The sequence below is a fragment of the Thermobia domestica genome, chromosome 18 (genome assembly GCF_964235325.1).
Source record: "Thermobia domestica chromosome 18, izTheDome1.hap1.1, whole genome shotgun sequence".
NCBI lineage: Eukaryota > Metazoa > Arthropoda > Insecta > Zygentoma > Lepismatidae > Thermobia > Thermobia domestica.
Window position 1 is genome coordinate 123169804 of NC_137471.1, and position 63431 is coordinate 123233234.

General features: G+C 35.9%; 1 protein-coding gene across 3 annotated transcripts; it reads left to right on the forward strand.

Annotated features, from left to right (window-relative positions):
- The first annotated feature begins 264 nt into the window (after positions 1–264).
- LOC145676020 (uncharacterized) lies at positions 265–47149 on the forward strand. 3 transcript variants are annotated; one of them, XM_081746862.1, is made up of 3 exons: positions 265–390; positions 21533–22013; positions 45207–47149. In XM_081746862.1, the coding sequence occupies exons 2-3, from the start codon at positions 21637–21639 to the stop codon at positions 45271–45273; spliced, it is 444 nt and encodes a 147-aa protein (XP_081602988.1). In that variant the 5' UTR covers positions 265–390; positions 21533–21636; the 3' UTR covers positions 45274–47149. The 3 variants fall into 3 exon arrangements, with proteins under 3 accessions (XP_081602988.1, XP_081602987.1, XP_081602989.1); XM_081746861.1 differs by lacking the exon at positions 45207–47149 and adding an exon at positions 42102–45072; XM_081746863.1 differs by lacking the exon at positions 45207–47149 and adding an exon at positions 38765–42095.
- Positions 47150–63431: the final 16282 nt, after the last annotated feature.

The window sequence follows — 63431 nt, forward strand, 5'->3', positions numbered from 1 at the left end:
ATGGGATGTCAAGACAGCATTGTTCTTTTCAATAATAATGGAACACTATAAGCGGACACGGAAAGTTACTTTTTTCCCTGAAATGACCCAAGTATAGTCTATTACTCAAACAGAGCTACGCACTTTTGGTGTGGAGGGTCCAACTTCAGTGCCCCCCTCCACCAAGCATAGCTTCTATGTGATATCATTTCATACTAAATGTAGGGATATTTTTCCAAAATGAGGGATATTTGACATTAGATAGATGAGTTTTTTACGAGTGAGGACCTGGCAACACTATCCGTAAAGAAGAATTGGACAATCCATGATTTTGATCCTAATTTAAATCAGTGTTTTAGCTGATAGTTTAAATCTCTGAAATACTCAGAATATATTCGTTCTGTAGTTGAGGTGAGTGAAGAATTCTTAAACATGTGAAGATTAGGTAATAATCATGGCATTCATAAATGTATAGTGAATTGCCATGCCTTCATTGTACTACGTTCTTGAGGACTTCCTTAATCAGTTGAGTGATATTCCTAATATCCACGGGAAGTACCAGTAGGATGCAACAAGTAATATAGTTCGTATGGGTTTACTTTTGGCGCACCACTAGAGATAATTGTTGAAAAATGATAAATTTTTCATTGATTTCCTCCGTATAGTTCCCTAAAACGTTTCCATGAAAATATCTCGCTTGGCATAGATGAAATTCAAGGGGGCCAAGGGAAGTACTTGTTGAAAAATTACAGTTATTTTACGATTTGGGTATAAGTACGAATTCCGGATGTGTAACTTAAAAACATTTCAAGAAACAAACCAACCGATGCTAGGTGGCTACTAAAATGAACGAATGCTATCTAGCCGAGGTGAGGGTAGGGGTTAAGTGCTGTATCACCGGACCAATTTTAGAAAATTTACCGGGTCAATTGGAAAATTTATTTAAGTTTGTGAGGACGAATGAGTGTATGTCAGGTAAGGGGAGTAATAAAAGTTATGAAACTGGTTGCTTTTTATGTAAGTGGCACTACGTGGAGGCGGATAGACTATTTTGCGGAGTGGTATGCTTGTTTTACTATACGGATCCATAGATTGTAAAATGTGCAGAAAAGTTTAGTAAGTTTTTAATTTGCCTATTTCATGTCGAGAACAGAACAGAACCAACCCGTGCGGGGCTTCTAACTTGTTCATACTACTACTACCACAATTACTACTCCTGCTCCTACTACTATTACTTATACTATGGATCAGGCCCGTGATCTTATACTAACCAGGGCGGTGGACAAGTCTACCAAAAGGGCGCCTATGCAAACGTAAATACATATATATATATATATATATATATAGTAACCTTAATGTAGTAACGTCGGGAGGTGATTTCTGTCCCCAAGATAAAACGAAAAGTATAGACCAACCTGGGTATAGAAGTGCCTTTTAGCTATTTTCGAAAAAATGCAAAAACAGCAATACTCGAGAACAAAATGCGGGATCGAAATCCTGCAAAAGGGAATGTTCATTATTTTTAGTCGTAGATTCCATTAGTGTACAATCGGATGTAGTGCAGTGGGGGTGCAAGAGTGACTCCCAAAGAAACTGGAGTATTCCTTCGGATATTTTATCAAACGTTGAATGAGGAAAATGAACAACAATCTAGTACAAGATTTCAACAATGAAAAGAAATACTACATCGTTCAAATGTAGAACACTTAGAATTCGAAAGAAAGAGAGATACACATGTGTGATTGATCTATTTTGTCTAAGCACAGAGTAAACTCTCTGAAGAATTTAAATGAAAGGAAGTTTTTAACGTATCAGTTATATCTTCTAGACCAATGGTGACAGATAACAACAGTGATTCCCACAAATTATGAGAATACAATTTGGGTGAAAGTAAGCTGCGTTAAAAGATTTTCTCCTCGTAATACGTAATTCCGTGGAAGATAATTCCGAGCAAACAAGCGATGAAAGTCGACGAAACACAAGGTGTTGTGCGTGTTGGACAATGATACAAAGAAATACAATTTCAAACTACCAATTTATTCTGTTTCGTACAAAGTAAAACGACTGTGAAATACTCAGAGGTACTTTGTAAAGTATTTGTGCAATGCAGTATATGAGACAGCTGTGAAGAATAACAGTACAGTCTCATATTGTCGACCGTTGAACGCATTGCAAATCTTTCTGCGTGCGGTCAAACACACCTAAAATTTTTGAGATGACTGCTGCAGTTATATTAACACGAACAACAAGTTCTTCGGTTATCGTAGCTAAGGTTGTATAGGAAAGGCGTTTCAAAACTGAAAAAAATCAAGAGGCGTGAGGTAGGGTGAAAAAGGTGGTAAATAATACAAGTGCTTATCTCTCAATTCAACGATATAGGAAAGTTTCATTTAGGTAGGTCTGCATATTCCTGTCAAAATGTGCAGGTGCACTGTCGTGCTCGGATCACATCTGTTGTCTTATGTTCAAGGGTATATGTTCAAACAATTTTGGGAGAACATTACGTAAAAATAAGAGATACGTACTCCCACACAGGCGGGCAGGAAATAAGTAAGACCCTACCACAAAATTATCTACTATACCGTACCGCACGCACACACTAAATCTCTGCTGCTGATCGTTCACTAGAGTTACTTTCGGATTTTTATGCCCTACACATAGCTACTGCTAGTTTCAGAACGTTCTCTGGTATTTTCCAGTACGCTGTCTTTAATTTTAACTGTCCACATGGTGCGATCTCACATAGGGGAAATTGAAGAGACCCTATCTCTCGAAGGCGAATATGGAGGAGTGGAAAAAGCACAGGGAAAGACTCTCATTTGAGGGCGACAAAACGATATAAACGTCACGTCTCTGGGCTATTTCCCTTTGCCTCTCCATAAATGAAGTGCATATCTGCCAGCTCGTGGACAGGGTAATCTGCCATTGTGTAGGCACGTATAGATTAGCACAAATTTACTTATAGCCCGGCACAAATGTCAACATTTTTACACGACCATTAATACCTGGACGCAACCCTCCCTCTACCGTTGAACACAACACTTCCTATCCTGTTTTACAGCAATTCCACCCATAACACCAGAGCATCGGACTATGTATATCACTCACAAGTTGCGTAGATGCCTACTACAACACAGCTACACTAACTGACGCCACTCCACAACAAAACTGCAAGACAGCCTTCTGCGAGCCACCTGCAATTGGTACAAAAGGGACGATAGTTCCATAGTGCACGACCAAAACATCATGCCCTTAGTGAAAGTACTTTGAGTTATGTACATGCTGCTACGTGTAAGCAAAACTAACATATTCTCTTTAATCCGTGTATATATTCAATCCAGTTCCAAAATACATTAGAACGTCGAAAAAGATTTTTCCCTCATTTTTGGATGTAATTCCTACAAGTTTTCTTCTAGAAAATTTCTCCAGCAGTGACAAAAACTTAATATAAGTGGGCTACACTAGGACGCTATTTTGGTATAATCACAATAGCAATGTAGTTTTTCGTAGCTTAGGGGAAAGGGGCGGCTTGCTAACTCCAAGAAAGGGGAAACACCCCTCGAAAGTATCCCTGAAAGAAAATTAATCTAACGGATAAATCATGTATATTGTCTCAGCGCATTTCTTTGTATCGTTATACAACGTGTACAACATCTCGTGTTTCGTCCATTTTTTTTGCTTCTGTGCACAGAAGTATCATATTCCAGGGAATTACATATTACGAGGAGGAAACCCTTTAATGCAGCTTACTTTTGCCCTTTATGTGTTCACGCAATATTTGTGAATACCTGTATCATCTGGAGAATCCCTTGTACACTCGTTTGTTCATCGCATATGATCGTTGCAATTTTGAATATTATATGTTATGTTTCTTTACATGCTTTTTGACTGTCCTATGCACAGTTGTTTTATACCTAATCTGGATCGAAGTTATTTTTTTCGTTTTCATACACTCGTAATTTGAACAGGAAGCCGTTCATTTATCATCCGTCACCATTAGCCTAGAAGATATAACTGTGATACGTTAAATACTTCTTTTATTTAAATTCTTCTTCAGAGAGTTTATTCTGTGCTTAGACAAAATAGATCAATCACACTGCGATCTCTCTTTATTTCGAATTTTAAGTGTTCTAACTTGATCGATGTAATATTACTTTTGATTGTTGAAATCTTGTACTTGATTGTTGTTCATTTCCCTCATTCAACGTTTGATAATATATTCAAAGAAATACTCCCGTTCCTTTAAGAAATACCCTTACACCGCCACTGCATTATATCCAAATGTACACTTAATGGAATCGACTAAAAATATTGGACATTCTGTTTTACCCGACTTCGATTCCACATCGTGTTCTTGAGTTATGGCTGTTTTTATAATTTTTCCAACAAATTTTCGGGTGATCAATGTGCCGAAAGGATGCATTTTAAAACGCAGGTTGGTGCATAATTTTCGTTTTATCTCGGTGTCAGGAATCATCTCCCGACGTTTGTTATATTAATGTATGTTGCACTTTATGTATTAAACCACAAAAACTGTTTAGTAACAGAAATAGCTAAACTGTGAAAACGTCTTTACTAGAGAAACACTTTTTAGTTCTTGTAATAAATTTTTGTCAAGCAAAATGAAGCTAAATATATAATAATAAATCATTATAGCTGTATTTTAGAAATACAATAGGCACTGATTATTCGAACGCTGCTCTAACACATACAGGAACAATCAAATTTGTAAATAAAGAGCTTTAAAATCTTTATTTAAGCTTCTGAAAGATTTTTGGCAATAAATGTATAGCAGCATGAAGAACTCATATTATTTTACCAAAGAGACCTACATGTTATTGTTTTATTGGCTTTATACATATTTTTTGAAAAGTGATTGTGCTTTTTACCTGTTCTCTACCAATAGCAACTGTATGTACAAAACTGGTATACAGAAGAATGTGAAAAAATGTATATTGTGATATTTCGCATACCAACAGCCACTACATAAATTTACTGTACAAAACTGGTATACAGAAGAACTAAAACCACTTATCTATAATGTGATGTTTCGCAGGGCGCTCTATGCACAGGGCGTACTGTGCCCTTCACGGATTCTTCATCAACAGTTACAGTATGAACAGGTATTGTACACAACTGTGCTGTACAGAAGAATAAATAAAACCGTTTAATATGATGTGGTTTCGCATTAAGGGCGCCTTATGTAAAGGGCCCACTGTATCCTTCACGCGTTCTTTACCAACAGTGTATTCATTCTACAGAACTGTGCCACACAGAAGAATAAATAAAACTATTTATCTTTGATGTAGATTCGCAAGGGAGCATTACGTAAAGGGCGCACTGTACCCTTCATGGCTTCTTTTCCAACAGTAACAGTATGTATTCATTATACAGAACTGTGCCACACAGAGCAATAAATAAAAAACTTTTATCTTTGATATGGTTTCGCAACGGCGCCTTATGTAAAGAGCGCACTGTACCTTTCACAGATTCTTTACCAATAACAACTGTAAGAATTTATTATTTTAAAAAACCTCATATCTTTAATTATAATGTGATGTTTCGGAGGGCGCACCGGGACATGTCCCGGAGGGCCAGCACGGCCTGTTATGGGTCCGTGTAGTAATACTATACAGCTAATATTACGTAATCTAACGTAACTTAATGTAATCAAACCAAATATATCCGAATGCAGCACATTATCGCACTCTCTTTTGATTTTCTAATTGGTCCGGGGATACAGGACTAATGCTGAGGATAGGGCGATGATGGTAAGCCCACGCGTGGGGGGGTGTCGGAAGGAGGCAGGCGCGTCAGCGTGGAGGGTATGTGCGCAAGTGAGGTTAGCGGAAAGAAATGAGTTCATCAGTTTTAATAGAACTTGACATGATTTCATATTGGTAACGCTTTACTTGTGAACATAAAATATATGTGCTGTACACTTTGCAGAAATATGCCGCCGGTGGAAAAATAGCATCTAATAATGCCATCTTTCATATGCACTCACTTTGTCCGTCGTAAAGCATTTGTAATGATTTTATACTAGTAGTCCTACACTTGTAAACTTAAAAATACAGCTGTATTACGTTGTATTTAATTCTGTCACTAGCAGAAATTTGTTCCTTATGAACATGTCTTTTCATACAAAGTATTGAATTTTACATGTAAATCTTCCAAGATGTGATGCACCTTGTTCATTATTCATCGTTTGGCCTCCAGGAATTAAGATAAATTTACGCATACCAACAGCCACTACATAAATTTACTGTACAAAACTGGTATACAGAAGAACTAAAACCACTTATCTATAATGTGATGTTTCGCAGGGCGCTCTATGCACAGGGCGTACTGTGCCCTTCAGACTACAATCTTGAAATTCGTCGTTATGTTAGCTTTTTCACTTAAGATAAATTCAGTTATTTGGAACTGTCATTAGAGGATTTCGTGCAAATTGTACGTATCCACACATAAATGCGTGAAATATTGAGGATATTTTTTCGCGATAGGGAAATAAATTTTTCACCTTTTTTTTGCGATTTTTATTCTCAGATTTGGTCGTTTTATGGTTCCATACGTTAAATTAGATTAGGTTACCTATACTTTATGAGCACGGTATTGCCGAGCGATTATTAGGGAGTGAAGGCAGGTTAGAGCCTGGCAGTATACGTTGTTTTCTGTCTTCGTTAGAAATAGTTTATCTTCTTTTCACACATAAGCCACTTCCACTTACCTTTACGGTCTGTACAGATCCCATATTGTCTTTAAAAATTGTGTAAGATATTTTCTTAAGTAATTGAACAAAGAAACAGGAATATAAGCTAACTTCTTCTGTAAATCATCCTATTTTCGACGAATTTTGCCCCCCTCCCCATTTCGAAACTTATTGTCCTCTTTTTCTCTACAGTCACTTTTTGTATGTTCAACAATCATTTTTGAGGTGTTCACTTGCATTGCATTTCACGGCGCAGATTCACTTATGCAAAAACATAAACCAACCTGTGCTAGGTTTCCTCTAAGAAGCTCGAATGCTTGCTAAGCCAGTCAGGGAGGAATGCAGCAGGGGGCCCGAGCGTGTGCGAGGGGGTACGTCCGTAACGAGCAGGACTACTACTTTCACGATAGAAAGATACGTGTCTGGTCCCTTCACTGACGCTTTCACCTAGAAATCTGAAAAGGAACAAATTATCTTCTACTATTCTGTAGATCTCCACATCTTAGCATCCTTTGTGCTGACGATTTGTAACAACCTTAGAAATTTGTAAAAACTTCACGAACACTTTAATTGTTCCGCTTCTTAACTCTTCACCTTCGTAAAGCCTGAATCACTTTCCTTCACTTTATACATTGTTCTCACTGGCTCCATGAAAGAGAATGTGTGTAACATGTTACATTTCGGTTTCTGTTTTTCTACGTACAAATCCGTAAAGTACATATCTCTCTCACAGGTAACAACACACCATAGTTTGATTATTTACATATTACTCTATTAAAATGTACCAATTTCTTCTATAAATTTTACAAATCTGTGGATGTCCGAACAATTATTCTGCACCGAGGATTTGCCACTTTGAAGTGTTTTGGCATATTAGTGAATCTAAAATCGTGCAGCGCGACAAATAACCCCCACGAAGCATCAGTTTCGATACACTTTCAAAGTAATGAAATTGAATTATAGTAAGTTGTGCAGACTTTTAACGGACTGACTAATAAATTTTGTTGAAAAAATAATAATCCAATAATTTCTAATAATTTGTAATCATGGATGCTTTTACTTTAGTGTTATTATTAATTATTCTGCCTTTCGGCAGGTCCTGACATTAGTTAATTTTTTTTTGGGGGGGGATAAGAATGGAAAACTTGTTGTTCGATCTTTAGCTCCGTCTTTGAACTCCCAATATTTTCATCTATTTTTCAAGTCTTCGATCAGTTTTATTCTTCTTTCTATTCCTTGCATTCCGTTCTTCTTTCCTTCTATGACGTTATGAAGAAGACCATTTCTTCGCAAGATGTGTAAAATGCAATTAGTCTTCCTACGAAGGATGTTGGTTGGAAGTGTCCCCTTCTCTCGTATCCGTTTTAAAACATCTTCGTTTGTTGCTTCCTCTGTCCATTTTATTTTCCTCCAACACCACATTTCGAATCTCTCTAAATATTTCTTCTTTTAGTTTCGTATTGTTCAAGTCCCTGAGCCAAACAGTCCAATGTCCCATATAATATAGCACTTGTCCAACTTCCTAACTGCAATATTGGGCCTGCTAAGTAGGGGTGATCTTTTCTTGTTAAATGCTTCTTTGACTATGGCAGTTCTTTAACTGATCTCTTTGGTGCAGTAAGCGTCTCTTTTCAAAATACTTCCTACATACTTGAAATTGTCAACCTCTTCAAGTTCTCTTTGTTCTACACTGACCCGTAAGGGCGCGTTTTCAATTAATATTCTCATCACTTGTCGATGTTGATTTCCATTCCATATACTTTCCCAGTGTCAATTATTTTGTTAATCATCTCCTGTAGTTCTTCGGTTCTGGCTATAATAACTGTATCATCTGCATACCTGATCTTGTTAATGATCGGCCTTCCAATCTTGAATCCATCATCTCTCATTCATGTTCTTTCATTAAACATTCGCTGTAAATGTTGAATAATTGTGGCCACTTCCACACTACTGGCTTCTCCTTCATTCAAATGCAACTTCGCTCATTGTCGTATGTACAAGTTTCGAATGAGTCGTCCGTCTCTCTAGTTGACTCTGATTACTTTTAAGTATTTTCAAAACTTTCGTTCAATTGACCTAGTCGGAAACTTTTTGCTATTCGGCGAAACACAAACATAACTCCGCCTTTAGATTAAGAGTCCTTCAGATATAATTCTCATCAACCCAGTAGCATCTCTGGTGCCTTTTTCTTTCTGGAATTCAAACTGATTTTCTTCTAGCATCTTTACTACCTTACTTTCCAGCCACCTGTTCAGTATGCGTGCAATAATCGTTCCGATGTGTGAAATAAGACTAATGGTTCTGTGTTCGCTACACTTTTTTGCTTCCATTTTCTTGGGCAATGGGGAATCATTATAACATCAAGAAAATCTTTTGGCCATTCTCCACTCAGGTAGATCTTGTTAATAAGTGAAGTAAGTACTTTCATTATGTTGTCTCCTAATTCAATTGTCAGCAAATCTGCTGGTATTTTGTCGTCACCAGTGGCCTTTCTCCTTCGCATCTCTTTGATTGCTTCACTACTTCACTTTTCAATATATCGGATCCTTTTTCTTCACCATCCACCAATTCCTCATCTTCGATCGCAACATCTTTGGGGCGATTCTTCTGATCATATGCATCTTTTATGTATTCCCCCCAAGTTTTAAAAATTCCTTGATGGTCATTGACCACATGACCTTGTTTATCTTCGATTCCAAACGTTGTATACTTTTGTTAGCTTTCCCTCCTAATTGTTGTACTTTCTGATACATCAGATCATATCTGCTGCGCCGTTGAAGTTCCATTATTTCTTCACATATATGTTCCATGTACTTTTCTTTGGCATTGTCCATCTCTCTTCTCAATTCATTATTCAGCCTTCTATATTCATTGATGTTCGTATTTTTTGCTGTTCTGTGTTCCTCCATCTTAAGCATCGCTTCAATTATCCATGGTTTACTTGGTGTTCTTCATCCTGCCATTGTTATTGTAGAGTGTATCAAGTAGAATCTATTTAATATTTTCCACTACTATTTTCTCCATTGTCGACCACATCGCCCATTGCACAGAACTTTTTTTCAATCTATTCTTTCTCATCGCTACAATACAGGAATTTTCTATACGCTGCAGTAAACGTATAAATTTGGCAACAACACATTATGGCGTTCTGCGCAAGTTTCGTCTCAAAATCTATTTCCTTAAATATAAATTAATATTTAAATGAAATCTGAACAAAACACGAAAAACGGTCAAACAATATATATATTTCGTGAGAAGACCGTTACTTTAAAATACTTCACACAAGATCTAGCAGCAAGTGCCATCTTGTGTGCTCATTGTAAAACTAATCAAATATTTTTTTGTTATCTTTTTCGATATCAGAAGACACAACCAAATGAATCAGTATCTCGTGTTGTAGCTGAAACATAACTATCTTTCAGTACAATATTTATAATATGTAACGTTTCATTTCGCAGTAGTTAAGGCAATGAGCTAAAATATATATACTAACCTCCGGGTAGTGATCCACCTTAAGTTTCTCTGTCTGATGATTCCATAGAGTAAACTTATCTTCTAACTCTCTCTTACTCTCACTTGCCGTTGCTCATGTTTACACCTTAAATATGTGATCCAACACCATGAATTATAATATATATCCCATTCCTTTTATTTATTTCTCTGTGGTCGTTTCAATCTTGTGTAGGATTTCCTAGTTATGTGTAAGTGTTCTAATAAAGTCAATCTATGCCTATATACCTTGTTTCGAGGCATTAGTCTTTGAGCTCTTGAATATTAAGCATTACATGTATTATGAATAAATATTATTAATTGGAGTCTATTGTGATTCCACTTTCATTAAAATATTCCCTATGTAATTTATGTATTTCAAATTACGAATATATTATAAGTGTGTTAAGCTCACATTTCTGTTTTATTGTACTTATATTATTACTGTAACAATTCAAGGAATTTGCTTAAAAGTCATATTTCAATTAATAACCGGAAGAATCATCTAAGTTTACTTCAGTAAAAGGTATCTTTAGTGTATAATTTAAATGGGTTTTTTTCTTCCTTTTTTATTTTTTAAATAGGAAAATAAGCTGTATATTAATATAACGTTGGCATTCTTGCATTTTCTTGCATGTATTGTCCTCAGTTTGGAGATTGTTTTTCCTTAAGTAGTTTGCCGAGTGTACGCATATAAGCAGCTGTTGTACTACTTTATGGTTATTAATTTGTAACACAGTGACGAATGTGATCGCGTCCCTACCTCTTGTTTGAGAAGTTTCATTTTGATTGTGTTGTCATATATTAATATGTGAATCATTATCGGATACATTGTATATAAATCTTTTCTGCTTACACACAATAATAGTGGTCTTCGCATTGTTAATCTACCCTTAGTTAAATGTAATTTTGTAAAGTGCAGTCATATATGCGTCGGCATGATTGAAGTTAACACATCTTATAATATTTTTCATTTGTAACGGTGAAACGTTAGTTACAGCATGAAACAGAGTAATATTAATTTAGTTCATAAATTGAAACAAAAATCATTTTACTAGTATTGAAAACTATTTCAACATATAATTCATAGATTACTTGTAATCTGAAGATACCGAAAACTGAAACTATCAATGCCGTTGACTCTACCTTTGGATTTTCTATCTTTGGTGTTAATTGAAAGTACAATCTGATGAAGCAATAGCTTTTAATAAGCGATTCAACATACAGTTTGCATCCAATTTATATACGTGGTTTGATGGTGTTGGGAATTGAAAAAATGACTAATTTCGATATTATATGAAAATCCAATAAAAAGGCACTCACATTGAAGTCCTTCTTTCATTTATCGAAGACTTATTTAATTATAACATTCGTAAACAAAAGTTAGGTTGTATGTGGAGGAAAGTAAAAAAGTAAATATTGGTGCACATATCAATGGTTTATTGTCTCTAGTTAGTAAGGAAAAGTTCATTGTTTTTCATTTCTCAGCTACCTTTAGTTCATCGGACTACCCCCTCCTTCTAAACTCTTATGTGACTATTATAACATCTCGATTTTTTTATTGGTGATGTTTGGGTTCTTCCATGTGAAATCAAAAAATTAAACAGGGATTTCTGATCCGACCATCTTAGATTTTTACCAAATTTTAGTATTTCGTAGGGATGGTCGAGATATGGAATTGTGCAAAGTTGTAGCTTCCTGTGTGGCGAAGTTTTTGAATTATGGGTGCTCAAAAATACGAAAAAATCTCCCACTTTGGTACATACACGGAACTTTCGCACAATACTACTCTTGATCTAATAGAGCTGACTCTTGTTTTGTTTGAAAGAGCATTAACTAAGCTTTCCAACGATATATCGCATGCCTTGCTTGGGAAGAATATCTATTTAAGGTCACCCAGTATGGCCTTTTGACCTTGAACTTTTGAAGATGCATATCTTCGATTTTTCTAAAACTTACATATAATTTACACACAAGCTTACTCTATAACATGACGGAAATACAAGTTGCGACAGTAATGGAAATTTTCAATAAAATTGTTTTTTTTAGTAACAATTTGTTTTGTACCAGACAGAGTTTTAATGTGTAAAGCAGTTTGCAACACTTCAGCATTGCACAACAGCATGATAAATTGCGCAGTCATCTGCTACAGAAAGGTTTGGAAGATTGAGAGGTGTGGATACGTTAGTTACAGGAATGTGTTGATAGGGGACTGAGTCCACACGTTCAAATGTACTGTAATTTGACTGAAGCGATTTGGTAAAGGGCAAATAATATTTTATTAATTTTGACTTTAATATTTTGTAAACTTTCATATTTTAAATGCAAATAAAACTCAATTTCCAATCTGGTACTGTAAGGTCGTTCACATGTGTAAAGAAATTAAGGAAGTCTCGTAACAATTCAAAACTGTCTAGATACAACATTCTTTTAATAGGAAATATAACTTATGTAGCAATGTGTCAAGGCAATAACAAACACTTCCTACTTCAAGTTATGAGGTAATTCTGAAAATGTGATTGTCAGGGAAGAAATGACGCTACTAAAAACGAAGAAGAAAAGGTAGGTGGACAAAAAGAATAATGTACTAGAGAAAATTTTGAAGTGATCGTCAGACAAGAAGGATCAACCTCTCAAATCTTCACTGATAAAAATCTGGGTGAGTACATGCTTGTTACAAATTGATAACACACTTCTATTATTCAGCTTCGTTACCAAATTCATTCAACTCGTAATCTAACTTCTAAATTCAATATGACAATTGTTATTGATTTCACGTAAGGCCACAGCACCAGTTTGGGTAATTATCTGATCTGATATCTCTAGTTTCAATTATGCAATCAAAACTATCCATCTTAACAAATTAATCGCTCTACCTAAAATTAAATGGTTAAGTTTGTTATGAGATTGCATTCTAAATTGCCCCATGCTAACATGGTTAATATTACATGAGCTATGTGTGGATATAAATTGTGTATGTCGACGCCCGGATTTCGGTCCAATAAGTTGGCATATGTTAGTACGATTGAGGTGTTTGTGTGCTGGTGCTGACTTTGAACTTGAAAACAGAAGCTTGATTGTGGTGTCTGTTAAGTCAGTGTTCCAATGGTCAGTCTTATTTAACGAATTATTATATCAGAATAATGTCATCGTCAAGATTCAAGAAGACAGTTTGCTACAATGCATTTAATATAGAAGGTCATGGGAATGTCAAAAGAAATTTGAGAAATATGTAGCCTTATATGATTTCAAAGTGTTCATCGTTAAAAGATGGATTTAAAATTTGTGATTCCTGTCGAAAGAATCTAGCAACACCTTGTGATGCGAGTGCGACTCCTGTAATAACAGAGAGTGTGATGATTAGCAGCACCGAAGCTGGAAATAGTGATATTGAGCAGTGCGTTAAAGAAAGTGCGTTAGGATCTCTGAACCGCAGCCCAAAAGATCACAAAACTATTAAACATTTCTACAGAGTATGGGGAGCAAAATGCAGCAGCAAGTGAAATTATAATGCAGTTGCAAGAAAAAATTCGAACAGCGGTAGAAGTGTGAAAGTAAAATTGCTAACTACTTCCAAAACGTTGACCTGTCAGAAAACATCACCAAGAATTTCACTGCACTAACTACATGGCTCCTAAAGCAAAAGAACTTCCTCATCAACAATCTTCATATTTTAAGGATCTGAAAGAAAAACTTCTTGATAAATAGTGCATTGTTCTTTCCGATTTTGCAGAAAATTATTCGTTCGTTTCCCTAGAAGCGTCACAAGGTTTCCACTGGAATAACGGTCAAGCAACTATTTTGCATATACTCCAGAAATCCCCAGACGTCTACAGTTATAACTGACAATGTGATCGTCGGATATGACTGTCTCAAACATGATACAATTTTAGTGCACCTGTTGCAGAAAATACTTATTACCTTTCTAAGACATAAATTCGGTTCAGAAGATTTAACAAAATTATTCCATTTCTCCGATGGAACAGCAGCTCATTACAAAAATCAAAAGAACTTCATCAATATTAGATATATTAAAGCAATTTCTCTGTACCTGTTAAATGTTTTTTTGCCGCCGCACATGGAAAAAGTACGTGTGATGGACTCGGCGAACTTGAAAGAGACTTGCAAGAGCAAGTTTGAAAAGACCTTATAGTGACCAGATAATAACACCAAAGCCATTATATGATTGGGCAAGGCAAAATATAAAACATATGGCCTTAAAATATGTCACTAATAGGGAATAGGAAGCGTCACTCCTGTAGCTTGCAAACTGCTTTATACATGAAAACGCTGTCTGGTACAAACAAATTGTTACTAAAAAAACAATTTTATTGAAAGTCCCAACTAGTATTTCCGTTATGTTATAGAGTAAGCTTGTGTGTAGATTATATGCGAGTTTTAGAAAAATCGAAAATATGCATCCTCAAAATGTGATACTGGGTGACCTTAAATAGATATTCTTCCCAAGGCATGCGATACATCCTTCGAAAGCTTATTTTATGCTCTTTCACACAAAACAAGAATCAGCTCTCTACGCCAATTAGATCAAGAGCAGTGTTGTCCGAAAGTTTCGTGCATGTACTAAAGTGGACGATTTTTCGTATTTTTGAGCCCCTATTATTCAGAAACTTCGTCACACAGGAAGCTACAACTTTGCACAATTCCATATCTCGACAATCCCTATGAAATACTGAACTTTGGTAAAAATGTAAGATGGTCGGGTTGTGGGCTTTGTTGATTTCAAATGGACTGACCCGTTTATAATTCCAATTAGGTATTCCGTGGGAAGGACTACTACTTGGTTATTTTATAGCAACAATTTTCAAACTAACATCTTTTCTTCTTCCACGCTCTTCTTTATTGCTCTATTTACATTGAGAATCGGTATACGGCGGTAACAATACGGTAGGATTATTGGGATTTCGTGTCGCAAATCTTAGTTGTGATTGCATTTTTTTATTCACATTTTTCTGTCCATGTTGTTCCACAAAAGTAAATGTATTATTCATTGATGTGGCAGTTTTCTTGTTGTCCAATGTGGTATATGTAAACATTGATCAATTTGTTACTTATTGTTATTTGTTATTGTTGCTTATTGTTATTGTTATTTGTTATTTGTTACATTCGCCGACTTCTCTTGATTGACGTAGCTCTTTGCTTCTGGTTTGGGACCGCTCTTCGATTTTTTTCACTGCTTGGACTTCCATTCCCTTTTCTGTCTGTCATTTCTTTTAGTCTTATTGTTATTTCAACGGATTGTATGCTAGACCAAAGATAGTAAGATGGTTTATGGTCATTCTTGGGAATACTAAACCGTAACTGGAAACAGTACAGTGCTTTCATGAGATAGCTGGACGTTGATATGAGTAATAACCTATTTTTCATAGATATTTCATTGTATTGTTTCATACGAAGGAAATACATTTCCATGCAATCGACACTTACGTGCTAATGATATAAAAAGAGTCAATCTGATGTATTTAGTTGTATTACTTTCGAAGGCATTTACAAACCTATTAAAGGTTTTCAAAAGTTTGAACCTTGCACCTTTATCGTCGGTGGCAGATTTCGGTAAATTGGGAAGTCATTACCTGTACGAGCCTTAGTGAGAGATTCTCAAACTACCGTACTTTATATACTTTTAGGTGCTTATTTGCTTCTTCATTTTATTATAGCGTATATCTAAATTCTTAGTTTCGTTTAATACAACTTTTTAATTGCCTTAAATTATTTCGTGTCGTATAAGAATTGAACAAATTCTTCTGTGGTTTCTCTAATAACTAAGAGATGTAGAGTCGAGTTCATACATCTAGGCTTTCAATTTCTGCACACTAATCTTTATTTTACAAGATTCGTATACTTACTTCCATATGTTTTTTTATAATTTTCGCACTGTTTCTTAATACTAAATATCATGTGAACTATACAACAACCCCCTCGTCGAACATTGGAAGATTTGAACTTAAACATTATACACGAGATCAATGATGTTGATAGCACAATTCTGCGAAAAGCAACCAGTAACTTTAACATCCCCTTTGGATATTACGACTCTCCTCCGATATACAGAAGTTTGTTGCTCGCAATATTAAGTTCGAATACATACATACACGTATATTGCATATGAATCAGACGGTGTTATTAAAACACAATATTTGTTACAGACATCTCATTACTAATTTCATTTTTATTAATAATAACTTACGATTATATACAGTGTGTAGCAAAAAGGTCGGGACAGTAGAATATCTCGAGAAATACACTTGAGATTCAAAAAACCGCCAAACAGGTATCCAATATTTCAAAAAGATCTATTCAACTAACATAAATTGAAGTTGCCCCCTCCCTATCTGGGGGAGGTGGGGCAATTTTAAAATTTTAAATTGAAACTCCCTATTTTTATTGCAGATTCGGATTCTGCCACCAAAAACCTTAACTTTTATTTCGAGTACATCGCAAAAAAAGTGTTAATATGATCTCCGTCACCTGAGGTTGATAATAATCCGAATATGTGGAAAAATACAGTTAAGATTCAAAAACCACGAAACACGTATCCAATATTTCAAAAAGATCTGTTCAACTAACACAAACTGAAGTTGCCTTCCCCCTCCCTAACGGAAGAGGATGGGGTAACTTTAAAATTTTAAACGGAAACCCCCTATTTTTGTTGCAGATTCGGAATCCTGCCAGCAAAAATACGTAACTTTTATTTCAATTACTTTTTCGTTCATCTTCCTAGATGGCGCTACAGTCGCAAAAAGGTGTTAACATGATATATGTCACGTGAGGTTGATAATAATAGAATTATGTAGAAGAAAACAATTAAGATTCAAAAACCATGAAACACGCACCCAATATTTCAAAAAGATCTATTCAACTAACATAAACTGAATTTGCCCTCCTCCTTTCTAACGAGGGGATGAGGGGCAACTTTGAAATTTCAAATGGAATCCCCCTATTTTTTGCAGCTTCGGATTCTACTACAAAAATACTTACCTTTTACTGGAAGTACTTTTTCGTTATCTTTGTAGATGGTGCTATAATCGCAAAAGAAAAGTTAATATTAACTACGTCATCTAAAGTTAATCGAAATATCTCGAGAAATACTTGAGATTCAAAAACCACGAAACACGTATCCAATATTTCAAAAAGATCTATTCAACTTACATAAAATGAAGTTGCCCTTCCTCTCCCTAACGGGGGAAAAGGGGGACAACTTTATAATTTTAAGTAGAAACCATCTATTCTTATTGCTGATTCAAATTTTGCGACCAAATATACGTCACCTACTTGAAGTACTTTTTCGTTATTTCTCTAGATCGCGCTATAATCGCAAGAAAAGTGAATATGATCTACGTCACCTGAAGTTGATAATAATTGGAATATCTTGAGAAATACATTTGAGATTGAGAAATCACGAAACATGTGTCTATTTTTTTTTTAATAAGATTTATTCAACTAACAAAATGAAGTTGCGTTCCCCCTCCCTAACGGGGGTAGTAGAGGCAACTTTTAAACTTCGAATAGAAATCCTCTATTTTTATTGCAGATTCGGATTCTGAGACCAAAAGTATGTAACTTTCACTTGAAGTACAATTTTGTTATATTTCTAGATGACGCTGTATTCGCAAGAAAGTGAATATCATCGTACGTCACCTGAGGTTGATATTAAACTTGCTATCTCGTGAAAAACACTGGAGATTTAAAAATTACTAAACACGTGTCTAATATTTTAATAAGATTTGTTCAACTAACATAAAGTGAAATTGCCCTCTCCTCCGTGAAGGGAAGGATGAACAACTTTAAAATTTCAAGTGGAAACCCCCTATTTTTTATTGCAGATTCGGATTTTGCGACCAAAAATACGTAACTTTTACTATATGGTACACTAATCACAAAAAATTAATATCATACACCACCCGTCGTTGATATTAAGCCAATTATATCCAGAAATGCACTTAAGATTTAAAAAATCACGAAACACAAATCCAATATTTTTGAAAGGTGTACCACAAAACTAAATTGCTTTCATTTATATTTTCATACAATCGAGACAAACCATTGCCATGTGAAAAACAAAGTTATAATGTTTTAGAAGCATTAAGGTAAAGTATAAAAATATGCTCCTTAAATATCACGTGACTCGTAAACATTTGTTAGTACAATCATTATTTCACACGAAGACAAAAGAAATATGTCACAGAAGAAGAATTTTAGAAGTTGGTATTGTTTGGTAGATACAAGTTTTCAGATATCACCAGAAGAAATAGTTCAGTGACGATAAATCAGGAGAACGAACGGGCCACTCAATCTCGCCTCTTCTGCCAATCCATCGTTGTGGAAATTCCGTGTTAAGAAATTACCGTACATTTAAACCGTAGTGCGGTCCTGCACCATCTTGCTGGAACCATGTATGGTCGAAATTATCTTCTACAGTCTCTCTGATTGCTGGAACTACTTGATTTCTAAGCATATTCTCATACAATTCAGAGGTCAAATTGCCATTAATAAGTAAGGGACCAATGATTCTACTATTCAACACTGCCGCCCAGATATTCACCTTTTCAGGATGTTGAGTATGTGTTTCAGAGGACCAATGAGGGTTGCTGTCAGACCAAATCTGGAATTATGCCCGTTAACCTGACCGCTTAAGTGGAACATGGCTTCATCAGAGAACACAATGCTGGTAAGAAAAGTAGGATCATCAAGAATTCGTTTCATCATATCTTCAAAGACTTCTACACGGCGTTCAAAGTCATCTCAGTCAGTTGGTGTATCAGACGAATTTTGTAGGGGTGGCATTTCATTTTCTTTATCATTCTTGTCACAGACACTGATTAATGTCACGTTGTTCGGAAGCTTTACGTGTGCTAAGGTGAGGGTTCTCAACAAATGAATGTGCAATATCAAACTGTTTGTCTTCAGCTGTCGCCGATTTTGGTCGACCAAGAATATCATGATCCTTTTAGTTCCCGCTTCCTCGAACGCCTTATGGTGCGCTGGACAGTAGATCTCGAAATGGGATTGTGTGAATCACGAAACATTTCGCTAAATATTGCCCTTACTTCAACATATGATCTTTGGCGATCGCCGGGGGTCTAGGGGGCTGGGCCCCCTAAATTTTCACAGTAGCTCTGCAAATGAATTGTAATATGGTGATGAAGTATAATATGGTTGGATCGGCTCCTACTAACTTCTACCGGGCCCTATATTTTTGGGCTGGTTACCGGCCTGTCGCCTTATCCTTGTATCATCAGGATAGATATCCTTTCTCGTTTGGATAGATATGCTTTCTTTACCAATCTAACGTAAAGAGAGAGTTAGAACTTTGAGAGCTCTAATACAAGTCAGTTGAAACACAAGAGATAGATTTGCTATAGTATGATAATGACTATCAACTATAATCGCTTCTACGCTACTCGACATTAATTTACTTTCAACCGTAAATATTTAAAGAACATATCATAAGGGTGACAGGTATGCGTATCTTCGTCTGATTAACCGTTTATTGCATTAATTTTACAAGAGCGCATTTGCTTTCTTTTCTAAACACTAATACATTCACTAATTAACCTTACAGTTTCAATTTCACCTCTTAGGTAAAATCTCAAAACCCAAATCAAGTCAGATTTTTATTCATTTATTCACTTACCATTAATATCAATAGGTGCACCAGATAAGATATTCCAGTGAGCTACAAGTGTATAATTTAAATAGTTTGATGCAGAAAATAGTTATTGAAAATTGAAAGGTATAACGACGGGTAATTATGTAAAAATAGTCCAGATATGAAAATGGTTATGAAGTACAATTGTTTTATGTATAATTGACAATCACATTATTGGACAGAAAATAAGAACCGCTGCCTTTTGCATTTAATAAAATTGGCGCGAACAAAATGTATTGCGTGAAGTATTAAAATTTCTGATTACAAATAACAAATAGGGAATGAAAGAGCAATGGTTATGGTAACGTCATGAATAGGAAAAAAGTCACAATCAAGAATTGAATCAAATGTCAAATTCAATGAGGAAAGGAGTTCGAGGTGTGAAAGAGAGCACGTTATCCAGATGGGCCGGCAAGAAAGTTAGGAAAAGTGAAGTATGTTTAAATAAAGAGAAGGTATAAAGAAGAAAGGGATGTATGTATGTGTAGTTGTTCTAAGAAAATAAAAGGTATATGTAGTATAAATAGCAAGGAATCTCACTTTGACTCCCTTTCTCTACATAGCACCACACTAAAAATATTTGACCAATGCGGCTGTCACACAAAACAAATCATCATCATACAAATATACATAACAGTAACAACAAAATGAGTATTTTTTTTTTTTTTTTTTTTTGTTTGACACTACTGATTATTTAACTGAAACGTTCATGTTCCAACGGAGACCTGGTGTTGATCAACTTTCATTGTATCAATAATATCAGAAAAATTTCAGATTTTGAAGAATATTATTACAAACGTGTTTGTATCGTTGTTTGGAAATCTTAGCATCTCCATCATACTGCTTGACCTGTTCTTAAAGTAACAATTTTTATCAACTTGAGGTGACACTGTACGATGATATTCCCTTTTTGCGATTATAGTGGAGGATAACGAAAGATTACTTCAAGTAAAGCCTCTGTATTTCAGGTGTCAGAATCCAAATCAGAACTAAAAATAGTGAGATTTTATTTGAAATTTTAAAGTAGACCCTTTCTCCCCTCTTAAGTATGTGGGGACAATTTCGATTTAAATTAGTTGTATAGATCTTTTAAAACTATTTGACATGTAAACTTGCATTAAGGTAAAAGTAACTTATTTTCGGTCGCAGAATACGATTTTTGCAATAAAGATAAGAGTTTCCATTTGAAATTTTAAAGTTGGCTCTTACTCCTCCGTAGAAATCAGCAAATTTCTTTATGGTAGTTGAATAGATCTGTTTTAAAATACTGGACACGTGTTTCGTAATTTAGGAATCTCAAGTACATTTTGCAAGACATTTAGTTTATTAGAGTTCTTCAGGTGACGTATGACAGCATTTTGTGATTACAGTGCCATCTAGGATGATAACGAAAAAAGTACTACATATGGAAGATTGGATCAACCATGTTCTACGCTTATTGAATAGATCTTTAAAAAAAATTAGAAACGTGTGGTTTTTGAATCTCAAGTGTATTTCTTAAGTAATTCCGCTGTCCCGACCTTTTTCTTACACACTGTATATTTCAATCTGATATATATATATATATATATATATATATATATATATATATATATATATATATATATATATATATATATATATATATATACACTTTTCTCAATATTCCGAAGTAATATTTACCTACACATGTTCTTTTTTTTTAGGTTTTTGTGAGGAGTAATATTTTATTATCTGTAACACCACTTGGCTCACGTTCTCGAATTAATCACGCAGGTAAAAACCTTCACAAGTAATTGTTACGGTTATAATGATGGAGGATGAATGTAAAATTGCATGTGAATTAATTTCGATGTTATCTACAATTGTCAATGAAGCTGAGAAAAGCAATCGTTTTAAGGAAAATCCAGTTGAAGAAAAGTATATTGGATCAACTGATAAGAAAGAAACTAAGTTACGGGAGATCCTAGTAAGCAATCCGGTACTTCCTCAAAGCGTTATATCTTCTTCGACTTCAAAAGTACGTGACGTAATCGACCTTGATCCTGAAATCATCATTGATGAGATAGATTTAACTGGTTGTGATGAGGAATTTGAAATGGAAGGCAATGCTACTTCTGTAAAATCATCTGACTCGCTGTCAACTAAAAGGATAGAACATGGGAAAGACGGACCTGAACTTAAAAGGTAATATTTCCTTTCTATTCCTTATGGCGTCTGTAGGTTGTAAAAATTTAAAATGTAAAATTAATCTTCTGCTTTCTCTTTTTGTTCTTATTTGTACACTAAATTGTCAATCTGAAGTTAGAACACTAACGCTTATTTGTACCAACCGAGGATTAAGTTCGGATAAAATCAATTTTTATTTTTATCTTTAGTTAAGAACTTATATCGTTGCACCAACAGTTAGTGAGAAAGGATGAACTTATCCACGAATAAAGTTGACTAAAACTGTGACGTTTATGGCACGACATAGTGCAATATTATGTTTGAATAGCTAAGAAATGCGTGTGACAACTGAAAACTGATTCGCGTAGCATGAAGTGACGTTTGTTACTAGACATGGAAAAAGTGAGCAGAAAACTCCTCGGGAAGGTGAGTATGTCCTCGTGCTGGTAGACAAATACAAACATATCCTTGAAAAAATGCCGTATCGAGTAGTGAAAGGGAATCTGCCTTTATATTTCAAAATACATATATATGGATGCGTAATTTTGTTTTATGGATTAGATCCGGGTTGATTTCCATTGAAAGGTCGTGTGGTTTGGACCATACATTAAGGTGTACAGGGATGACACGAATTCCCGTCACCCTAAGTATAAAGTAATCCAATTATGTAAACTGTAAATATGTATGATGGAATTACTAGGTATAAACAAGGGCTGATACAAGTGTTTATGCTATTGAAGAACATATCGTCACAAACATTTGGGTTTACAAGAGACACAGAACAAGAAAAACATTGGAACATGTGCGTATGCATTTCCATCTACGATTCCGGTGAGAGCCCCTCTAAGAACATTTGCGTTGGTAACAATTTCTTTTCCATGGCTAAATGGTTATCGTACGCGCCTTTGGCGTGGGAGATCCGGGCTTGATTCCCGGCGGAAGCTTATGTTGTTCGGATACCACATTAAGGTATAGATTCACGTCTCATATAGCCTCGCTCCTGAAAGGGACGCTAAAATGAATATCAAATCATGAGCAGTAGGCTATGCAATGTGTGATTACCTTCCAGTTTGCAATTTTTGTTAGCATCCTATGTCACAAGTGATTTATTATGCGATTGTCAAGATATTCACTTCATGACTGTTTTCTTTAGTTAGACATATACTGTCCAGTTGATTTACATGATGAACACTCATTTTCCAATAGCTTCTCTAAATGAGAACTCACCTCATAGTAAGCAAGCAAAATTGGTGGTAATCTTAGAGTTCAGGCAACATGTGGTAGTGTCGTTGTTTCAGCTTCCAAAATATCCGTAATTGATCGTATGCTCACGAGTTACAAAATGTGGATTCAATATGACACTCCGAAGCTACCAGGAGTACGCGATCCTGTGCCTCACAGTTTAATACTACCTCAGCACTACGCAAAATCTTGCCCTGTATCTGGTACACTAGTCACCAAGTAGTACATTATGTATACTATAATATTATTTGCGCAATGTACATCGGGCGATATGGTTTATGAAATTGAAACGATTAGCTTTCTACGTTGAATTTAACCCAAGCAGACGGAGTGAATCCAAGCAGTTTCGGGGAGAGTTTCTCCAAGGTGATTAATAACAGTATGTACGTGAAAACAATAAAATACGTATTGAAAAATGCTGATTTGCAACTCCATCCGATGAGGGAAGTGTAGGACACTGGTAGCATACGAACATCTTTTAATACACGAGTGATATATAACGAACAACTTACAATGTTTCATACGTTGATACCGTGGGTGAAAGTATTCAAACTCATATACAAAGAGGTTCAGAAGTTCTCCAATTGTCCAAAATTACCATGTACAAGTTTTACTATGATACCATACTCAATTGCGGCAGCAACATTAAATTTCCATACATGGATACTGATCCATTCATCTACCACATTCAAACAATATTTCTACAACAATAACCTGGGTATGCTTTATAAATTTGACGCGAATATTATCCCCAGCCTAATCCCAATGGCATTTCTATATGAGAAAATAGTACCAATGGAGAGGTGAAGGACAAAGAATGTAGGATCTCATTGCTTAGTTCGCTGGTCTAAGAGCCAAATTGAATACGCATCGCTCCAAGTGTGGAGTATAGAAGAAGCGAGTAAAAAGATTCGCCGCAACGTAATCAAGACTTACCATGGCGGACTTTAGAATCTACATTAAAAAGAAACTGCAAACAGTTTGAATCACACCATAATCAAATAAACACTGCGAATCAATAAGGTACCCTGGGTCCTCATGAAGACAAACGGTATATTGTAGACTAAAATACATACACTGCCAGAAAATCATAAACATCTATCAAATCGTCAGTTGACCAGATGTTGACTCTGTTAACAAGTAAGTTCTTGCTCCTTTCGACATCACACTTCATAAACACTCCCAGCTACAAAAGTAAATTATTTTCGCGCCGGAAAAGTGATACGGACTCGATATGACTATTGACTTGAGATAATACAAACACATTCCGCACCCAACAATCGCAGCTCCTCAAGGGACGGAGAGGAATGAGTGTATGGAACCGGACCTTCAGCGGTTATTTGATTCGTGATTTTAAGCTGGACCTGTCTGCAGCCACATCATGTCGTTAGATATATCACGTGTTTCAGCACAGTGCCGTGAAAGATCAAACCGCAGCGCATTAGTTCCAGAACTTCAGATCGGGAAATCTTAATCTGTATTGAACCTTGCAATGGCAGACTGCAGATATTGAGTGAGGAGGATCTGAAGACAGCCAGAGGTCGATAGTCAAAAACATGAACTTGGCGAACGCTTCCAGGTTTCCGAGAAAACAATCAGGCTTCATGTGCACTGCATAGCAAGATGTACAAATTTTGCAAGAAAGTACCCTATACATTGTTAGCAGCCAGAAAGGAATAATGAGTGACAGTATGGCGCAACCAACCGTACTAGATATTGATTGCCACCACGTAGATGTGCCTTACACGTAAATTCACTTGTACATTCCGGAAGGTCATGCTCGGTGTCTGGTGGAATAATGACGTTTGAGTTACGAGTTCGTATTACCAGATCACAAATACTATCGACCTGTACTCACAGTAGTTGCAATAGGAGTGCAATTTGCATTGGAGAAGTGAACGAAGATTAATCATAACTGCGTCCTGTACTTCCACTATATTGCGAGACCAAGCGTGACAAGAACAATCTAATGTTGACGCTACATTGGTCCGTTCTAACACAATATATACATTTGAACATATTTACATTGTCTCGAACGTTCCACTAATCTCATGGAAGTCAGTTACGTAACGCACACTATCGTCCATGCGATCAAAGTTGAATAGAGACTTGTACAGATATGGCTTTCCAGCAACAAATATTGTTGGATAAAATTTAAACGTGAAGAACATTGCTTGCCGGAAATCCTTCAGTAGTAAAATATAAATGCAGAAAATCCTGATCGTTTGAGGAAAGAACGGCACCGAAAGTCTTTGGAAAGCAGAAATGCTATTGAATCCCTGCACACGTGATGTATCTCTGCAATGAAAATGGTTCTATACACTTATGACGACATCACACAATCTAGACTATCAGTTGTAATACTCTAGGTTACTTGTCATCTCAGTAAAACTTGCAAGAAGAGGAATCAATTTACTTCGTCGGCTGAAAGTGATTTCCTTTGAGAACTATTCATAGACCTTTGTTTCAATTCCTCAAGGTGATTTCTCAAGCCTTTCATGTTGCGCTGACGAAGCGCTTTATTTGGAAATATTAGTGTTGGATACTGAGTCATCCACTCGTTATCCATCAGTTTGTGCTTCACAAGTCGAGTTTACAAATGTGGTTCGTAAAGTGTTGGAGACTTCAACCTCCTCTGAAATGCGACAGGGACGTTAAGATGGTAGCAATTGCACTAATTTAAATTGATAACATTTGACGTAAGCTTGTGGCCAACTGCACCAACATGTTTTAAAGATTCGTTAAATAAAACAGCCAATAGAGCTTTTGGTTTCCATAGAAAAACCAGATGTCTTGGTTGCTACAAATTTCCGAGAAGTAGATACAAAAGTGGTAACAGAATCGACTTTGCCATACTTTTTGGTAGGAGACACGATCGAAATCAGAAATATTTTGAACAATTATGACCTGTCGGATACGGTATTCCTTTGGAAGTTGCATTGTGTCTAGACCAAACTGTAACCATATAGTTCAATTCATACAATGTTATTTAAGAAATAATTTAACTTTTTAAGTGCACCTCGTATAAAACCACTTCTAAGAATTTTCTCTCAGCAAACAGACGAATATGCATATATGTGTGTGTGCGTCGCGTCTGCCACGTAAGTCTTGGTGGACCCTCTAGCTTCTCCAAATAAGGTGCTAGAATCTAGCGGAGAAACCAGACTCGTCTCCAAAAATTCCTGCCTTTAGCTTGTCATATTTATTTTTAGCTCTGACATCAGCAGGTTGCATTGCGAGCATGGGAAGATGGGGAGAAAAACCGAGTTAGTCTGAATTAAGGATGAGGACGAACAACATCGCACGATCTATGTAACACTCGAAATGTAATCAGTTATAGTGTTTGGTGTGATCAACGACCATAGTAAAGAATGCTAACTATGTAGTGTGTTACTTTACGTTAGTAATCAATATATAATTACGACGAAAATGTGGCCGAGAAAAGAAAAGTTGAAGTTTTAAACGTTTATTTGTCATTTCTGCTTGTAAAGTCGTCTTGACGGCAAGGAGCTAGCTGCGCAATGCAGAAACTTCAAGACCACCCGAAAGAAGATAAAATGGAAAGCAAGGAAATTTGTCCCTCCAACTTTAAGTGCATCCCCCTGAAACCGCCAGAAATTCTTTTTTCCACATCAAGGTGAAGCAAACGTAAAGTGACAGTGAAGTTCAACCGGTATCTCGCGACTGCCGCGCTTTCGCGCTCGTAATAAGAATTATTGTGCCGAGTGTAAAATTGCATTATCATATTCAATTATTTAAATCAAAGTGCCAAAGTGTAATTTAATATGTGTTTGTGTAGTTTCAGTGTTGTTAATTAAAGTGAAAACGTGAAATTTCGCATATCCTTTATCAAAATAATCACTATGATATAAATGTATGTTTTATAGTTTAAGAGAATTTAATCTAATTTTTCTTTCCAGCATAAGTAATTAATGCCTATACAACATAATTTTCGCATTACTAAATTGTGTCGGCATTGAGAATACAATTAGAATCAGTCTTTATGTCAATTTTCGAAAATATTCTGAACGGTAATCTCCAGTGATTATATGGTCGGCTTTGGTAAAATATCCGAAGCGCTATTAAAGCCTAAAGAGACGTTCAGGACATAGAGGATCGAATCCCGGACTGTCATAAACGTCTAAGCCTTCACAGGAACTTCAACCCACCTGTTATAAGATGGCACCCGATATCACAGGAGCATTTGGGAGACTTGCATAAAGGCAACGCTAATTGTATTTTTGGTTAGAAGAAATTGTAGTGCCTTTTTAGTGTTATTTAATTTCGTGGTTTTGGCATTAGTAAATTAATCATCATGTCCATAAATAGAGCAATAATATCTGTTTAGCATGAAATGCGGAAAATATAGAAACAAACGGAATTTCTAATAGTAGAAAGTCAATTTAGATATCGAAAAGAAACATGTATGTTATTAGAAGTCGAGAACGCTTTAAAGTAGATCAAAAAGTATGTAAAATTCGAAAAGGGGCTAAGCAAAAAATTGCAATATCCATTTTAGAAAGCAACATCGAATACAAGGCTGAAATTGAAGATAAAATTGTTGCTAAAATGCGTGAATTATGTAAATCTAATCTTTATTTTAAAAATAAAAAATGAGTGTGTTTTTGAAATAGCATTTGATTCTGTGTCAGACATTCAATATAAGTTGAAAGTCCATTACGAAAATTCAGATATTGTGCGAACCGCGAAAGAAAGGTTAACAGAGAGAGAATATGAAAAGCATTTGAAGTATCACAATGTCCGTAATAACGAGGTTTCCAGTGATGATCGGAAGGTAAATTGTCAAGTTTTAGTACCAAAACGGGTTAGATTTGCAGATTCTCCTGAGATTGTAATATTTGCCGACGCTTCTACAAAAACTAGTAATGTAGAAAGTACTCAAAATTACGAAAGTTGTAAAAGAAAGTAATACGTTAAAAGTAAAATTCGCTAAAACTAATTGCGAATGGTTTAAACTTGAGTTTGAAGGTATTTTGTAAGATATTGCCCCTTTAGCCCAAAAAATATTCGCACAAACAGTGAAAAATGAATGTTTCGAGAGATGTACAATTATTATTTGGTCTAGGAATTAATTCGTGCGGTTGGTACGCACACATTGAAGCTGTAGTACAAACACAAAATACATAAATACCTTAAGAAAAATATTGTCCATCGCTAGCCACCACTTTCGCCCATCTGTCAGGCAATGTACGGATTCCGTGGCGAAAGAAGTCCTCATCCTTGGAAGCGATCCAGTCAGAGACCCATGTTTCGATATCTTCTGAAGAAGTAAACCGCTGTCCAATCAAATCGTTGTTCATGCAATCGAACAAGTAGTAGTCCGAAGGAGCAACGTCTAGTGAATACGGCGGGTGGGGTAAAACTTCTCATCCGACATTTTCTAAATAGGTTTTGACCGGTTTTGCGACATGTGGGCGAGCGTTATCATGTTGAACAATAAGTTTATCATGTCTGTTCTCCCATTCTCGTCGTGTTCTGGCCAGAGCTTGCTTCAAACGCATTAATTGTCGTCGATAACGTTCTCCATTCATAGTTTCACCCGGTTGCAGCAGCTCATAGTACACCACACCTTTCATATCCCACCATATGCACAGCATAACCTTTGCACAGTGAATATCTCGTTTTGGTTGTGATGGACCTGGTTCACCTGGTTTCACCCAGGCCTTTTTTCGTTTAGGGTTCTCGTAATGGATCCACTTCTCATCACCCGTAATGATTCGATGCAGAAACCCCTTTCTGCTCTGTCGTTGAAGCAGCAATTCGCAAATGGTTTTTCGTCTTTCAACGTCTCTGTCTTTCAATTCATGTGGAACCCAATGTGACATCTTTTGAATCATTCCCATGGCTTTCAAGCGTTTGGAGACTGTTGTTTGATCAACGCCTAATGCTGCTGCAAGTTGTTCCTGCGTTTGACACGAATCCTGCTCAAGCAATGCTGTCAATTCTTTGTCTTGAAATTTTTTTGGCTGTCCAGCTCGCTCTTGGTCTGCCAAGCCGAAATCACCACTTCTAAACCGTGCAAACCACTTCTGACACGTTCGCTCAGAGCATGGTCACCATACACTTCCACCAAAATACGATGACTTTCAGTCGCACTTTTCTGCATGTTAAAGTAATGCAGCAGGACACCCCGCAAAAACACTTTATCAGGCACAAATTGCGCCATGTTCACTTAACTACAAACTGGTGTTGTTGACGCTTTAATCCACTGCCCTATACTACGAACGATACGCGATGACAGGGGTTTGCAACACATGTGTGGATACACGGAACTGTGGGACGCTCCGTTCGTTGCGCCATCTCTTGTCCACCCGCACGAATTAATTCCTAGACCAAATACCATGTGTTAATTCTGAACCACCAGCTGTTATTTTAAGTCAGGCTACTTTACATTTCTTGGCAATAAATTTGAACAGGCTGAAGAAATATCCGAATGTAAATTAAACGTAGGAAAAGAAATAATTCCGATTGCTAGTCACGTTAAACTAGAAGTAGACAAGGCCAAGGAATTTATTCTGTCTCTCTTCAATAGTATTGTTGTAGAAAGAAGCAAAACAGAAAAAGAAGAAAGTAACGAACGTAGCCTAGCTGTTGAAAAAAATGTTTCTCGACCGCTATACTCAATCACAGGGTTAGCCCGCCCATCGTAGAAACCTCTAACGACCAGCTGTAGGAATTGATTATTTGTTTTATGAAAGAACGAAAAACGTTCTTGGGTGCAACGTGTGCCCCACTGCAAAAAGATTTTTCGAAAATAGTAATAAATTGCGTTGAAAAAGAAGGCAAGATTAGACCATTTACGCATCCTTGTAGTGTATTAAGTTTGTTAAAGCATAATTGCTTCCCCGGCACCTTGCTAGTCAGTAAATTGGAATGTGTTACCTTCACGAAACTTCTTTATTTTTTGTTTCTTACGGTTGTTGAGATATGTCATGAGCAGAGTAGTTTTTTAAGCTGTGAGTTGAAAGTGAAAAAAGCAGGTAAAACAAATGGAATGTGTTACTTTCTGCGTAGTCATTTGCGCACAAATTATGAATTTAGAAGATAGTGAAGATGGCTTTATGTCATGTAAGCCTTGTGATAATAATAATAACTCAGTACCGTGCGAAAAGAAATTAAAAAGCTGTGAAGAAAATTTCAGTAGGCTACAAAATGTTGTTCGTCAAATTGTAAAGAAATATAATTTGCGAGTTCGTTGTAGCAAAAAGCACCGGCAACATAAAAAGAAAATAAGTAAAGTCAGAAGAAAATTAAGAAGAGTCAGATGTATGTTGTACTGTTTCTAAATTCTCAAAGTTTGTTAGTAAATTGTCTTTGAGAAATAAATGTCATAGTCAATGCAATGCACAAACAAGTAATCGTAAATATAAAGTTGTTTTGTTGTACCACGATAACCAATACTCTGGATGTATTTTTGAAAATGGTTATCAAAATTTTTAACCGAATCACGGTAGTAACTTAGCAGTTCATAATAAGGGTCAGATGCTGACTATGCATCACATGTCGTTAACAAAAATCACATACATTTTCAGGAAGAATGTGGTAAGAGAGTGAGCACGTCGCATACGCCTAAAACAAATTTAGTAGCAAAATTAAATGTCGGTCGCTAATTAATATTAGTGATGTCATCAGCTGATCATGATGCAGGAACAAAAGTCAAGTACACAGGTAAACTGAAAAATCTAGTGGAACGAAAAAAGTAATCTAGTGTTCAATCTGAATGCAGTAAAATTTGTATGCATAGAGAAATATCAAGAAAGACAAGAAACCGAAATTCATTGTTTCAGTGTTGTTAATTAAAGTGAAAACGTGAAATTTCGCATATCCTTTATCAAAATAATCACTATGATATAAATGTATGTTTTATAGTTTAAGAGAATTTAATCTAATTTTTCGTTCCAGCATAAATAATTAATGCCTATACAACATAATAATTTTCGCATTAATTAATTGTATCGGCATTGAAAATACAATTAGAATCAGTCTTTATGTCAATTTCCTAGAATGTTCTAAACGGTACTGTCCAGTGGTTATATGGTCGGCTTTGGTAAAATATCCGAACCGCTATTAACGCCTAGAGACGTTCAGGACACAGAGGATCAAATCCCGGCCTGTCATAAATGCCTAAGCCCTCACATTGATCCACAGGACACGAACCCAATACTGTTATAATCACACATTAAAATGCATACAGTATCTAGGAGACGTCTTGATTATTGTAAAGGGCTCCTCATGATACGTTTTCTCGCCACAATTTGAATTACTTGATGCTTGTATTTAACACAAAGAAGCTGGCTAAAATCGTAGGGTCAAACTATCGGACCTGCCTGTGCAAATCTTGGGAGTGTGTGCATACTGCAAGTAAGAAGCAGTGACTGACTTGAAAGCAATTAGCCTTAGTTTTATTTATTTTTTATTTTATTATTATTATTTTTTTTGAGCTAGTTCGACGACATTTTAGTCTGATAATTCAAACTTAACATTATGTACTCAATCTTCATGCAACTTCAATACTGTTTAAGCATTGTAGCTCTCGGAAATTCGGGTGATAAAATGTCCTTGCAAAACATGTATTTATGATGATCGAACTGTAAAATTAAGTTTATTTTCGCTTTCTGCCTTATTTTTACATAATTTATGTTAACCTGGATTTAAAACACCAACAAAATATACAGGGTGAGTATTTCTTTTTTATTTGAGACAACCTTGTAACTTTTAAGCTAGGCACGCTCAAAATCTTCCTTGTCCGTCGGGACTCGGTGATTAAAGTTGCTAGGCAAAATGTCGAAAATTATCAGGAGTAAAGAAAGATTGTCAGGTCAAATATTCCACTTCGATGCTTGTGACACTATGTGACGTTCGAGTGTGCCGGACTTCATAAACAGGTAAACAGTAGTTAATTCGGGTGGTCTTATTATATAAAGTAAAATAGTTATATTAAAATTAATAAGCGCATGGAACAAGTAGCAAAATACAAGTCACCAATCCTATTCTAAGTTTATTCAACCCCTCTTACATGGGTTTATATTTTTTCGTAGAATACAGTGATAGCATCAAGTCTTCAATATGCACAAGAAAAAATACGATGAGGTATCAAAAGTTCGTGCAGTCATCTAGAAAGTGACGAACTACAAAACCCCTCGGACATACATTTTATAGTTAGTCCTTGTGTTTTGAACATGCAAATTCTGGACTCGTTTGAACAACACATTTTTCCAGGTAAATGACTAAAGGTGCAATGAATGACAAGCTTGAGGCACGGAGCTTCAGATGAAATCAGCAAAGCAAATCCACAAAGACTTGAAAGAATTTTGTGGAGATAATAGCCCATCCTATGAGATGGTATTCAACTGGAACCGGTAATTCCAATCTGGACCATGACCACCGAGGACACCTCTAGATCTGGAAGACCTTTCATTTGAGATCATAATGGAAGACAGGAGGATAACCAATGAAAGTTGTTGTGCGTGCAATAGGTATGAGTTATGGGTCTCCCTGGAATACATTCATAACCAGCTGCATCACCAGACAGTGTAACTATGATGCTTACAACTTTGCAGTAGAGGAATCGCAAGAACACTGCAAGAAAAATGTTGCGTCACCGTGAGGTAGATGGAGAAGACTTTCGGCGGACTAGTGACAATGGATGAAAGTTGGGTGTACCTCTGTGACTCATAAACAAAGGAAATGAGCAAACAATGGAAACACTTAAAGGCACGAGTGCAAAAGTCTGCCACCAGGGTGATGCTTCCTGTTTTCTAGTATTGCGAAAAGGTTATGACATTATCTACCACAGGGGCAAACTATTACCAATACCTATTATTGCCATCTCCTCATTAAGTTACGAAAGGAACTAAAGAAGAAACATCAACGTTTATTCACAAAAAAGGTGCTGCTGTTGACAATGCACCAGCTCATACCGTCATATTATCCATGATGAAGGCAGTCGAATTAGTATAAGAAATATTGCCCCACCCCCGGACGTAGCACCAGGTGACATGTTTCCCTTCCCAGAAATGAAGTACCCACTCAGAAAGCGCAATTTCGACAGTGGGAATGACGTCATTTCTGAAATTGAAGTGTTGTTTCAAAGCCAAATGCACGTTTTTACAAAACGTGCTTGTGGAAGAACTTCTGGCAAAATGTGTCGCTAGGCAGATGACTACGTAGAGAAGGACTAATACCATCAAGGTGTCAGAGTTCTCCAGAGATGATTTTGTACGCGATTGCCCAAACTTCTCATACTCGTCGTATTAACGGATTGTCCAAAGAAGTTAAAGTTCAAGCAACGCTATATAACTTTTCATGTCAATGAGTATGATTAAGTTTGAATTTCCAGACAGAGACCAGGTTGCTGCATTAGGAGAAAATTAACAAAATTTAATTAACTACCAGTATTATATTATAAAAGGTAAGTGTGGCTTTCAAATTTCTTCTCATAGCTGAAGGAAATGCAATAACATCGTAATACGTTACATAATTTTCAAACATACTTTTAATGTGTAAATTTGTGTTTCTCAAGCAGTTGTCCGTAGACCACCCACGATACGCAAAGAGGTTCTGGATGGGCAATGCAAAACACGATAATATTACAGTCACATTCAGAAAATATGTAAAGTGTATGCGCTACTCATTTAATTTTGTTTTGCTTGAAATAGTGTTTGGATGATTATTCTAAGTATGAGATAATTAAATTTAAAAATAATAATAACGAAAGTATAAGATAATTAATTCATTTAAGAATAATAATAACGAAATAGCGTTATACAATTATAACATTTGATCACGTTAAATTTGTGAAACAATTTCTGAGAGATTATTTTTATGTTTGTGTACTCACAGTAATTATTACAGTTACCTGTTGAAAAACTACAAACACCTAATGTTAAATGCTTCAAGTTGCATTATTGTCGGTAAATTCAAATATACATTCCCTTTTTCATTCTAAGTAGACTCAAGCTAAGAGCTACGGTAGCATATACAGTAAGGTGGCCCGAGATTGATTCCCGGTTTGGTCGGATTTTTTAAAATTCTCTCCTCATTCAAATGCGATTCTAATAGTCAGTCTGCTTTGTGAAGTTGGTGCTTAGGGGAATCTAAATACAGCCGATGTGTGGTGTACAGTGTATCAAATACACTATGTGCCGTAAATAAAAATGTCTTTGCTTTTTACATCTCCAGTAAAAAAGTATTGAATTGTCAACAAAGAAGGAGTTCACTGGTAAAGCTTCCGGGATTATTTCCAATATAAAAACGGAATACTTGTAATAGGTGTTCCATCCCAGAAGGAGTTCGCAGTTTCCACTGTAGTTTTTAGTGAGAGAAATAACTACGCACTGTGATTGCCTGAGTGTTGTTTACCGTGCTTGGAAAGAATACTGTAAGATACCCAGCATTCTTTCCCAATCCTATGAAGTGGTATGCTAATGTTTAATTTTCGTGTACTACATAATTAGATGCGCGCAAGAAATAATACTTGTGGAAGAAGGGAGCAAGGCTAACACAGCGTGAAGAGGTATAAGTTCATCCCCCCTCATGGTAGTGTACCAATATATACTTCAGAAACGTTCTCTTCACATAAATAAAGGAGTGTAAGAAATAATAAAAGAGAGAACCTTATGGTATTAGTAGCAGCGTGTTCTAATATTAATAAAATTGAAGTCAGACACAGTTCCAGAATTTCGGGAGATATTTCCATAACATACAAGTTCCGCAAAAGAGCATAGACCCACCTCGATATCCATTTCATAATAACTTCCCAATAAATTGATCTAAGTGTTGTACAAAAACTGAGATTTTCGATGGCAAATAAAACTGAATTAAAATTCATCGATTCGACTCGTTCTAACGTTATTGACGAGAGGACATGTAAGTTATTTATTATCTTAATGCTCGAAGATATAATATTGATAAAGCAATTGTTCAGAAATTACGCGGTCGCTTTACACCAATTCATGAAAAAGATGGGTTCTAATGTTAAATACCTTAATTCTGCATTGTTAATGTTGCTAAATAATAAAAAGAAAGTAGCCACCCATTTCCTTGCAACAGCTTGTAGCTCATCTTAATTTTTTTGACTTGAAATAAAGACCACAACTGGTTAACAACAATTTGTCTTTGAGTTCTGTGAACAAGAATACAGGGCTTTTCATAGAGGCGGCAGTAAGGAATCAGGTTAAACAGGACCGTACATCTGATACGCTTAATCTTAAGGAACCTGTGTGCTGCACTCATTTCTTTTAACTCAATCGAAAAATGCGATTAAAATATATTCAATAGAAAAGCTTGGTACCCCTATTAGCCTAGAAAGACAAACACCAAAGTTAATACTAAGCTCTCAAGTTCAAAATTACACTTGTGTTTACCAGAATTAATTATTTGTTATTTAAGTACTATAACCAGAGAAAAATTGAGAAGAAATCGAGGGGAACTTTCTATCCTCATAAATAAAAAATGTCAATTTATTATATGTTGAAGCAAATATGCTTACGCTTGTAGCACCCATGCGCTCATCTTCTATCAAGTACATTTATTCCAACTCTATCAAAAGGCTGGTTTCCAGTAATGATTTTGAAAGAAAGTTCCAGTCTAAAATTTTAGAAGTCTATTCCGAAAGGCAAGCTTACCAATCTACTAATTCTTTTATCAAGAGCAGGTAAATTTTTCCCCAAATGGTTCATATTCCTCGAAAAGAAATATTTTTTCGTTTAACGTCTGATAGAAATGCCCTTTCGGTTAAAGGAGACGAGACGAGAAAAATTGTAAAATTAAATTTTTGTGCTTCGCACCGGGAATCAAACGCGGAATAACGTGCACCAAAGACATGTGTGCTAGCCACTAGACTAGCAGAGAGAATTTTCACATTCCTCGAGTAAAAATGTATCGGAATTCTCAACTCGCTGAAACTCGAAAATGTAATTTATGCGTCAGCCGATAAACACCAAACGCAATCATCGTAAAGTTTATTGTGCCCTATCTTAACTTTATTTAAACTTGCAATTATAAAATATCACACATTCTCTAAACTTGTGCTTTCCAACCTTTCCCTTATTGTAACACCCAATTAGCACAGAAATTTAAAGGAACTTGGAATGTGAACTATGCAAGCATTCAATACCAATTATATAATTTATGAACTTAGGTTTATTTTCATTATGCGCAAATAGATCACGCCATTTATAGCATCTAAAATACAGCTTTAAAAATCCGTTGAATACAGTGCAGCAGTGAAACTATCCGCACTCCTCTTCCCTACGCTTCTCCAGTAACTGCGGAAAAACCACGAACTCTCAGCCAAAATTGGCACTGCTGTCCTGATCAGCTAATAAATACTACTTTCTAAGATTTTCATTCGTGCTTATCATGAACTTGGGTAAGTCAATAAATATCTGTGATCACCTTTTATTATTAATAACCACAAAAGTATAATGTTTTTATTCATATAATGCTGCATCATAGTCATTCTGCTTTTCAATGCAGCTTGTCCACCGTTGTGCAAACCTTCCCATACCCTCTGCAAAAAAAAAAAAGTTTTTATTCATGCAGCAAGGCACGAATGCGCCTCTTCTTTCACCTGTTGATCAGTGCTGAAACGACGAACTCTGAAAGCAGCTTTAACTGCACCAAACAGATGGTAATCAGAAGGGGCGTGATTGAGACAATGCAGGATGCTCCAACACCTCAAAATGCAGCGTCTGAAGAGTTTGAGCGGTGTTGGTGGCGGTATGTGGACCTGCACTCCGATGTAACACAAAAACGTGTTCCGACAATCGACCTCTGCGTTTATAACGAATTAACTTGCTTACCAGAATCACTGTAGTTTTACTGTTTATTGTTGACCCCTTTTCCAGGTAATATTCCAGAGTTGGCCCTTGTAAGTCCCAAAACACTGTGAACATCACTTTCCCCGCAGATGGTTGACTCATGCAATTTTTTTCTTGATGGAAGATCCGAGTTCTTCCATTCCATGCTCTGGCGTTTGCTCTCTGCTTCAAGGTAATGAATCCACGTTTCATGATCAGTCATGATTTGCCTGAAAAATGCTTCACCTTTGTTAGCATAACGGTTCAGTAGATGCTGACCGATCCTCACATTCTTTCGCTTGTGCTCCTCATCTAATTTTTCCAGAACTCACCTCGCACACACTTTCTGAAAGTTGAGAATGTTAAGCATGGTGTCATATACAGACTAATGACCAACCTGCATATGAGTTGGCACTTCATCAACAATCGCTCCTATGTTATTCACAATCAAGACACGGACTCGTTCAATAATGTTATTAGTTCTTGCTGTAGTTGAACGCCCGGCTCTTCCCTCGTCCTTCACGCTCGTTCAACCACTGGTAAGCACTTTGCTGGGACAACATATTATCCCCGTATTGTGCTGAAAATCTATGAATTTTTCGTTCTGGGTAAATTTCAGACCACAAAAAGCGGATGACAAAACGCTGTTTTCTGGTGCGCACAGAGAATGGCGAAGCCATCTTTACTTCGGAACAGCGTGAATCGGACTGATGTGGTAACACTGAAATTTACTACAGATAAAGCCAACGGTAACACTTAGTGTCTGGTAAAAACAGTGCCGTAGAGTCGGCCTGAAAACAAATAGAAAAATATTGAAGGTACTTAGTTATTGACATTTCCCCGTATAAAATGACTAAAGCTAAGTTATTCCATTACATTAATGATGCTGTGCTTTGTATAAATTTCATCCCAATCTTTATTTTATTCTTTTTTGTATAGAATATCTTGTGTAAAAAAGACCTTTCTTAGGTTAACCAGGGTTGCCACTGACCTGGAAAACCTGGAAATGTCAGGGAATTTAACTTTTGACAGGGGAAAACCTCGAAATGTCAGGGAAAATCAGAAAAATCTTGAAATAGCCGGCACAAAAAAGTGGTAATTACATTAAATTTTAATACTTTTGCAATAATAGTTGGTTTGAAAGCAAATTTACAGTGATGATTGATTTAAATACCAAGTCTTTAGGTCTCACAATCAGTATAAACTGAGGAAATTTGCTTATCATATTGCCTTATAATTTGCCACATTTGATTCAGTATTAAAGAAGGAAGTTCTGAAATGGCCTATTAATTCATGATTATAAATACTAGTAGCTTAGTTGCCCTTTCGGAAAGTACATGATCAAACTTGTTTACTTCTTGAACATTAGTCTTCGTAGACTTTCAGTAAAGATATACATTCGCTGGTGAAAACGCATAAAAGCGTGGAATCTGTCAATCTAAACAAATGTAAGGTATCTTTAATGAAAATATTTGTTAATGTGTTCATAAAAGGCTAGGAGAAGGAATTACAACCAGTTTTTCAACAAAGGGAAAGGGGTTATGCAAAGTAACGGCTTGACTGTTCAAATGTGTTAAATCCTTTTAGAGTGTCATAATGGAAAGAGAGAACTAGGTAGTTGCAGTTGTTTAAAATGTGCTAATAAAACTATTAAAATTTTAATTATTTTAAGATTACTTAAAGTTATTTTCTTTTACTCTTCAGGTCAAATGTTAGTTGATTTAGGTAAAGCAAAAATGTCAAGCAAGACAATTTTTAACACTGACTGGACTGATCTAAATATTCATCCTGATTGGGCCTCTTGGCTAAGAAGTGTTGATAAAAATCCTTATAAGGCCTATTGTGTATTATGAAATTAGACCTTTGAGCTCAGTAATATGGGCCAACAAGCAGTGATAAGTCATTCTAAAAGTGCCACTCATATATATATATATATATATATATATATATATATATATATATATATATATATATATATATATATAAGAGGTGTGAAAAATCAATTACTTCTAACACACTTCCTGCCAAAGACAGAATCTAGTGAAGGTTCAGGAGGTTCTAAAGAAATGATTTCAAATGAGACGAGCAGTGAGGCAAACAGTGCAAGTTCAACTAAAACAAACAGTGCAAGTTCAAGTGAGAAAACGCATTGTGCTTCAGATAAAGGTAGTGACGTAAGTGATTATGTGGTTAGAGATAATGTTACCAAAGCAGAAGTGATTTGGGCTATGAATGTTGTAAGTGGACATTTCTCATTCAATTCATGTAGTGGACTCGACTTAATTTTCAAAGCTATGTTTTCGGATAGCAATATTGCTGATCAATATTCATTGGGAAAAACCAAATTGCTGGATGTGTTGAAGACAGTGTCAAATTTAGTTGTTTGTTTTGATGAAGCTTTAAATAACATTACGCAACAGAAGCAAATGGATTTAATAGTCAGGTTTTGGGACCAAAATACGAATCAGGTATCAACCAGATACCTTACTTCTGTATTTCTTGGTCATTCCACAGCGGATGATTTACTAATGAAGTTTACGGAGGGTTTGTGTAGATTGCCCATATCAAAATCATTTAGATTTCAATGGACGTTCCAAATGTGAATTGGAAATTTTACAGGATCTGATTCATGAAATAAAAGCAGATGAATAGTTCCCTGAACCATTGAACTTAGGATCTTGCGGACTTCATGTTGTTCATGGAACATTTCTGACTGGTCACCAACAGGCTCAGTGGAATTTAAATGGAATTTTCAATGGTTTGTACAAGATAGTCCTGCACGTCGAGCAGATTTTGTGTCATGTACTGGGAACCAAAGGTTTCCTAAGAAATTCTGTCAGAATAGATGGGTTGAAAATTCTACAGTTGCAAAAGAAGCAATAGACATATTTCCTGATGTTCAGAAATACATGCAGGAGTACAAGAAGTATCGTCCTAAACACCTTGAAACTGGATCTGTTCAAGAGGCAATCACGATCCCTTAACTCTAGCAATCGACGATCTCTTAACTGCCATTTTTTGTTTCTCTTGCAGAAGATGTAGAACCATTTTTGAAAAGATTTCAGTCAGATGCACTTTAGCACCATTTTTAGGATCCGAGTTGGAAGAATTACTTCGAAAAATGATGAACAGATTTGTTAAGAAGAAAATTTTGCAGAAAGCAGACTCTGCATTGAAGTTGCTTAGAGTGAACGTGAATGATGTGGATCAGTTGGCTAGTTGTTCCAAGATTGATATTGGTTTTGCTGCAAAGAAATTTTTGGATCAAAGTAAAGTTAGTGAACGCGTAAATTGGAGTTTTTGTTGGACTGCAGAAAATTTCTATCAGGCACAACTTCAAAGCTTATTGAAAAATGTCCATTGAAATACAAAATTGTGAGAAACCTGGCATGTGTTATTCCAAAGCAAATTTGTACTAATCAGATTGTCAGCGAAGCTATGATGTATCATGTTCTTGAGGAACTGCATAACAAGAATCTAGTGGAAGCGGCTAAAGCCGAAAAAGTGAAAAAGAAATTTCAAAGTTGTGTATCTCAGCAAGAAAAGAATGGAAGAAGGAGTTTGAGTCATTCAATGTATCTACAGGTGGTTAGATGCCTTCTACTGCAATCTTCATCATAATAATAGTGAATTTGGTGATCTGTGGGACATAATTAAAATATTACTTATTCTTTCTCATGGAAATGCTTCCGTCGAGAAAGGTTTTTCTGTTAACGACATGCTGGTAGAAAATTTGCATGAAGAGTCCTTGGTGGATTTGCAAATAGCTTATGACGCCGCACAATGTGCTGGAGGACCACTTGGGATCGATATAGACTCAAAAATGCTTCAATATGTACGTGGATCACATAGACGTTACGAGGAAGCCATGGAAAGGAAAAGGTTGCAAAACAAAGCGGATCTTTTGAAGAAAGAAAATAAGCGGATAGCTGATCAGATTAAGCTTTTGGAAAGAAAGAAAGCAAAACTTTCATTGGAAACGTCCATTGAATGTAAAAATTTCGAACATCAGATCGAGACTTTAAAAAGATTTTTGAAGTAGAGAATTTTGAATCAAAATGAAATACTACCTAGTGTATCATAAATGCTGACACAACAAAGAGTGGAAGCTGAGACTTAAGCCTGCGTTAAGGCCAAAGGCAGCCGTTTTGAAAAGTAATTGGTGCTATGTGTTCGTTAGACTTGTAAGTAACCTATACAATGACATTAAGGTATCTTTCACACTTTCATAACAATTCACTTTCAATGTTATGTCAGTATTTCTGATAAGACTAGGTAGTCATAAGTATTATAATCTCATTAAACAGTACTGCAATTTATATGTGTTAACATGTAAAAGTATATGTTCATTTATCTATATTTTTATTTAATTGTATTATAATTTGATTTGATAAAGTTGGAAAAAAGTTATAGCCGAGTACACGAAGATTATGGAAAATAGTACAGGTATTTTATTGTAATTTAGAGCAATATGACCTTTTACAGATGTGTACACGGGTAAAAATGTTACCATATGTTCATTTGCTTATGTTTGTTTAAGAAATAAAGAACGGAAAATGTACCTAATTTTAAATCTTGTATATTGTATCTTATACTTGATATATTTTTCAAAAAATAAACAGAATGAAAGGAAGGCAGTGGGTGGATGTTGTGGAGGGCTTTCCTTTCATTCTTATGTGGAGGAAAGGTGTGTGTCTGGAAAATGTTAGATCTTACCTGGAAAACCTGGAAATGTCAGGGAAAATGAATTTAGAAGATAAGTGGCATCCCTGTTAACTTCACAAGGGTAAATACTAGACTGTGTGGAAATATGTTAAATGGACTTAAATTTGCACGTATCTTATTCAACAAATGAAATATTGTGCCTGACATTTTACATAACGTTTGCCTCACGATATGAATGTGAGAAAATACTTTACGAAAATTACAAGTTGTCTGCACCTCCTGCAATAAATACTGATACTTATTATGTGTGTGTCAACAATTCCAATAAAAATTATCAGTTCTCTGCTTACTCATCACATATTAACTCTGATTTTAGCAAGGATCGCACTCCGGAGTCTGACATGGAAAACCAGACGGTCAGTTATATAGGTGACACTCTACATACCGGCTTTCAGTGTGACAGAACCTTTACTAAAATTTCTCATGTGAGGAACGACATGGTTATACATTGTATTGAAGCAAAACATATATGCGTTGCGTGTGGCAAGAGATTCACTACAAAAGGTGCATTAAAAAGACATACAGTTACTCATACAGGTGAAAGAGCTTATACTTGCACTCAGTGTGGAAAAGCGTTTACAACTAATAGTATTTTGAACCAACATATGCGTTTTCATACAGGTCATAATCTACATACTTGCTTTCAGTGTGGCAAACCGTTTGCATTTAAAAGTGCTTTGAAGCGACATATGCGTATTCACACAGGTGAAATCCTACATACTTGCTTTCAATGTGGAAAGTCTTTTAGTTTCAAACGTATTTTAAGGAAGCACGTGCAGACTCATACAGGTTAATAACCAAGTTCTTACATTTATCACAGGAGGTCTTGTTATATGTTGTGTAATGACGCATACCTACTAATCGTCACAAGACACCACGTAGTTGTACACAGTTTAGCAAATTGTTCCCTAGGTCATCTCATTTCAAGGATGACATTTCTGTGTTGATTGTGTGGAAAACGTTTACTTGTAAATCATGCGTCCTTATACAGGTGAAAGAACAAATAGTTACACTCAGTGTGACAAAGCGTAAACTCAGAAATGGAGTTTGGTAACTGACAGGCTTACTGATACAATTACAATCATACATACCTTACTGCAGTGTGGTAAGTCAGTTACTGGGAAACATTTTATAATGAGCTTCATAGTCACTCGTACAAGAGAAAAAGCACGTACTTGTAGAGAGTTCGGTGAAGCACTTGCTGAGAAAAGTTGTTCGAAGAGCCACATGATTAAAGAAACATGTGACAGCCCAAATACGTGCCTTCAGTATTTCACAGTGTTTACTAACAAAGCTAATTTACAATTCTACACACTCACTCACTACTCAGAAAAGTAATTTAAAAAATGATATGGTTATTGAAATTAACTTTACTCGAAAATTTAGCTGTCATTTTGTCATGCCTAATCATACACAGGCAACACAATACCGGTAGTTGTTGCACTGAGTATAGGAAGCCACCTATTGGAGGAAGTACGATAATCATACACTATTAATTACACGTATCAACACAATACGTATTTTCAGTGCGGGAAAGCGTTGAAATTTATAAATCTTTGTAATGCATATAATAGAACATACTCTTTTATTTAGCGTACGATTATACATACAAGTGGCGTAATCCATGATTGACTGCACTGTAGTAGAGCATTTACTAAGACAGGTAATTTTAAAAACTCCAAGATTACTCATACATGTAAGATGTGTTCCTTCGTAGCAGCTACTTGTTTATCCAGAAATTTAATTTCAATATATATGTATGTGATTAATCATACAGGTGACAAAATCGTATATCTGCTGTAAACACAACTACTCTTCTACTCTGAAATTAGATTTAAAAGGTCACATTGTCTCTCATAATGATGACAATTCATGTACTATTCATGAAACCATTATATCATTTCTTTGCTGAATCTAAGTTATAATTACGTATAAAGAATGATTCATTTATCTTGATGTGCCTCGTAACTTTTAAGTTAATAAAGAGAAACATTAAAAATATGTACCATAGAAACATCGGTACGAGGATATTGTTCGTTATACTCTGTAATATCAGGCTAATTGTGTTCTCAACCCAACATATAGCTATATTTTTCAAATGACAGTCCGTCGAGTTACTGCATATATAAAATCTGACATGTTGAACGAACACTTACAATATTAGAATTGTTATTTAGTACTGGAAAGTAAGGGCGCTAGAATATCACGAACATCTCATATTTGGTGATTTTTATAGCAGTAACAACGCAAGAGAGAAGAACGGCAGTGCATATAAATGTACCTTAATATCTAGTACTGTAATCATGAAATGTCGGATTTGGAATAAATACGACCAAAGTTACATGGGATTGCCAATTTTGCCTTCTGCAAAAGTCTGTATTTCGAGAAACCACTTAAATAAGTACCTCATTAAACTGGGTAGACGGATTTCAATAGATCTGAAGATAATTCCCTTTATTGCTACTTGATATCTCAAACTATTCTAGTGATATTGTAAATGCTGGTAAAGTTTGCAACACTGATTAAAATTATGCAATTTCAAGAACTTATTTTAATTATACGTATCAGAAAGTATTGTAGTAATCTCACAGAAACAAAGTAAATCAAAAAGTGTTTTTAAAAAAGTTCTCGCAAATACTCTATTTTAAGCATTAAATCGAGGTTAATTTTTGCATCTCTGAAATGCTTTGAGATATCAAATTGCTGTAAACTTTATTATGTTTATGTCCATTGAAAACTACTTACGCAATTGGATGGGATACTTATCTAAACATTCTTTCCAAATAAAGTTCTTTCAAAAAAAGAAATCTTCAGTTCTGTGTATCATTATTTCTACTTATTCCAAACATGTCATATGATGTCCATACTATCCACACTAAGATACTTTGGACACGTGTTACTTGCGAAATTAGTGTTGTACAACCCTCTAAAATTTGCTTGCTTTTCGAGTTTGTAATACTATAATGTCCTTAGTATGCAACTCCGCATAATAAAGAGTTTTCGTTTTAGTTTCAAATGTATAACCTGACGTAGTGCGTTTTGAAAACACACAATTTTGTTGAGTTAACAACACATTGCGGTGTGGAAGATTATGTGAAAGTGTCACCCTGTTGACATTTGCATGGTACTAAATTTTAGCGTTTTGTATGTGGTTCATTCCACGTCAACTCATCCAGCAAAAAAAAAAAATTTTTAACCCACCATCTCAGATTTTCATGAAACTTCTGTCACGTGTTACTAGTACAAGGGTCATAACATGTGCGAAGTTTCCCTCCGTAAACCAAATAGGCGATTAACGTTTGGAAAAATAGCCAATGTACGTTGCTCTCGATATCCTGCTTTGAGATTGCACTGTAAATTGAAAATTTTATAGCTTAAGATCTAACATAGTGGATTTTTTTTTTTTTTTTTTTTTTTACAGGAGCACCAAGGTTTATAGATTTGAGAAAAACTTATTTCATCAAGATTGCAACTCCTGTCTGTGTTAAAAAATAATAAACGTTATAACAGATTTTTGTGGCGCGAAATCACTGCATCACTAAACACGAATTATAACGAAAGGTACAAGGAATTTTGTGGTAATTTTTGTCTTGAGCTAAACGTAGAGCTCCGCTCTAAACAGTTATCACAGAAGAACAGTGGGATTTTTCGTACATTTTACTATTCTTAATAAATGTTATAAAATTATGAATTGTTGCATTACAAATTGCAGTATATATGTTTGAGTTGAAGTGTAGGGGTGAAGTATATCAAAGAGTACTCCCAAACCAGGATAGGGGGAGGGGGCAAGTACACAAATACAACAACAAAACACTTACTTCTTACAAATAATAAATAAACAAATGCAAGGGTTCTCTCATCTCATTCACTTGTTTGTCAAAAACAAGTTTTGCATTTTCAACGCAAATTAACATCGCTGCTAAAATAGGTATGTGAAGTCCTCACTAATAGATATACCCATATAGGCAATGTGGTAAACAGTGTTGCCACGTTAAGGGTATATCTTGATTAATTCAGACATCCTATGACACCTGCTATTTTAAACGTTTCAGAATTGGCACACTGTAGTTACGCACCTTGCTGATCATAAAGACAAATTATATTTTTTCTATTAATATGCAGTGGATCACTACTGTAGGCTTTATATATATATATGGATCTTTGCTAATACATTGGCCTTTTGAAGTCTTTCAATAGTAAGTTAAAAATTGTTTTTAAAAATGAGTTCTTTTCGAGTGATATTTATTTATAAATATATCTATCTGGTAATCAGTATTCTTTACATATTTTGTAATGATTTCATGTATTTTGAGAGGAAAGATGAATAGAAATGTCATTCTCCTGGGTATCCCTATGTACAAATATTACTAATAACTTGCATATTTTCTTTTGATGTCAATTCTATTTCATAAAAATTTCACATACAATATTTGAAATATATGGCACTTTTTCAATTCAAAAAGAGAGAGTAAAAAAAATTATAATAATTTCTATAACATCAAACTCCGTCCTTAATATTTCTGTCATTCCTCTGGGTGATTTTTCGTCTCTTTCAAGATCACATTTGATTACATGTACAAAATTGTAAGAGTTCATTTTTATACAGATAGTACCTTCTATATCTGTGATATTGGCAACACTGTTCAACCTGCCTGTTGCGTCAGTCAATTACTCTCTGAGTAAGTACTGCGAAGTAGGTGTGTGATTTTTTGCAGCATTTCCAGTCATTCTTCTGGTAAGTAATTTTAGTTTGTTTTTTACAATATATAAATTAATTAGCTTTCTTGAGAGAGACAAAACAGATATGTTTAGAATGTGTACATCATTTCATGTAACAGATAAATACAGTGTTAAGATTTTAACGAAATGTTAATGAAATGTCATTCTCCTGTTATAATTACACAGTCATTCTCCTGTCATTTTCGTGCCAGGAGAATGACCGACTAGCAAGGATAATGGCAACTACTAAGTGATCAGGAGTCAGAGAATCCAAATGTTACTTATAAGGGATCTAAAGTAGACTTCGTTGTCACTTGCAGATGGCGAAAAAGAACCAAAGTAATGAAGAGCGTCTTCAGAAATAAAGAGAAGCTGAACGTCGAAGATATGAGAGACTGAAGAAAAAAGCTGCGGAGTGTCCTTTCTTCGCTGCAGAATTGAAAGAGAAGTCCAGAATGAAATACCAAAGAAGACGGAAGAAAGGACAGGTTAAGCTTAACAAAGAAATGTCAGAAAGGAAAAAGTGAATGAAGAGAAAACAGTGGCGTCAAAACAGCAAGAATAACACAAAGGCGAAGAGTAGTAAGTAATACGAATAGACCTATTTCTTGTGATATCCTACCTTGTGATACCTATTTCTTGGTTCAGAACGCAAGGATGTTCCACATTCCCCATAAATTGTGGCAGAAATTAGAAAGACAACAGAACAAGAGAAAAGGAAATTGAGAAGAGAAAAAACTCGCGAGTTGAGAATAAAAGATGAAGTGATTAAACATCTGAAGAGAAAGTTGGATAAAAACAAGAAACGGCTTCAAAGATTGAAAACAAAATCTTCTAGGGAAATTAGCTCAAACAAAGAATCATTTTTAACTCCAAGAAGGAAAGTAGGAAAGCTCATAGCTTCAAAAAATAAGAGTGAAATAAGAAAAGGACTTCTCTGTGCTGAAGTTATTAATCTACAGTTAACTCAGTCAGTTTGAGATAATGAAGGGTGGGGGCTCGGAGAAAAAAAAACGAATGTTACACTTAATAACCAGAGGAAAAATATTTAAAAAGTGTCGGTTATTGTCCGCAGCTAGATTTCTGAAGAGAGGACGCGTAAAAATGTTAGAGGCAGAAAATACGAGAGTGCGCAAGGCAGCTACTCTGAAGCTTCAACAGGATATCATCTCGTTTTACGAGCAAGAAAATGTCAGTAGAATATTCCCAGGAAAAAAGGATAATAGCTCTAAGTGTGGAAAGCATCAACGAAGGGTATTGGAAGATAACATGACCACCTTATATACAAAGTATTTGAGAGATAACCCGAAAAGGAAATATATTAGCTATAGCAGGTTTACCCGGTACCGGCCAAAATGGATGACGAAAATGACTATCGGTAAAACATTCAAATATGGAAATGTTAATCAAAGCTCTCTACACATATGGCTGATAAAATGTGTCAAAACGTGACTCGGTGTTAGAAATAATTTACTGTGACTCGCAAGAGGGATAATGTTTATTAACAGAATGTGAAAGATGCAACAAGAAAACAATCATTTTCAAGGAATTTGATGATCATGAAGCCTAATCAAAATGGATCACAAAAACTGAAAATTATATAGATAGCAATGGATCGGTCAAATCAGTGAAAAAAGTTAAAGAAAAAATAAATAAGACAGTTTCAAAAATAGCAAATGAGTTAATAGAAACAGTAGATGAATTTTCGAAGCATATGGCTTGAGTAAGACACCAACAAAATAATTTGAGATTACAAAAAGAGACCATAACTCAGAGAAGCAATAATTCACATGGATTTTAATGAGAATTACGCATGTAAGTATTCAGAGGAAATACAGTCATTTAACTTTGGAGGATCAAGACAACAAATGGCAATGCACACGATAGTCGTTTATACCCGCGACAAAAGTGAGTCTAATATTAATATACGAAGTTTCTGTACTCTGTCCAGTAACCTTCTACATGGAGTACCTGCGATTTGGGCCCATCTTCAACCAGTGATGAAGAAACTGTCTCCGACTATAGATATAATCCATTTCTGGAGTGGCAGCCCTGTTACTCAATATAGGAATAACTTGATGTTTAGTGTTTTGTACAGTGATTTTTGTAATGCACCCAAACACATCTAAAGCCACCCGAAACTATCATCAAGCTGGTCATTGTAAAGGCGCACCAGATGGCATTGGAGGCACATGCAAACGAGTGGCAGGCAATATAATAGCACAAGGTAAGTATATTGCAAACTCAGCAGCTTTAGTCAAGTGTTTAAAATGAGCATGCAAAGTGCAATCATTGAAGAGATACCATCGGATGATATTAAACAAATGTAGCGTAAATTATCCAGGAGAAAGGTAAAAAAGATTTAAAGATGGTCACTGAAAAGACAGGGCGCGAGGATATCATGAGCTATGACCTTGAAATCCGCCACCAACACACTTGAAAGGATCAGGCAATCGTAATAGTGTTGCTAACTGCCACAGCGGTGAATTAGAATTTGGCGATTTGAAGCATTTGTGGGAAGGGATGACAAAGACACTTTGAATCAATCTGCAGCCTGCATTTCTCATCTTCATTTAGAAAAATCTGAACAATAAAGTAGCATATTTATTTAATAAGATGTAAGAGTGCACTCGGTCCGTTAAAGGTTTCCTTACTCGTTTATTTTTTTAATACAGGATGATCGTAAAGTAAGCTAAAATAACTAAAAATTATATCACAAAACACCAACTATATTTGCAATCCATTCATTCTGGGGACCACGACTCATGTCCTAGCCTTAGGGAAATCGTGGCTACAGACCTGTAAACTACTTCCCCTCTCATACAGGGAAGTTTGTCATTTTCTCTGGTAAAACAAAGTGGTCCTATTGGTACCCTCCCTTGGTGGTTATTTATAACACAGATGGGGGCGCCTTAAGAGAGACATGCAGAAGCTGAACTGGACACAGTGTTCTTGTGTTCAGTGAAGAGTGGTTCTTTGTGCATAGTTCTGTGTTGTGTGCTGGTTTGTTTCTCTTTTTTAAAATCATAATGGAGGGTAAGAAGAGCGGAAAACTTGGAGGGTCGAAAGTAATTCACAGCCAAAGCTGAGATATTTTGGTTAATGTTTATGATTTTATGAAGAGAGAGGCTGACAGTGGAAATCCAATTAATGTAAAACAAGTGCAAAAGCGAGTATCTGAAGCTACCGTTGTTTCAGTAAGTACACTAAAACGTGTTTTGAGTGAGCGAGAAAAAACAAAATCACGGAAACGAGCTTTTCTACTCCGAATAAGAAGCGAGCACAACGAAAAACAAAAATCTCAGTGGATGATTTTGACAAATGCGTTATTCGTCGAACAATTAATGAATTTCATATTGTTCACGGTCAACGACCTTCTGTAAAATCACTGTTGCGAGTACTTCGAGAAAACATTAATTTTAATGGAAGCACTTGGTCTTTACGGAAAATAATCCGTTCCTTAGGATTTAGATGGATTAAGGCTGAAAACAATACACGACTACTTATTGAAAAAGATGAATTTCGGTCAAAGAGGTTGGCTTATTTGCGAGCTATAGATCATTACAGAACGCAGAACCGCCCCATAATTTCCATGGATGAGACGTACTTGCATTCATCGCACACAAAACAACACGCGTGGAGCGATAAGAAGAATAAGGGTTTACTCGCCAATTTCTAAAGGACAACGCGTAATAATCATGAATGCTGGCGGAGAAAACTGTTTCATTCCAGACGCGTTAGTCATGTTCAAATCTGGAATGAAATCTGGCGATCATCACGACGATATGAATTATGAAAACTATGAAAAGTGGTTGAAGTCACGGCTAATTTCTAACTTGCCAAGTAATTCAGTTCTTGTGATAGACAATGCACCATATCACAATGTCTGTTTAAATCCTTCACCGACATCATCATCTCGTAAAGCTGTAATGATCAATTGGCTTGTAAGACACAATATTCCTTTCAGAGAAAATATGTACAAACTAGAACTTTATAATTTAATCAAAGCCAATAAAGCTCGTTTTCGGACATTTAAAGTAGATTCGCTCCTTCCTGAATATAGACATACAGTTCTTCGTTTGCCCCCGTATCATCCTGATCTAAACCCAATAGAGTTGATTTGGGCTGCAGTCAATATGTAGCAACAAGAAATACCACTTTTTCCATTATCGATGCGATGAAACTCGCCAAAGAGAAATTTACAATGATAACAGCGGTAAAGTGGAAGGCTAGGTGTGATAAAGTACGAAGATGTGAACAAGCATATTTGCAAATGGAACCTCAGACGTTCTTACTGAAAACGTTACAATAAACTTAGCCGAGGACAGTGACAGTAATAGTGACTCTTGTGAAGAAAGTGACGGAAGACGATGATGATGAGATGGATTGTATGGACGGTATTGAGCCTTTATAAATACCTGAAGCTACAGGTAAGCCTTATATGTAAGTTGCGTTAAGTAGTTATTATCCATTCTTGTTACTTATGTTGGAGGTTAGTATCGGCATGGGTTGGAAACACTGCCAAAAAATCTTCCCTCTCTCTCCACTGTCACCCTCGCAGCGATTAGCGTTCTTCCTATCTCCCGCTTCTCATAGCTCATGCTATCTCTTGCGCTCTGTAACAGACGATTGCTCAAAATGAGAATGCTGTCTTGTTTTGATTGTACAGGCTATTGTTCTCACTATGAATTAGGCCAATACTCTTAATTCTCAAATTCCAACCAAAGGGAAACTTAGAGTTGAAGACATTTATAGTAGTGATGATGATGCATCTTGTGCAAACGTTACTACTTCGAGACACATTAAAGAGAGAAAATTTATTCGCGTTAATATAAAGGGTAGGAAAAAGTCATTTCAGTACATTGCACTGTGTAGAAGTGATGTGAAGGATGGTGAAGTGAATATTGAGTATCTTATTCAATGTGATAAAGACACGAAACTACGGAAGAGGAACCTCAATGGTACTACTTACAGTTGTAATGTTCATGAAGTTACTTAAGTTCTTCCACAACCAGAAATTATTGTAAAAGCACAGCGTGAGTTCTATAAATTTTAAGTATAGAATGGTAAAAAAAAAAGTACTCTGTGCAAGTTCTTTTAAATTTAATAATACATTTGCTTCCATAGTATTGTGAAAGCTAATGATCGGTCTCTTATATTTATTATTGAATACGGACAAAAGTCACACTCTTTTAGGTAAGATCTTGTTTTATAGAAGTTATGTGAAAAATATGTCAATTGCATTAAATTTATACTTTTCAACAAACAATGCTTGTACGATGAAACGGTATGTTTATTTTCAGACTTCTTGTTTAATAGCCGTCGAGTTTCAGATTAGAATTTGTGTCATGGGCTATATTCTTTAAGATAGCATGTTGCTGCTCCTAATTTCGCACATAGAAATGTGATTTAAATTCAACTGAACGACTGTGATGTTACTGTTATATATAATTTTCTAAAACATACAATGTATTATATACGTTTGTATGCATCTTGTAATTAAAATTAAGTATTATGTCATACATGTCGCTTCATTATTTTATATTCTTCCTATTCTTTATATAAAAATATAATTTTAAACATTTTTCACGCTCTGACTCCTTTACTTTTTAACTGTAGTTGAAGATTATCATTGTATTAACGCTTAAAGTTATGTCTCTCTCTGAATGTGTTATAAGCATAATTTTTTTTAAAAAAAATGTCATTCTCCTGGCTTTGCTGTCATTCTCCTGATGCATGGATTTCTCTTTTTGCTGCAAAAATGGTGAAAATCTTAATAAATGAATTGGCTTCGACCATGAATGGTTTAAATTTTTAGTGCGTATGAGTGTTAATTATGAGAATGATATTTTCGCCGTTTTTAGTCTCCAAAAAGGCAATTTATTTGCAAATGACTCATATATATATATATATATATATACATAGTGAATCAAAAGTCTGGACACGGTGGAATAAATCGAGAACTTAACTTCGGATCGAAAAATAAAAAAACACGTGTTTAGTAATATTAAAAAATCTATCTGATGAAACCAAACTTGACCCTCTAGATCCACCCCCTGGGGGTTGGAGTGGGGTCAATTTTGAAATTTCTAATGGAAACCCCAATTTTTGATTGCAGATTTGGATTCTATGGCCCAAACTATGTAAAGTTTCATCAACACTTTTCCGTCGATGCATAACATGGCGCAGTAAACGGGGAAAATAAATGGCTCCTAAATACTCCTATTTCGTTCATGAGCTTGGAAGTATTTCCGACCTCTGTTCTCGTTCAGTGTCACTGGTTCACTTCTCTGTTCCTTCTCGTCACTGGATAGAAGCACACTACACACAGACAGAAGACACAGAGAAAGGCACACCTTCTTCATTCGGGCTTCGGGCAGTATCAGTGTTGCAAACCAGAAAACTCAAAAGCGGCGAGTAGAGGACTAAAAATAAAATAATTAAAAGTAAAAGGAAAATTGAAGAAAAGTATAGCTATTGAAGTATCTGCTTATTGCACTATGGTGTTTGGCCACGGTAGAGTAACTGGAGAAATACACTTCTGATCATAAAAGCGCAAAAAAACGTATTTAATATGTTTCAAGAAGCTATCCGATGATATCAAACGCAACACTCCGCCCCACCTTCTGAAAAGGAGTGGGGGGGCATTGATTTTTCAAATGGGAACTCCAGTGTTTTATTGAAGATTCGGAGACTGCATCCCAAATAATGTAAGGTATAATCAAAACTTTTTCGTCAATGTGTGATATCATGCTGTAATCGGCGAAATTAGATGCTCCCCTCTTCGTTTATGAGCTTGATATTAGCTCCGACCGTCTGTAAAAGGTGCAGTATTTTGAGAAATACGTGTCGAATGAACAAAGTTATTCAATGGCACCAAACACGATACCGCACCCTACCGCTAGGTGGGGTTAGCTGAAAGATTTGAAATGGAAGCTTTTATTTCTTATTGCAGAGTCGGATTCTGCGCACAAACCTGTATAAGATTTAGTCGAAACATCGTTGTCGCTGTGTGACGTGGCGCTGTAATGGCGAAATCAGGAGAACTTCCTATATGAACTTTAATTAGCTTCAATGCTGTAGACGTGATGAAAGAAGTATACATGTGATCAAAAAACAAAAGAAAATGTGTGACTCTTGGGTTTGTTAGGGTGTTTATCGTTCCTTTTCCGCAGTGGGACGAGAGAGACGGGACCTACAGTTGAAAGTGAGATCCAAACCTCTATTAGGTTTTGGAACCGAGACGTTCCCCATGAACAATTGCCGACGAAGTTCGTCCGACCGTCGTCGATTATTGGGTGACAGCAGCGAAAAGGGTGTGCTAGTGCTGGTTCAAAGGCGGCTGCCTATTTGTCGGCTTGGCAGCGGACACCGTGACGGCCCCGCCGCTGTTCAGGAACGGCAGCTATGAGACAGACGGTTGTCTTGGCCCAGCAGTGGCACGACGTCGTCCTCCGAAGCGACGGCATCATGATTTTCGCCATCATTTCGGCTGATTTGAGCGAATAGTCGGACTGCGACTCACGAGACTGCTCGCAGTCTCGCATAGTTTTAGATGGGTGAAATTATTATTGAATTCTTTCTTTACTTCTTCTTCTCCTTATTATTATTATTATTATTATTATTATTATTATTATTATTATTATTATTATTATTATTATTATTATAGTATATTATATTATTATCTGCTAGTAGTTGTAGTAGTAGTAGTGATAGTAGTAGTAGTCTGTAAAGGGTAGTAGTCTGTAGTAGTATGTTTTATTTTTATTTTTAATCCTTTCATCTTTTAATTTTTAAATGTCTATAATGTGCAGTGGCGTATTTAGGGGGGAGGCTTCCGGGCTTAAGCCCCCCCGAAATCTTACTAAGTATAGTAAAGTAAATGAAATATCTTGCAGAATTTTCACATTTCCAGGCAAAGTCCCCCTGAAAGTTAGCAAAGCCCCTCCCGAAACAAAATCGTAAATACGACATTATTAATGTGTCATCAATAAATTGATCACATCGGACCCTAGACCAGATTAGATTCTGTCGATCCAATATAATTTCAAAACCAAAGGAGTTACCACTAAAGAGCATTGTGTGAACATAGTGCACATTTCAATACATATGTACGGTACCACCTTAATTTCGTGGCATGGATGGGGCCACGGTGGCTCAGTGGTAGAGCGTTCACCTCTGGTGCTTGCGGTCCTGGGTTCAAAACCTGCTCCCGCCAAATGAACTTTGTGGTGGACAAACACCGTGTGCGTGGGTTTTTTCGGGGATCTCCCGTTTCCTCCCACTTTCTTAATTCCACCATTTCATTCATCTCTCTCATAATCACCGTCTCCTTTAGCCTAACCGGCAAAATCGTGGGACCTAAAAGTCAAAAATTTCATTTCATTTTCGTGGCATGGAGTCCTCTTAAGTACGTTGATCGAACTTTCGTTCGGGATAGACATGACGAAGGTTATAGGCGTACCTGTAATTTAGGCATTATAGTGGAGCATTTGTACAAGAAGTGATACCTGTGTGTGAGTGTGTGTGTGTGTTATTCGTTTTATTATTGTTTTCTCTTATCACATGCAACGTATGGATGTGTGAATTATAACACGTTTAGTGGCACGTGACATGGGATTGCAACATTGGGATGGCATTGCTCGTTCGTTCATTCACATGTTAAAGCGACGTTCACCTAAGCGATTCGTTTATAAGTGGCAGGTCGTTAACGGTGACGGATCTGTTGGTAACGATTCTCGGTCTAACAGCAAAATGTCTTTCTTTTTCACCCCAAACAGTTAATTTACTTTCGCCGATTATGGAGCCATATAATGCATCGACGGAAAAGTGTTGATGAAACCTTACATAGTTTGGGCCGTAGAATCCAAATCTTCAATCAAGAATTGGGGTTTCCATTTGAAATTTCAAAGTTGACCCCATTCCAGCCCCCAGGGGGTGGGTCTAGAGGGTCGAGTTTGATTTCATCAGATAGATTTTTTAATATTACTAAACACGTGTTTTTAGGTTTTTCGATTCGAAGTTAAGTTCTCGATTTATTCCACCGTGTCCAGACTTTTGATTCACTCTGTATATATATATATATATATATATATATATATATATAATGTGTGTGTGTACTAAGTTCATTTAGTAAACGGTACATCAAAATTTTAAATCTTACGGCTTATAGAATCAGTTTAGTAAAAGGTGCTTTCACGACTAAATTTCCATCGTGTGTCACTGTCCTAAATCGGTGTGTACGGCCGAAGCTAGTTGTTGATGGCCTCCAAAATTGTAAGAATATGAGAGAAAGGGATCCAGCACATATCCTCTCGAATTTTAGGCCAGTAGAATGAAGTACTTGGATCAAGCGGGTGAATAAAGTTAACTTCAGCATTACTTTCTGACATGTTGATGTTACATATTACACAAATGAACCATTCTTCGCCATAAATACAGTAAAACCTGCCTTCAATGGACCCTCTAATAAACGGAAAACTGTCTTAAACGGAAATATTTCACGGTACCGTGAATTTTGGAGTAAAAAACATGTAAAAGTCCCTTCATTAAGCGGAAACTGTTATGCGGACAACGGAAAGCAAAATAATCTTTTAACGGAAAATTCTGAGTTTCGGACTATAGCGCTTAGAACATTTTTGACATCCTATGAAAGGCCATACATATACATTACAATGTCTGCGATAAATTATTCGTTGTTTTCTTAAATCTTTTAGACAGTGTTGATTTCCCCAACCACTATTCATATTCAGCCCCCACAATTGTCTGCTAGTCCTACGGAGCATGTTAGCTGTGAGCCTTCTTTGTAGGTGTACTTACCGACTAGCGACAGCCGACAAAAATGAGGAGAAAACTGACAAAATAAAATTCTGAGAAAAGGAATTCAAACAACAAAGAGGAGTCATAATCTCTATCAAGTGTTGTGAAGATAAGCAGTGAAGTTCCGCGGACTTTAAGAATTTCAGAGAACATTTTTTTTTGTGTGTGTGTGTGTGTGTGTCCTGAAGTATACCACGCGACGTTTTGAAAGAAATACTTTTTGATCTGAAGCAAAAATTCATGTGCAGAACATTTGAGAAAATTATGTCATTGTTTCTCATTTGCGCTTTCTGCTACCCCCTCTCCCTTGGTCTCAGCAGCTATGGTTCTAAAATCTCGTAACCATAGACATACCAGATTTAAGGAAACAAAGTTCTTTGACCCGCCAATACCCATAAATGTACAGTAATTCCCTGTTATTCTTGTCCTTGACCTTCTCAACTCTCGTTTTTAAGCCTGGTGATCATCTTGCAATCCAACATTTACCAATACACCTCTAAACTTACATTTTTGCATTAGTTCGGTAGCAGTCATTATGGCTTGTAAAACAAGGGTTGTATTTGATCTTAATACCAGGGTAAAAGTATTCGTGCTAATGAACGAGGTAATTGAATGTAAAGCAAATTATGAAGATGTTCAACGTCGGTAAAACTCAGGTGTACGAGATTCCAAAAAAATAAAATAAAATAAAATAAAATGAAATGAAATTTTGACCGGTGAGAAAACTACAGTAATGGAAAAATAAAACTGCATTAATGGAAGAATAAAGAAAGAGCTTAAGGAAACTGAAAACCGAGACGTTAATGAAATAGTGTGGGAGTTTTTGTGTCAAACCGTAAAATCGCCGCATATCGGGCTCTATTTTACAGGAATACACTGAAAGGTAGCTGAAAAACTGGGTAAAACTAAATTCAAAGCATCCACTGGATGATTAGAAAGTTTCTGCAAAAGACATCAGGTAGCTTTTTACGAATTTTGTGGTGAATTGTGTGATATAAATAGTGAAACATTTGATGAATGGGTTGCTAAACTACCTTCCATAATCGAAAGACATAAAATTGAATTGTATTTTTTTTTCTCAGGAAAGGTCTACCTCTATTAAGCGGAAACCTGACTCTAACGGAAATTTTTACGAGTCCCTCTCGATTCCGCCAAAGACAGGTTTCACTGTGCATGCAACATAGCAGCCGGTATACATTTTAGACACACAATATTATCAGACTCACATCTGGTTTCAATTTCAAAATTGAAAACTGAAGAATACTTTTCATCCTCACTTTTTTTTTCTTCAATCCAACTTAATGTTGAAATAGTGGCAACGCACCATGGAAACCTCTTGTGCTAGAAATAGCTTTTTTTTTTTTTTTTTTTTTTGCATAAATTGTGGTTTTAGGTCTGAATGAATGTGATCTATTTCTTTTTAATCTTATAGAAAATAATGTCGTCGATGTGTGTTCTGCAGTAGCGTCAACGGATGTAATTTGATCTTCTAATAACAGTTAAAGGGTAGCTTTTGAAGTAAGTCGATTTAATGTGCCAGCAGTTCCATTACAAGAAGACTTGCCATAATTTGTGGCAAACACGGACCAAGAAGCTGCCAGACCGAAATTTTCCTTGTGATGGTAGTTTTTGCAGTTTTTGTGTTGTGCAGTACAACCATCGCTGAAATAATGTATACGTTCAACACAAAATAATTGCTTCTTCTGACAGAATTTAGTACACCATTGAAATATCTAATCTAGATCATCTAATAATAAAAAAAAAAACATGACTGCTTGATTGTAATGCATTATCACGTGAACTTTTAGGCTAGTTTTAGACGGAAGCATTTATCGTAGCATTTCTCGTAGCAGATGTGCTGTCAAAAATTTCATATAATATTCTATGGCATCAAAAGTATATGGTGCTTTTAAACGGTAGCATTTCGATAAGCATCTGTCGTGACGTAGCAAACAAATCACTGGAGAAGAGCGCAATCATGGTTCAGAAATTAAGCGTGAGGTAGCTAAAGCTACAGTAATTGTAACAACAGTTCTCGCCGGTCATGTTGAAAAACGAAAATCACAAAGAAGTACGTGGACAAAGAGCATCCCTACTCCAACTCATTTTTCTTTACTACAATTCAATTTGCCACACAAAACATAGAGCATGGATATTTGGCACAAATTCTTTCGCTTCTTTTTAACACACCACGGAGCTGCAATCGGACCAGAAATGCTGGGGAAAATGCTACGAAATAGAGCAGGTTCTATCGACAAGAAATACCATGGGAAATGCTACAGCATTTACTACTTTACACGGTAGGATATCGATGATACGATTTTTGCTATGAGAAATGCTACGATAAATGCTTCCGTCTAAAATTAGCCTTATAATACAACAAAATTCGATGACTGTACAGTGAGTGACCTTGAGTACATTGGTATTCTAGTGTGTTATTTTGAATAACAAAGGAATAATTTTCACTAAAATTCAACAAAGCAATAACCGCCCTAAGAGTGATTGTCCCTTTCAGATGTTTTAGATAGCCTGACTTGTTTTGTGATATATGCGTGGGGTACAAGGAGTTCCAAGCTTTGACCTACAGTTTCTATAAAATTATCGACACTTGCAGTGAGGATTTGTAATTCTATTCTCTCGATATTGACCTACTGGTAATATTCTATTACATCATCTGGGTCATAGTCCAACTTACTAAGGAGATGGTGCTTTAGGTTTTGTGGGAATGGACAGTGTTCGCATTTTCAGTCATACAGACAGGATTCGCATGATCTCACGAAGAAACCAAATGTTCCCTAAGTTACTATAATCTAGAGCATAAAGAAGCAACTCAACATTTTGAGGGGTAGTTTAGACACAGACTATATGGGTTCACAGAGTTCGTAACAAAACATACCATTTTGAGCATATAGTACAGAACTTTGAAAACCCTACTTTGAATTGAAGATGTCTTTCCCCTAAAAAAAAAAAAAAAAAAAAAAAAAGTAAAGCTCAGATAAGTTGCATATCAGAAGCCATTCCTGTTTGTACACCTTCCTTCATATATTGACTCTAATTCCTGGCATTTGCCTGAAAAACTCAATATTCTGATAAAAATCTTGAATCATTTGCATTATCTCTCCAAATAGTTTCTTCCCTTGTGTGGGATGGGGTACTGCACAGATTCCGTGTTCCAATGTAAGTTTTCTTGCCTTCCGAACCATGTACTCTGAAACTTCGAATTCATTGGCAGGCTTCTTTCTGCACCACGATTGAGCGGTCAGTGTGAGAATTTGGAGTTTCCGTTATTTATTCACTGTGGGCAACTTCTGTTTCATTAAAGAAACCAAGTGATCTAAACCTGCAACCTTCTGTTCCAGGTTACACTCACATTTGTCACTGCCGCTGCTTGAGCTATCATCAGGTTCTACCTCTAAAACTGGATATCTTGTCCGCAACAGATGCAACAACCTCCTGCATTTTGCGTTTCATATGTTTAGGTCTTGCACAATTTGATACGGAATCCAGCTTCAATGGTGAGTTTTGCAAATCTTATAAAGTTCTGTCAAAAGCAGCTCGAGTTTCTTCTTTCACTGCTTCGGCGTTCAACTCCTGAGTGATATCACTTTCTTGTGATTTCTGAGAAAACTTCAATAGTTTGTAGAATAGTCACATCTAACTTCTTCCTACACGGTGTGTATATTTTCTGTCCACAGATTAAATGAACACTTGACCCGTCTCTTACTTATTTCCTGTATCGTACACAGAGAGTGCTTAATTACAACGCTGTGAATTTCATGGAGTCGCAGCATTTCTGAGGCAGTTCATATTTCCTCAAATACAATTCATCGTAACGCGAACAGATTGTCTGCAGATCATCGTTGGATATGCCTGTCCCTAGCACAAGAAGGGTTTGTTTTTCTGGTGGCAATGTTTCTACATTTCTAATTCCCTTGGTCTTCGTGGAGCTCACTTCATGATATTCTTTTTTTTTTTTCATTCCAACAGAACATGGTTTGAGTTTGTGTCTAGTGACCATAGTTTTATTTCAGATACAGAATACTGAAATGATTGAACCATTTAACTTAGTACAACTTGTTTGAACCGAATTAATTTAACTGAATTATCGAATAACTACGCATTACTTACTGCACCAAGTAAAATTAATTACATAACACACAGAGACTAGAGTAAAAAAACCAGTGTTGCAGGCAGGTGGTGATACATTCTTCCCCAATCTGTAGACAACTGAACTCACTTCATCAAGAGGACTGCATTTATAGTATAAGCCATGGATTATTCCAGACAGTTCGAGAATGTTCTGAAGAAAAAACAACGTAGAATACAGTTCTAAAATATTCTGCAAAATTCGAAACTGTTCGAAACCATTGTAAAATATTCTGGAAGTTCCTATTCTTCCGGAAGGACCTAGAATATTCCACTAGGGGACAGAAATAAAGTAGCTACCAAAGTTCCAAACAAGTAGAAATTTCCCAAACGTCTAAAATAGTAGTTGTCATAGGATGTCTGAATTAATGCAGATATACCCTTACGGTGACAACATTGTTTACCACATTGCCTATATGTGCATGTTTAACTGAGGACCTCCCATATCTATTTCTGCAGCGATATTAGTTTGCGTTGAACATCCAAAACTTGTTTTTCAAAATAAGCAAATGAAATCAGAGACTCCTTGTGTTTATCTATAAGTCACTAAATGTGTATCCATAGTGTCTGATGAAGCCAAGTGGGTAGTTGGCGAAACTTACATGTTAATAATTTTTACAACAAATGTATTGTTCTGCTCAGCGAGTTGCTTAAATCAAATATGCAAACGTCCGCCATTTTCATTTTTATTAACAAATTCCTGAAAACTTGCTCTGAGATTAGTTATGACATCACGAAGCATGTTTATAGCTAGTGCCAGAATTTCACATTAAATAGCAATCTTAAGTTGAAGATGCGTGGTACAAAGTTCGGTGTGCGCAAGGAGAGGGAGGGATTCATTCTATGGTACTCTTCATCCAGTTCAGTAACCATGGAGCAGTGAAATGCGGCACATCGCAATATCAGAGTAGAAGCCTTTTCCAAAAGCAACAAATCCGTTGTCTTTACAATGGTCGTCGTGGTCGAGATCGTTTTCGCAACATGATTTTGTTGTGAGTGGCAAATTTTAGAGAAACTGCACACGCAACAAAACAGTACAACCGGAAAGATCTGTGAGAACACTACAAAACGATGAGTCAGTACGCCACACCATTAAAACTAGCTCTTTCCGTTCATTTCGTTGACATTCCAATACCTGGAACATTTCAGACTGAATTTGTCGATAATTTCTGCACCTGGATTTGCATTTTTCACCCGTACACAGGAGTTAAAACCTCGTGATTATGTGAAATTATGTGCTTTCGCTGAAAGGATGTTCAATGACTAGTAACACTATTTTAACGAGGAGTAATGATGTCCATTTTCGTCTTCCGGGTTTCGTTAATAAACAGAACTGTCGGTATTGGTCTGTAACGATCCCACCAGAAATTCATGAGCGGCCACTTCATTCACGAGTAACAATGGTGTAGGGTGACAAATCGTGGGTCCATTGGCCCGTATTTCTTCTAACAGGATAGTCAAACTGTTACAGCAACTTCTGATCAATGTGTTTCCATGTTAACAAACTTCCCCAGACATCATTGGTTTCCATAGCGGTGCTTAACGACATGTTCCCATAACGCGTAACGGATATCTCCTGGCCAACATGGTCACGCGACCTGTCTGCATGTTTTTAGACCTTACAAAAGCGTTTGACTTAGTGCCTCATAGAGAACTTTTATATAAAATAGAGAAATGTGGAATAAGAGGAGTAATAAGAAACTGGTTTCGTTCATATTTGACAGATAGAATGCAGGTGGTAGAAATAACTAGAGTAGATGGGAGAAATTCAAAATTAACTACTTTCACATCTACAATGAATAAAATAAAATGCGGCGTACCACAAGGATCAATTCTTGGGCCATTACTGTTTTTGATATATATAAACGATCTCCCGGATAATTTAAACTTTGCAAAAGCCACATTATTCGCGGATGACACAAGTGTAGCAATAACAGGCGAAAACCAACAACGATTAAATACTAACATAGAAAACACCGTAAAACAGCTAACGAACTGGTTTGATCATAATAAGTTAATAGTAAATTCAGAAAAAACCTTGTCAATAAGTTTTAAATTAACAAACAATAATCTAGATAAAGGAAGTATAAAAATAGGAGAAAACGAAATAAAACAAGTTAGTTTTGTAAAATTTTTAGGTGTACATATATCAGCAGATTTAAAATGGGATTATCATATAGAAAAAATTGCGAATAGGTTAAGAAAAATGTGTTTTGCCGTACAAACCATCAAAAATACTATAAACCGAAATACAGCAAAAATATTATATTACTGCTCATTTGAATCTATATTAAGATATGGATTAATATTTTGGGGAAATACTGTAAAAAGTAGAGATATTTTTGTTCTTCAAAAAAGAGTTGTACGAATCCTAGCTGGTGTAGGACCCCGAGAGTCCTGTAGGAAATATTTTAAAGAACTAGCTATACTACCTTTACCATGTTTGTATATATATTGCTTAATAGAATTTGTAAGATCCAACATAAATGAGTACATAACAAACGATGACATGCATGGATACAACGCAAGAAATAAGACTAATTTTCATCCACCAAACCATAGAACAGCAATGTACGAAAAGGGAGTAAAATATGCTGGTATTATGCTATACAATAAGTTACCAAACAAATTAAAGGTAATCAAGTCTAATGTTACATTCAAAAAAAAAAATTAAAAGAATACCTATTGTCACATTGCTTCTATACAATAGATGAATATAATCAATTAAATAGTCACAATGTAAATAGTAGTAGCAAAGTAACAAGATAGGTCCATTTATGTATAAGGTATGCTGTAGTATTTGTATAATGATATTTCAAATTACTGTAATGTATAAAAGTATGAATTATGTTTAACAAATGTGTCTAATATATATGTACTGCATCAATTAACCATGACGAATCCCATGTACTATCGGAAAATTATTTCCAAGTTTGTACAGAATGGAGGATAAATAAAATGA

Coding starts and splice junctions, on each gene's coding strand:
- LOC145676020 (XM_081746861.1), top strand. CDS start 21,637: ATGATGGAGGATGAATGTAAAATTGCATGTGAATTAATTTCGATGTTA. Junction 22,014..42,101: donor GACGGACCTGAACTTAAAAG/GTAATATTTCCT, acceptor CTCTGATTTTAG/CAAGGATCGCACTCCGGAGT.